The sequence below is a fragment of the Rutidosis leptorrhynchoides genome, chromosome 1 (assembly GCF_046630445.1).
Source record: "Rutidosis leptorrhynchoides isolate AG116_Rl617_1_P2 chromosome 1, CSIRO_AGI_Rlap_v1, whole genome shotgun sequence".
Taxonomy (NCBI): domain Eukaryota; kingdom Viridiplantae; phylum Streptophyta; class Magnoliopsida; order Asterales; family Asteraceae; genus Rutidosis; species Rutidosis leptorrhynchoides.
The window spans coordinates 636,868,633-636,940,721 of NC_092333.1; the positions used below are offsets into that span (position 1 = coordinate 636,868,633).

Here is a 72,089-nt window from a genome sequence, read left to right on the forward strand (position 1 = left end):
GTCAATAGGGCAATGTGGTGGGTGAAAAGGATCACCTTCTTCACTTCTCTATTGATTGAGTTGGCTACGAACCCATCCCCAATTCATCCAGAATAGATGATGGCTGATTGGTTCGTTTGTTCCGGTTACGCTGCCATTCGAGCTCGAGGAATCAAGTGAGAAATTCATATTATGTGTTTGGAATAGGGTTTGATATGAAATCGGTGTTGAATATTGAATGATATCTTCATCTCCTTGAATAGTATATATAGCAAAAAGATTTCCGTAATTTACGGAGAAAATTTAGGAAAAGTGTTAGACAAAGTCTATTGGGATAGATATGATAAGATATGATTTGTCTATACTCCATTTATGCAATAATTGCAGTATGATGTGTCAAGAATAAAAAAGATAAGTATGTAATCAGATAATCTTTCGATTAAAGACTTTCAATTCGTAATGTCCTATTCAGGTCTAGGGGCTTGAGCTATAGGATCCTTTAAATCGGTAATCCAAACCCTTCCATTCTAGAGTTTCGTAGACGCCACTCGTCAAAAAAAATTCAATGATCAATAATAACGAGAAAGCAAAGATTTTGAAAGTAATGAATATAAATAGTAGAGATTTCAAGAATCATGGATAACATTTCATGTAATACATATGTAATACACAAAACTATGATAGATGACAAAGGTATGTCGAGAATTTCAGAAATCATGGTGTCGCATTTAAATGTGATGGTGAAATGGGAGAGTACTTAAGAGAGTGAGCAGAGTTCTTAGATTGGTTTGGCATTCTAAGAAAGATTAAAGAATTTAATAAGCCTAGTTTCTAAGGTATAGTGTAGCATTTAAAATTTAAAGGCAACAATTAAAGGCACTATGGTCAAGGAAAGTTGTAGTCCTACATTGCTAAGGTACCTAATTGTATAAGGCACACATAAAATGCAATCCTGGTTCTCTACAACAAACTGCTCTGATACCATTTCTGTCACACTCCCAAATAGGGCCTGGGGTATTTGTGACTAATTATATCAAATCACAGTTGTATAAACGAGAACGACTCTATATGAGACGTTTTGTTGAGTTTTGTAGCGGAAGATAAGTAGATTACATTGTATTTAGAGCATTAAATATTTTTAAATGAATCGATAAGTAATGCATGAAGACTCCAAGCATGGAAAGCAATCATCATCAAAGCAGCAGATATACATCGGAAGCAATATTTAAGTACCTGAGAATAAACATGCTTAAAAAGTCAACACGAGGTTGAGTGAGTTCATATGTTTATCATAAATTAATAGTTCAGTATAGCATTAGACCACAAGATTTCAGTTTAAAGTTGATTAATACCAAATATATCATTCGAAAGAGTTGCTGTTTGTAATATCGCGACTAAACAGAATTTTACCCCGAAACACCTTGAACTGTCAGTGTCAGTTTGAATCATTATTATGTAACCAAAGACCAGAGGTCAAATGGTTAGAGACGTTACTCTCAATAAATCTATTCACAATAATTAAGTTTGCGTTATACCAAGCAATTAACGATATTACGGTGAGGATTTGCATGACAAATCAATATATAGCATAAATAATAATTTGAGTACTTGTGTCTAAATGTAAAACAGTTATAAAAGTTGTGCATGTATTCTCAGCCCAAAAATATATATAAAAAGGGAGCTATGAAAACTCACGATACGATACGATAGTTTGTAGTAAATATGTATATGATGGCACTGAACAAGTACAGAGTTGACCTCGGATTCATGAACCTATATCAAGTATATATATTAACACATATACTCGTAATTGAATAAGTTTATATATTATATCTTAAATTATATATCTTATATATTTAATTTGTGTATACAAAATGATTAATATTTATATGGTTATGCTAATATATATATATATATATATATATATATATATATATATACATATATATATATATATATATATATATATATATACACACATATATATTTGATTAGTATTATACTAAAATATCTAACTTGTTATATTTGAATATTTATGTAAAAATTGTTAATGTGATTATTACATACTTTTATGTAATATTACTTATGAATATATACATAATATTTATTTGGTAAAATGCTATTAATAATAGTAGCTAAAAGTTGTATTTGATTATAATGATAATATTAATAATAACAACACTGATATAATAGTCATAATAGAAATAATAATAATAATGATGATACTTGTAGTAAAAATAATAATAATAATAATAATAATATAGTTTTAATGATTGCAAAGATGATAATTTTTTGTAAAAATGATAATAATGATAATACTTTTTAATAATAGTAATAATCATACTAATAATAATAGTGATAATATTAATAATAGTATTTATGATAATAATAATAATAATAATAATCTTAATATTTAGGAAATGATAATTATACTAATATTTATGGAAATAATAATAAGTTGTTTTGTTTTCATAATAATAACAATAATAATAATTTTAATCATAATAATACATACATTAGTATTAATAATAATAGTAATAATAATAATAATCATAATTGTAACTATAATCATAATAATAATAATGATTGATAATTAATACTTATAGTAGTAATAATAATAATTATAATACTAGAAATAATAACAATAATAATAATAATAATTTTAGATAAAGAAAACTACCTTTAGAAAGTTTATCAAAAAGAAATGACCAAGACGGGGCTCGAACCCGAGACCTCTCGCTAACCCACTAACACCTTTAACCATCCCTCCATTCCTTTTATTTCTGATTAAAACACTATCTAAATATATATATCAAGTATCTATTTGTCTCTCTTATTCTTCTTCTTCTTTTCAATTCAATCGACCAAATCTCTTCATCTATCATCACAATCGCCATCATATATTATTACTAACATCTCGATCACCATCATCATCATTAACATTATTCCCTAGTCGTAATTCAATTTAGAAAACAGAAAAAAACAGTTGCTGTAGCAGCCTTCGAAGAACACAAAAAAACATAAATTTTGATTTTCAAATTGAGACTGTTTTAGACGATTATTACAACATGAAATAGGTTTGAAATCTTTCATAGAAACTTTGTGGATCGTCAATTATACTTAAAACATCAAAACGTTTTTGAATTTTCTCTAGAACACTTCGTTTGACTTTTTAAAATCAAGGTTTGACTACAAAATTCGTACTCGATAACAAGAATTGGAATTTGAAACTTTGCAGTTAGTTTAAATAAGAGATTCCTAATATGACTGCATTTATGGATTTTGAAATGGGATTCAATTTCGAGTTTTGGCTAAAAAGTGAAGAAGCAGAGATGTCAACGGCTAAAAAAAATTTATTTCTGTTTAATTTCAGTACAGAAGATTATATTGATAATGATGATTAAGAAGTGAGTGATTTGTGAGAATAACAGATGAAAATCGATTGTTTTATAACAAAAGTGTTCGACAGGTTTTTCAACATAAGCAGGAAATAAAAATAAAAAAAAATAAAAGGCTCGAATAAAAAAAATAAAGCAGATCATGTTCTTAATAAAATAATTAAAAGCAGTAAAAAATATATATAAAAAATTAGTGTACTGTTTTTACTTCTTTATTTTATTTTATTTTTATTTTTATTGATATTATTATTAAATATATTAATAAATATATAATAATAATAATTGTAAATATGATAATAATAATAAATAATAATAATAAAGATAATAATAATTATTAATATTAGTTAATAATAATAATACAAATAAAAATAATAACATTAATGATAATAATAAGTTGTAAAATAACAATACTAATAATGATGCTAATATACTTTTAATAAGAATAATGATAATAAAAATGATAATTTTTAGTAATAATCATAATAGATTTAATAATAATATTTATGATAAAAATTCATAAGGTGTATTATAATGATAATAACCATAATTATAATAATTTTAGTAATAATGGTATTACTAATAATGTTAGTAATAATATTAGTAATTATATTAATGATAATATTTAATAACACTAATAATATTGATATCAATATTAATAATGAAAGTAATAATAATTGTAAATGATAATGATGAGTGATAATAATAATATTAATATAACAATTTAATATTAATACATAATTATTTACAAATAATGGTTCGTGAATCGTCGGAATTAGTCGAGGTTAAATGAAATCATATAAGAATTAGGTTTAAATTTAGTCGAAAATTTTCGGGTTATCACATACGTTTTGTAAACATTGCATTCTTTTGAAAAGGCACACCATAAATGAATATATAAATCCAAGGTTTTCGATGTCTGATGATTTCTATGTATAGACAATCTCCGTATATAATAGTTTTTAACAATACATCCGTTGACAATACAGTCAAATAAGATACATGGTGATGATTTTTTGAATGCAAAATTTTCTCGAATAAAGCATGTAAGACTCAATGCACATAGCTTGTATAATGTATAAGCAAACAGCGGAAGACTTCTAGGAACCTGAGAATAAACATGCTTAAAAGTGTCAACACAAAGGTTGGTGAGTTCATAGTTTTAGTGTTGCGCATAATCTGTATTTAAAGGTGGATCACAAGATTTCAGTTGTTTCATCCGAAACGTTTATCAAAAGCTTCTACGAAATTGAGCACCCTGGTAACTAAACTTTAACGTTATAATAAGTACCCATGTTTTAACATATATGCAACCAACATGTACAATACACGCAATCCGACGTGTGCTAAACTCAAATAGCATACGTCTGTTTTATAGTTCAGGCCAGGGTTTCTATACCTGTAACATACGGGGATGTCAAGCCCTATGGATCCATATACCACTATTCGCGCCAACCAGTTCTTATAACCGGCAGTTACTAGTTACCAAAGCTAAGGGATTTTCGGTTCAAACTCGGTGTAGAATTTAGTATGTACTTGTGTCCATTGTGTTTAAAATAAAGTGCATGTATTCTCAGCTCAAAATATAGATTGCAAAAGCAATTAAAAAGGGTGTAAATGAAACTCACCTTAGCAGCACATAAATTCATTCACCGAAATGTGACCGAAACTCGGAATGCAAAATCGGAATGCAAAATCGGAATGCAAAATAATCGTAGATCTCAACCTAGAGAACATATGTTGGTCAATACATGTCTAACAAGCTAGGTCGGGTCATAGTGTATCACAATCCTAATGCTCGAGACCGACATGCAAAAGTTAACAAAAGTCATCTCAAAAGTTAACCTGATCCAATATGATCTTTAAATCTATACATGTTTATTTACATAGTATAAGTCTTGATAATTGAACGAATTTATAGTTTATCAAACTTAAAATATTATTTATTTCAGGAGCTATATTATATTTGAATTATCATGACAATCGAAAATATTTTATTATTTCACATAGTTTTCCAATACTTGTAAAATCAGATTATAGTGTTTATAAAGCTTTAAAACATGATAAGACAGTCAACTTTGACAATTGTTCAGCAAGACGAGACGTGCCTTATATAGAAATTCATTTACTCAATCAGTAATATTTGAAAATCTAATTTATCAATCTTATAAACAAGTTATTTAAATATCAATTGCCGATTCAAAAGCAACTCCAATTAATGTTAATCATAATTCAGTTGACCATAACTTTTAATTCGTTCCTCGAAAACACACGATTTCTAAATGAAAAGTTATTAATTTTTCGTCAGCTTTCCAATGAAATGCATATCATATACCTTATATCAATAACATATGTATCAAATTTGTGATTCATCATAAACTATCTAATGACAAAATTAAAGCATACAAGCATGCATAAACGTATATACTCGAGCACTAGACATGGATACACTATTAATATATAAAAGATAAGATATGAATGCTCACATATCAATATTGTGATTCAATATTGCAGGAAAGTACGTAGACGCAACGGAGATGATAAACACTAGGTTTGACTTACGAACAATACCCACGAACATTACCCATAACCTCCATAGCTATAACCCATAGTTTCTTTAACTCTATCCCGCTCAAAAAGCTTGTTTTGAAATCGTTTGGGCATAACCTCGTAGTAATATTTTATGTATAATACTAATAATAATACTAATAATAAGATTAATAATAATAATCTTAATAATAATAATAATAATAATAATAATAATAATAATAATAATAATAATAATAATAATAATAATAATAATAATAATATAATACAGAGGGAATAAGAGAGGTATGTGTGTGTGAACCAAACTGAATTCGATTGCGTTTTATAGACTTGGCCAGTCCAGGGGTGCCATGCGATCGCATGGCTTTCTAGGCCATATCACATTCGATCGCATGGGATAATTTTACAACTCACATAATTTTGTTGTTTTGCTTGTCGACATAATTAAATAAATATATAATATATATAATTTATATTAATTAATTATATATTATATTATATTCTCGTACCTAGTTAACTTGAAATTTTGGTTCCGATGTCTTGTACGTTTTCGTACGACTTATGTCCCGGTTCCAGTTTTTCGAACGTCCTTTCGTACGCTTAGAAAACTTGTACTTTATGTTTCGTGATTCGTACCTTTGTCAAAATATAGTCTTAAATTATCAATAAACTATATTACTCAAAGTGTATCTTGAACTTTCGAGTGTTTTGGTCATTTGCTTCTTTAAATCATTTTCTCGTTATTTATTAAAGTATATTTAATAATATTGTTTTAAATCAAAACGTTTTATGACCAAGTTAATATTATATTTTATCACTTTGTAAAATATATATTCAAATTACGTTATTTAAACAAAAACATTTTAACAATCAATTCCTATTATATCTAAAAACGTTTTCGCACGTTTGAAATTAAATCAATCAAATATTATAAAATTCGGTTCTCCATTAACTTTTGTCTAACTTTTGTTATTTGACACTTTGTTCTCAATGGTAGATTACTTTACCAATTATTCCGAATACCGTTAAAAAAAGAACGATTTCTCAAATCAATGTGGACCTCGTAATAGAGACCCGTAACAATATCATAATGTATCTGATAATTCATCATTTGAGATTATCTTTTAATTTCGTCGATAAATATATTAAACATATATTGAAACAAATACGTTCATGTAAAGTATTATACATCTAATACTTTGTTAACGTTTTCAATTACTATAACTATATATTGTATATACATATCTATATACACATAAATGTTCGTGAATCGTAGAGCATAGTCAAAAGGGTAATTGAATATATGAACATAGTTCCAAATTTTTCGAGACTCAACATTACAGACTTTGCTTATCGTGTCGGAATCATATAAAGATTAAGTTTAAATTTGGTCGGAAATTTTCGGGTCGTCACATCGGTGGTTCTGGTTATGGACATCTTCGATTGCTCATCACGCCTTCCAGCGTACAAAATTTTGCACACTCACAAATTAGTTTCCTTTCTTCATCGTGTGTAAAATCGACACTTTATCATGATCGATATTGTGCACGCGCGGCTTCAATTATCGAGTCATTAGCTCCACTTCGCCAATCTTTTTTAAAATTGATTGTAAATAGCAATAAAAAGTTTGAATTCTTTTGCTATTTTACCCCATTTGTCAGTTATTTAATCACTGTTTCTTTTGCGATCAGCCGCACAATTATAGTTGGCTACAATCGTATTCCAAAATGATTCGTGAGTTTGTGAGGTTCCGATATGCGGATTTTCTGTAGCATCGAGCGAACGTTATGCCAATATTTTTTCTTCTTCCAGAACCCAATGCATAAGTTGACGTCTCAGGCGTTCACTTGTTTTGCCTATGACTACTTTCTTCTTACATTTTCTTTTAGTTTTTTGTTCAGTTTCGGGTTGTGTTTCGGGTACGGTTTCAATAGTCGACTGTGTTAAAGATTGTGAAATGTATGATTCTTGTTGCGAAAAGAATTGTTGTTGTTGGTATGTGAATGATTGTTGTTGTGGATAAAATGGGTTGTGAAATGGTAGTTGTTATTGTGGTAGATATGGTAGTTGTTGTTGTGATGGAATGAATTGTTGTTGATAAAAAGCGTTCTGATTTGGTACGAATTGTGAAAAACTAGTTTGACTTGGTGAATAATTTCTAGCTTGATTCGATGACGAATTGTTTGGTGATTGGATTGAATTATTGAGCATATGGTTGAAAAATCGTTATTGTTTGGTTTAGACATTTTTAAAAATGAAATGAAAGAATATCTGTAATCTATAATCTGTAATATCTAATAAATCTCTATAATGATGATGTCATAAATAAGAATATTCAAGCTTAAAAAAATTAAAAAATAAAGAGAAAACTTTTAAGCCTCCATCATGATGTCATTAAAATAATTAATTGTATTTAATAAAAATATTAACATATTAATTGTATAATATATGAAGCATTATGTACAACTTTATGATAAAACACCCACATGATCATATGTACAATATTTGAAACATTATGTACAAATTTATGATAAAACACCCACATGACCATATGTAGAAAACTTTAAAACAATTTGTACAACTTTTTACAAACAAATAATGAAAACATATATAAACTTTGAAACATATTGTACAACATTCATATAATAATTGTATTTTAATTTTTAAACAATTTCAAGAGACATTTGTTATTAATAATAATAATAATAATTAAAAATTTAAATACTCAATTTTAAACAAACTTTATTATGAATATTTATTATTATAATTATTAATATTATATTATTATTATTTTTATATTATTGTTATTATTGTTGTTGTTATTATTATTATTATTATTATTATTATTATTATATTATTATTATTATTTTTATTCAAATATGAGTTCTTTTTACATGATTAACTACGTTACATATGTATGCAAAATACATATCTCAATAAACGGTTGTAGTGTAGATTTTTATGACAAGGAAAATATTAATTGTGATGAAAATCAGAAGAGAGTGGTAGGAGAATAAACGTAGTTTATTTTCTCTTCGAGTTAACTACATCAATATGTTTGTAAAAATAAAGACAAGTTTCTTAGTCGTAATCCGTAATTCCAAGGGTCATTGAACTATATGACTTTAGCATTAAAATTCACTTAATACCTAAAAGATATAATTAAACTGTTTGATTTAACCAAACCAGAAATGGCTAAAATGGTTGTATCGAGTGTAAAAAATGATTATAAAATTATGTATATTTAAAGGGTAAAATAATTAATTTAAAAAAACAAAAAAAAAACGCAAACGGTAATATATCCATTTGGGTCACAAAAATTCAAAACTAGACAAGTGGGACTCACAAAAGCTCGTAGAGCTCCGTTGCAAGAGCAACAGACGAGCACTCTAACGAGTCTCTGCCTACCACCGTCACTCTCTGGCGGAATGAGTGGCGATCGATAGTGACCAGCCTTAGATGGATGTCTATTAATTGTGTTGAATTGTTTTTTAGTTTTCAAAGTTAAACTTTCCAAATATCAATCCTACTGAGTACCGACCCCTAGACCAAAAACTGGTCCCAAAAAAAGATTTATTTTCACAACTCACAAAATTAAATGCTTTTTGCATCATCATTCCTCGTCAAATTAAAGTCACTTCACTACCCAGCTACTCTCATTTTTCTCTTAACTTGTTTTCCCTCTTCCCTGCTGATACACATGTTTTACAACAACTTGTTTTCCCTCTTTTTTTTTTTTTTTTTTTCATATTTCATATGGCTTCTATTGAAGTAACACAGCAACCCATCAAACATAAGGTAACCAGTCATTAATAATTAAAAATAATAGTAATATTAATAATAATACTTATCATTTCATGGGTTTCTTGTATGCATGCTTTACTGATCTTACCTTATACTGTATTTATTTTGATCATATTTTTCTTATAATCTTTAGACATGTGTTTTAAGAGTCTCTATACACTGCGAAGGTTGCAAACGTAAAGTTAAAAAACTGTTTCAATCTCTTCCAGGTATATGCTGTATGAATTATGATACACTATAGTTTGATTTACAAAAATAATAATTTTAGTTATTATATTTTAATGTATGTATTTATTTAAATTTAAATTTATATTATAATTATATGTATTTTTTACCACTGTATCATACGTTATTTTTTCCAAAACACAAACAAAATGAAACTAAATTTACAAACACCATTTTTGTAGCCGTTAAAAGTTCGGTAATTCTGTTGTTGATGAAGAAATATTTTATATTTGTATTTTTTTTAAAAACCATACATATTATTACACAAAACATATAATATTTTATATATGTATTTCTTTTTATCTTTTGTTAACGACATCCATTAACTTATATTGTATATAGCAGTTGAGATTGACTTTTTAATGACACTTCTGCGAATATACAATGAATTTATGCACGTTAACGACAAATTTAAGGGCTGTCGTTAACAAAATCAATATTTTCTAGCGTCAAAAAAATAATTGGGATTATACATTCGGATGATAGTCAAATTTAACAAAATCTTTTGTAAGCCACTTATATTTTAAATATATTTTGTGGCCTACTCAAATTTATAATTCGTTCAATATATACTAAATACGCATATAAACCGACCTAAAAATTGTACAAAAGACCCGATTAATCATTTTTATATTAATTAACATTATTTTATTATTATAATTTTGTTCTAAAATATGAATATTATTATTCTTTTATATTTTTATACTTAGTTTTTAGGCCTATTTAATATGAGGATATTCTCATATACACTTTTTTGATCCTCACACACCAATTTAAAAAAATGGAGTATTATTAGAAGAGTAAAAGGTTAAAATAAATGTGTGAGGATCAAAAAATGGTGTGTTAAAATCATCCCCATTTAATATATATTCAACTAATTGTAAATTTAGGTGGTTTATAAAACCCTTTTAAATGAAGGTGGCATCCAAAAATATTTTGTTAAATTTGTGTGGCCTCCAACCAAGTCGATAATTCCTAAATTATTATTCCTAAATATTTTGTAAATTTAGGTGGTTTATAAAACCCTTTTTAATTAATTTTATTCAGGAGTTGATGAGATAGAGATTAATAGACTACATCAAAGGGTGGTGGTAACCGGAGACATCTCGTCGGCAAGTTTATTACGGAAACTTGTGAAATCGGGGAAGCATGCCTAGTTATGGCCGGAAAACCCACCGGAGATTAACCTATCGGAGAAGCATTCTCAGAAAAATGAAAAACAACCCAGTAGTAGCCAACGGAATGCAAGTGAAGAGTCCGCTGTTGCCGGTAAGGAAATCAAGCCTCTACCGAGTAAAACAGATATTCCGGCTGAAAATCCGGTGAAAAGTGTCAGTTCCACTGTTGCCGGCGGCAAAGACCCGGTAACAAACGAAGACGGGAAAGTTAATAAAAGTGAGAAACTGGCGGAGGAAGTAAAAGATGAAGAGAATAAATTACCGGCGACCGGCCCGGCTGGTAAGCAAGATTCTCCGGCAGTTGTTGAAAAGAAGGGAAAACAAATCGAGCAAAACGACGTCGTAATTATTTTTGGTGAAGAAAAAAAGAATAAGAAAGGGCAAAATGGTAATAAAACTACAACAAATGGTATTGGAGAAACATCAAGTGCTCCACAATCTGTTAATCAACAAGGTGGGCCCCCGTAAATTGCAACTACACGATCCAATCAAAGCCCTCCACGTCACCATGGTTACGAATTCCCGTCAGGTCACTATTATACTCCCCCACCGGCAACATTGTATACAATGAACTATAACACAGCCCATCCTCAGATTAGTAGCTATACAATGTCGTATTATGCACCGCCACAACAACCTCAAGCTTATGCCTATTCTCATTACGGTTCAGAAATGTCACAAACAAATGTGAATGTGGGTTTGGGTTATGAGTCGTATAACGATCCATAACCATCGGGTGACTCGTTCGAGATGTTTAGTGACGAGAATCCGAACGGGTGTTTAGTTATGTGATTGTGTCGGTGTATTAATTGGTCGTATACTACTTGTACGAGTCTATGAAGTTTTGTAATTATAATCTTAATAAATTAATGAATCCTTGGATTTTATGTAATTACATTTTTAAGTCCATATTTTATGCCTATAGGAAAGTCGATATTTGTTTGCAACGAGTTATTAGGTTGAGGCAGGCGTTGCAGCGGTGACTTGGTGAGGTTGTTGTGATGCTATCATTTCTAATAAGGAGTATGTTATTACTTATTACTTAGGCAGTCAATTTTATCAAGTTCGATACTACAATATTCAGTGAAAATAAACACTTTTCAAAAACATAGATTCAATGTCAATAGCAGATACGAAAAAGAATATATCAAAGTAGCAATACATATTGCCCCTTCTGTTGTCACAAAATGTCTATACATCTATACATACTAATAAATTAACCAAAAAAAACTATAGGTTACTTATTTTTTATATTCTTACAATGTAAATTTGTTACAAATGTGGATATAGTCTCTCACCCTAATTTGTGCCTATCTTTTTCTAACGACATCAATAATGCTGCTACTGTATTCAGTTGCAATATATGTGCACACACATATTGTTAGTACTACTATTGGATCATGAGTTTATTAAAATAATGTGCAATTATTTGAAGTTACTTCAATCAATGTAAGGTTTATTTTGCTCAGCTATAAACATGTACCCTAATTTGTGCATATACCCTTATGTGCGATTTTTTTACTACATCAACAATAATAATACTGCTAGTGCAATCAGTTGCAATATACGTGCATCTACAAACATATGTTGACCCATATTCCCGTGTTACCATATTTCACATACGTATTCTTATTGTTGCCGTTTTTATATAACAATATCTGTCTAGCTTAAGCTATATACACTCACTGAATTTATTACACGAGTATACGCGAAATAACCTCGGCTAACCACATGATAAGACCTATGTTCTTAAATGTCATAGTAAGTTCAGAATTTTATAAAATGACCTAAACAAGGAACAAAGATGAGACATGGGATAAAGTAGTTGTTCAATACGCTCGACAAAATAGCGTTAAATTTGGTGCTTGTCAAGTCAGCGGAGGGAACGTGTGTGGCTTGCTGATCATCCAAAAGATTAATACTCTGCCAGTCTCTTTTCTGACTAGCAAAACAACATATAGTCTATATGTGTGCGCATGTGTTGAATTTCATAACCCGTACACTACTTTTTGGTAAATATTCGTTGAGCTGACTTAGAACATATTATATGTTCTTGAGTTGTATTATTTGTCTACTTTGCTTTCACCCGAGCAGTGTCCTACCAAGAGGCCAAAATTAAACGTCTAAGATCCTTGCTCACTAATCTGAATGAAGGATAAAAAAAAAAAAAAAAAAAATCAGAAGCGACAAACATGCAGAATTGTACTATTGAACAAACCGAGAGTCCGAGACAATTTAACCAGAGACACATTTTTTTTTTTTTTTTATATTCTTTGCAAGTAATTAACGTATCAAAAGGGATTTCAGAGGTCGTCCAGCCCGGTTGGGGTTGTCATGCCCAGTGGCGGATCCAGGATTATTTTTCTACGGGGGCAAAAATTTACTAAAATTATTTGAATTTTAAAAATCATATAAAACAACGTTATAAAAACATATTATTATAACGCCTTTGCATTCTAGCAATAAATTGTTCTTATAAGAACTCACAGGACATAGCTCCTAAGTTTCTCAAAGAGAACTTATAAATGCTATCAAAAAGTAATAATAACAGGTGCAAGACTCGAACCTCCAACCAGTTTGTTATTAGCGGCTTACATCAACCAGCTGATCCAAGGACACTTTGTTATACATTTCTTCTATATATTATATAACCTGATAGTTACGCACAGTTTTATCGCATTTACATAAAAAATTATTAAAATATTTTCGATCGCTGGGGGCGGATGACCCCGGTTGCACCATGCTGGATCCGCCCGTGGTCATGCCCGATAGATCTATCAACAGGATTAGCGTTTACAATACCGCATGTAAATGGTAGTTACCAAGCTACAGGGAAGTATGCTAGTGGTACAACTCAACGTAGAATATATTTTAAGTACTTATGTCTATTTCGTAAAACATTCATAAAAGCAGCGCATGTATTCTCCGCCCAAAAATATATATTGCAAAAGCAATTAAAAATGGAGCAAATGAAACTCACCATACTGTATTTTGTAGTAAAAATACATATGACGTCATTTAACAAGTGTAGGTTTGACCTCGGATTCTCGAACCTATATCATTTATATGTATATTAACACATATAATGGTATTCGAACGTCAGGAGTAAAGTATAATGCCCCGTGTTGTTTTAGCTAATGTATCATTCTTATGAGTCTTCATGGGTTCGTAATTGAAGTATGATCACACTTGATTTATTTTTCATTTCAGAGTAAATCTCAGATTTGCCCGATCAACTCATATATTGAAAAGTCCGTGAGTGCACTCCTAAAACATCCCTTTATGTAATTTTTTTTTTATAGAGATTCTGTAAGTGTTCACTCCTCACAATCTATTCGAAAACGAACTCAGCCATCCTAGAAAAGTGTCTTTCTGTATCACAGAACAGCAGCAGATGAAATCTGTAAGGGGCCTTTGCTCCAGATTATTGCACCTTTTTCACACGCATTTGACCTGTTAAAGATAAAACATTACCCGGGTCATTAAATTTATATAATGATACGCATATCCGCATGTCTATGCGGAATATGCATCCAAGTCCTACGCGCGTACTAGATGCCACCATCCACGTACGCTATAAATAAATTCAAGGGTATAGCCGCGTTCCCTATGCTCCTATACCAATGGATGCAGTCTTCAATGACTTGGTCAAACTGTTTACCTTTCATGTTGAGCTAAACGATAAGACCAACTTTATTCGGTTTCCTTAAATAACGTATGTTAGTTAGGAAAGGATATCACGATTATATGGGGATAGAATCCTATTCAAACCCTAATCGTTAGCCCATAAATACATGGCTCTAAAACCCTAATGGGAACGACGTTACATTCTACGTAATACATAGCATACTCTCACGTACGAATTACATTCGTAGGATCTTCATCATTGTTCAAGGGGTAAGTTTATCTAACTATGAATCTTTCATGTCTTGGGGCCACTCAACCTTGTATGCTAGGTTGTTGGTGGACTTACCACCGACTACCCAACCGGAATCATACTGGCTCCGCAACGGGTTATCCACGACTATGGTCGGAGGTTCGAACACCGTTTGTCCTTAAACCTTATTTATTGCACTCAAGCGTAGGTTTTACATTCTACGTAATACATAGCATACTCTCACGTACAAATTACATTCGTACGATCTTCATCATTGTTCAAGAAGTAAGCTCACCGAACTATGAATCCTTCATGTCTTGGGGCCACTCAGCCTTGTATGCTAGGTTGTTGGTGGACTTACGATCGACCACCCCACCGAAATCATACTGGCTCCGATGCGGGTTATTCACGACTATCGTCGGAGGTTCGAACGTCGTTTGTCCTTAAACCTTATTTATTGCACTCAAGCGTAGGTTCACCCTAACCCCGTGAAAATAGGCTTGATCAATTGGCGCCATTCGTGGAAACTAATATAGAACAAATACACTTGAAATTTACGTTTATGTGTTTTATATGACGTTTTTCGGTAAAAATGTTTGTTTAATTAATCGGGAAGTTTAAGGTTTTTAACGAAAAAATCTTTGAATCTCATCAATGGTTGGAGGTAATAAGGGCTCAAAATCGCCGCAAACTGCTAAAGATTCGTCAACAGGATCAAGATTTCATACGCCCGTAGGCACGACGAAAACCCCACAAACACGGGCAAGGGTACGACGAAGCCTCCAGCAAGTACTATGGCTGTATCTCGGTCAATTTAATGTTCAACACAAAGTTACTGGGTATACGGTCCCGACAAAATCTTGCCTCATAGTTTCACACCGTTTCCTGATGTGAGGCCAAAACTTAAGTTTTAGATCACCGGCAGAAACTGTTCCTCATGACTATCTAGTCCACACTACTTACGTAGGAACTATGCCGATCCTCACAACTGTAGAAACTACGGTTCAAAGGGTTACGCCCGCAAGCACTCAAGAAATAATAAGAAAGATGGGTGAGAAATCTAGATGGTTCATTCATAATGGTGACTCCGCAACAACCAACGGTAACTTATGCGTCTCCACAACCAACTGTTAATAGTGCGCAGAAAACACAGCAAGCCCAAGAAAAATCGCCATATAATCCATTAGAACCCAGCAGCTCAAACAATGGCTCCGAGCCACATCTGGCTCCAGCTTTTAACGAGCCAGCAAGGGTTCAAGAATTTATGGAAGATTGGTTCGCAATAATGCAAGGGCAAAAAGCGAAACAATCTCTGGAATTAGCTCATACTACGGAGAAGTTTGTACCACACATTGCAAATCATCCTTTCCCAGTGGCACCTGTCTTACCACTAACATTGGGAAGTTATGATGGATTATCAGATCGAGATGATTTTTTGCAAAGATTTGAAGGAACAGCAAGAACGCACAACTGTGATGATGCCATATGCTTCCAATCGTGTTGCAGGGAGTCGCACGAGAGTGGTTTAATAATTTATCACGTCAAAGCATCACAAGTTTTGCGGACTTAAGATCTCGCTTCTTGTTAAATTTTCACAACTTGCGAGCTCGCAAAAGAACGCATGTGGAATGTCACGAAATCAAGCAAAGGCTCAAGGAATCATTATGCGAAATCATTGACAAATATACTAAAGAGATAGCAAAAATTTCGGACCTACTGGTTGCGGAGATGCATAAGTTACCGTTGGTTGTTGCGGAGTCACCGTTATCAATGAACCATCTAGGTTTCTTAGCCCCATCTTTCTTATCGTTTCCTGAGCGCTTGCGGGCGTAAACCTTTGAACCGGAGTTTCTACAGTTGTGAGGATCGGCATAGTTCCTACGTAAGTAGTGTGGACTTGATAGCCGGGAGGAAAAGTTTCTGCCGGTGATCGAAAACTTAGGCTTGTTAGCCTCACATCAAGAAACGGTGTGAAGCTATATTCACTTTGAGTAGTATGAGGCAAGCTTTTGTCGGGACCGTAGTCCCAGGAACTTTGTGTTCTTGTATTAGATGGTTTAGTCGAAGTTTGTTGAGCATTGACTGAACCAGTTATAGTCATAGTACTTGCTGGAGGCTTCGTCATACCCTTCCGGTGCAACCGGTGTTTGTGGGGTTTTCGTCGTGCCCATATGGGCGTATGAAATTCTGATCCTGTTGACGAATCTTTAGCAGTTTGCGGCAATTTTGAGCCCTTATTACCTCCAACCATTGATGAGAATCAAAGATTTTTCGTTAAAAAACTTGAAAGTAACCGATTAATCAAACAAAATATTTTACAGAAAAAACGTCATATAAAACACAAATGTAAATTCCAAGTGTATTAGTTCTGTAACATACCTCCGGAGCAATCTCATGCTTTCCAATTTCCTTTATTAGGCCCATAAATAAATGACGCATACAAGTTAACCGATTCAGAAAAGAGAATGAGTACCTGAAATATGTGAGGCCAAGTTCCTATTGTTGCAGCTACTGGAGGTAAACATTACAAGGATCTTGATATTTCTGCTCTGATTTCTTTGGTTTGTCATTAAAGTGTCATCCACGACACACTAGATTTTTTTTTGTAATTATCATGGATAACCAATATCACATCAAGTTCCTATTCATTAAGTCTATAAACATACAACAATCAAAAACTGCAAATAAACACCTACATACTTTCCAATTTCCTTTAATAGGTTCACATAGAACAAATGACGCATACAAATACAAATTAATAGATTAAGAAAGAGAATGGGTACCTGAAATACGCGAAGCCAAGTTTCCTAATGTTGCAGCTTCTCGATGTATACATGACAGGAATCTTGATTTTAACATGACAGCAGAATCAATAACACTCCTTTTCAGTAGTATAGTACTTTGTTGCACTTAGATTAGTGCCTTTTTGCACAAGCTCCATGAAATAAACTTATAGCCTTTTCTTTGCCTAAAAAAACAGAAAATTAATATATATAAGTACAAAACCAATATATAACCATTAGAGTGTATAACGCATCTCAGTGGCACACAACTGCGGGGTACATATATTAGAACCAGGAAAAGTATTGTGTACTACACAGATACTAACACAATTTCAGAGGAAGTATGTTTGGCACCTACAAAGATGTTTAAGTATTGAAAGAGCCCTATCAACAATGTTCTTAAAAACAAGAACTGGATCCAAGCCACTGCAAGCTAACAGGAGACGGTAAGTTGTCAGCAAACAAGCGAAAAAACAGGTGTACCTGAACGCTTTTCTCATCTAGGCATTGGTCAGTTTGACAGAGTTTGAAATAAGTTGACTTTGCTATACAAGCGATGATCCTCACATGCCTGTGCAACGGAAGAAAGAACTCCTTGAGAGTTAGAAATATATACTTCTTAATTACACATCAGGTAATTCAATTATAAGAGTTACAGTGCCTGATAAAGGTCTTGTATATTTGCAATGTTAAAGCTACAAGTTGCAGATCAGATAATAACAGCTAGTTCAGTTGGCCTGGACGCACTGTTGGGTTCGTGACATATAACTCAGAAGTGTTGTTCAGAAAGAAAAAAAAAAAGAAAAAAAACAATATTGTGGCAAAATGGGCAGATAAAATATCAGGTTACAACATTAAATAATAGTTAAGTTGAAGTATACTTCAAATGCTTTATCATCTTCCTCTGTTAATACTTCAAACTCTTGTCTTTTAGACGGTTTACAAGCACCGGTTTTGCAAGATCAAGATCCTGCATATGCATTATTGCGTGATAATTTATGAGAAAATAGCCTGCGAGCGCATAGAGATATTATGTGTTCATAATTCATACCTTTATATCATAAGTATTACCTGGCCAAAACGTAACATCTGATCTGAACTCATAATCATCTTTACCAACTTCATTCACATCGTATTCAAAATAGTTCCATTCATACGATCAGCAAAATATGTGAAACTCTCGTCTAGACTATCCTCAAATCTCATGAGGTTTTGTTTGATGATCCAAATTTCTGAAAAAAAAAAAAGATCTTGAACTTATGCTGCTGCCTTTTTTAAGCTTAAAGGGAGAAGATAAAAGGAAAGTAGTCTAGTAAAGCCTTTTTTATGCTTAAAGGGAGAAGATAAAAGAAAGTAAAATTTAACCTGCTCTCATATTGATTCTTGGTTAGGTGTTTTAGCAGCTAACATAATACCATGCAGAGCATGCCAATAAGTTTAGCCGGACCTCATGGAGAATTACAAGGATAAATACAAGGATAACATGAAATTCAGGTACCTTATAAGAATGATCAACTGGTCAGGATCTTCAGCAATCTAAGAAGTACGATAATTATTTTAGGATTATATGATTAAATTTAAGGTAATACAAGCAAACAGCACAACATTTGTGGATAGACATGCCTATATCAATATCCCATGTGTTGCAACGGAAGCAAATGACCAAATCTAGTTGCCATAAAAATATTGTTTTTCAGCTTTAAAAGTGATATGATTTTTGTACTTGCTAAATACATGTAAGGCAACTACATTTATACATTTTAAATACAGCAAACGCTTATTTTATACAGAGCAAATGTTTATAAATTTTATATATAATAATACTATATTATACATTATATTAGTCAGATACATGTGGGGAAACTACATATATAATAATACTAAAAAAAGTGTATTTGTTTTATTTATTTATAATTATAATTATATTTTTTTACTTTTTATTACATAAAACGATGAAATTATGATGACTCAGAGAAGCTCAGCACACCCAACAGAGGCTCAGACAGATTAACAATTACAAGAATGACCCAATGAACCACTTAAATTAACGAGCTATTTAATCGAAAGTTTCATAACCAGATCAAGATATTAAAAAAAAATATAAACTTGATATGACGACCTGAATGTCTTGTATGAGAAACTGCATCAGCAGGTTAGTTCAACTGGCACCTGGTCACACTGTTGGGGGTTCTAACGTATAACTCAGAAGTGTTGTCCGAAAAAAGCAATATAATGTGGCAAAAAGGGCAGGTAGAATATCAGGTTACTACATTACAAGAGTAGTAAGTCGAATGTAATTTCGAATGCTTTAGCATTTACGTTTAAAGTAAAAGGTTTAACTCTTTAAACTAAGATGTGGGTGACGCTAGACCCCTCTTTAACTTTTTAGATAACTAGTCTCAAGTAATATTAAGCGCCCACAGAGAGGTCTGCCCGGCATATAAGCACCCAATTTTTATCACGTTAACCGACCAGCCCATTTTGAAACCTCTATCAAACACCTATTGTTTCAACTCAGGTAAATGATAAGCTATGGTATAATTTACATAACAAAAAGCACAACCTTAACAAAAATGAACTTACGTGAGTTAAGCAAGACCATTGGCATATTTGAGACCAAGGATTGCGCAATTTCTCCATAAGCCTATAGCTCAGGGAACATACCAGGCATCCACCAGATAAACTTCGCAAATTCCTTCCAAGATGTGACAAGAACATTCCGTACATATAGCAACGACATCATGTTTAATACCAAGAGAACTGTCCCCATCTCTGAGCATATGAACTAAACCTGGAACAAAGACTCAAGAATTATGCCTGGACAAAACAGCGTTATCCACAGAGGCTCATCATTATCCATAAGGTATGCACGAACCACAAACTGTAACTTACACTTATAACAAAGACTCGAGAATTATGACTGGACAAAAAGCATGACCTTTCAAAGTAAAATAGCTCATACAATAAAATAGAAACTAACTAACTCAATGCTACTTTATTGAGAATTTCACAACCACCTAGAGATATAAAAAAGAACTTACTATGATGACCTGAATGTCTCACATGAAAAAATGCTTCATCAGGCAAGTTCTGTACGCACTTGGACACACTGTTGGGGGTTGTAACTTGCATTCAAATGGTGATCACCACAACAAATGAGAATCACACCAGCCCATAGCTGCAGATAGCCAGTTAGAAGCAACATTAGAATATAATCAGGTAGATCACCAGTTTTTATGAAATTAAAAAAGCTTTGTGAATACCATGAATTTAACAAACCTTTGTGGATACATAGAAATCTACATTAATAACACGTGAAGCCTCAAAAGGTTCTAAATATGAACCCCCGGTTCAGACTGGAAAGAGCTTGTCATACAAAAAGTCATTTCTGGAAATGGGGGCGACATAAAAGGAGGGCAAAATCGTAATTATAGAAATTTGTGTTACCTGGTTCCATTCATATCCAAGATAAAGAGCTAGAAGTCCTTCAAGTAATGTAGAATATATTTTCTTCATTTGTCTTCCTTTATACCAGGCTGTAGAATCGTTTATGTTACTAGAACTTATCATATAATCGTAAAGAAGGTATCTGACAGTTAATTTAAGTTCGTGTTATTCATACCCGCAAAAAGCTTCGTCATTTCTTGACGACCTGAACGTGAACTCAAAACTGGTGCTACAACATAAGTAGGATCTGAAGCAAAACCAGTAACACGTGTTAAGTTATAAGATGAAGAAAAATACTAGCTTCAAAAAATGCCATAAACAAACCATTTGGAGATGCAGCCACGTAATAAAGCGAACCCATAAGTACATATGTGATGAAGGCTACAAACACTTGGGCAAATGGCACGAACGGAGGCAGCACAAATAATTAAAAATAAAAAAATACAAGTTAATTATCTTTCTTTACCGGGTTTTCAACTGAGAAATGTAGAGATGACAATCTAAACTCATTTACTTATAAACATCAATTAGTGATACATGTTATCTCTAACAGGTTAGCTCGAAAAAGAACTGGTGAAAGCGATTAAAAGGAGCCCAAAATGTGGTTCTACTGCCTATAACCTACTATATAGCTAAAATAAAGGAACTCAACAAATATTGTAAACATATTTAAGATACATTTTTATGCATAGAAATAAAAGATGTATCAGGTCCAGCCACACCAAAAATCACCTGTTTTGATAACGATGACAAGAATGACTCACAGAGGTTCAGCACAAACCATAATGTGGGTGATAATGTGCACAAACCACATAACTGTAAATTGCACTAACAACATGTGTAGTGATAATTACTCACAAAAATATACTGAACCAAACACTATGACAATTCAGAACAAGATATCTTTTACAATAATAAAGAAACTCAATAACTCGGATAAAATTCAGTTATATGAAAGAATGCATGCATTTATCAAGATAAAATTAATTATACTTTGTTATTTTATACAAATTCAATCAACTTTTCCAGAAAACCCTAACTTCAAAGGGGATTGAAATTATATTTTTCGGAGAACCCTAACTTCGAAGGATTCATCCATAAAACGATACAGATATGTGAATATTCAAGAAATCTAAGATTTATTTCATCAAGATCAGCAGCAAGATATTGAAAAATCGTACCAAATTGAAGGCGTCTTCTTAAATCCACAGTTGCCATTATCATTAAAGATAGGCCTGAATAAGAACAACATTTACTCAATGTCTCCCAAAAATCCTGGATCGAAAGATTTCGATTCTCCACCTAAAAAAACCCTAGAATCTCGAAAACCCTAAATTTTGGAAGAACATAAATTGAAGATACAGAGAGTGAGGGAATGAATGCCGCGTATTTTATAGGTATAGATAGGTGGCGTTACTTTAAGGCCAATCAAGTTAACGGTCAGCATTTTAATTCACATTCACATAAAAAAAAAAAAAAAAAATTAAGCCCCTTAAGACTATGATTAAGATTTTCATAATTACCAACGAGCTTCTAGCTCAGTGGTACCCGATACCTTTGATCCCTGGGCCCACAGTGGGGGAAGCTTTGGCACAAGGAAGGCGCAAGTTCGATTCTCAGTCTGGGCGCTCCGCATGGAATTATTTCCCCTCCGGGGGGAATTTGTGAAGTGTTTTCGGGGGTCTAGCTAGCTGGGGCAAAAATTGCTCTTGCCGCCACTGTGGGTACTGGGAGGAGGTACTTTTCCGGCACAGGTCTCTTTCGGGGTGGGATTGGTGGGTGCTACGGCACACAGGGTTAGCGTGTCCCTGCCATATATACACGTTTTGGCACAAGATTTTCATAATTATATTTTCAAACTAACTTATATTAATTAATTATATTAATTATATTAATTAATTATGAAGTATTAACATTCTTTTTTATATATCACATTTTCTTTTACTAAAATGTTGGCAATATTTATTCATGAAAGGTTATAGTTATAAAATAGAAATAGAAATAGAAATTAATATAATTAGGAAAGCTTAAACATACTAAGGCCTATGTTTATCATTTTCCTAAAATAAAGAAACTTTTTAATGAAAATCATGGAGTTATCGTTAAGAAATTAGAACATTTAAATTTAGTTTGCACATTATAATAATCACTCATCTCGAAACAATTACATTTCATTTGTTTCTTAATGACAACTCTTAAAATTATCATTACAAAATCTCAATAATAGATAAAAAATTTAAATAATAAATAATAATTATATTTTTAAGAAATTATATTTATATGGTCATTGATAATTCAATCACTATTTTTGATCAATTCATCACACATGTTCATTAAAAAGTTGCACCGTACAACTGGTTAATGAACAAATATGGTGCATTTATTAAAAATGATGGTGGAAGTGTCACCATATAAGACGACTCAAATTTATCGATATGTTTTTGTAGGATATATGAATTTTAAATTACTTTTTAGGTCACCAAACTGTGACTTTGTCCAATTTATATCGCCTAAAATTAATCGAAAAAACCGTAACAATAAGCGAATAAACATGTATTTATAAGCGAATAAACATGTGTTTATATACTAATTTTTTTTTAACGTCAGTTTGGGATCACCTAGGGAGGACTAAACCACCAACGCGTTCATCTCCTGTAGTTGCATAACCCGCCCCCAACTACTACCCTGAAGGAAACCCGGGCCAATCCGAGATTGTGGCCGGTAAAACCCCCTCCCCACTGCCCTTCACTAAGCGAAATGCGACATAGGTGGATACTTCAGGTCAGACTAAACATTATATACTAAAATTATTTATATTTATATTGTTATAGTAGTTTTATCCAAATACTTGAGTATTTTTCTTCTTTTACATATTTTCGGTTTAGTTTTTACGGAGATTTGCTATATATGAAACAAAATATTAATTAATTTGAGTAGCATACATAGTCATTTTCAAATATAAATAACATACAAAAAGAATATGATATTTTTTTTTTTTTTTCAATTCGTTAAACCATCTAAAAGAACGACCCTAAGTCAACTTACGTTTGCTACCTTAGGAAGTAAAAAGGTGGATTTAGGCCTCGCTATTATAAAAATAAATCACTAATTCTCCCCTGAGATCCGTTATGTCAACCTTGTGACACGACAAACAAACCTGACTTTTTGAGCGATATCAACGGGCCAAATTAACGTCAGTGAGCTCCAGTGACTAAAATTGTAATTTTTTTTAAACCCTAGTGACTAAGCTTACAAAAAAAAATAAAAAAAAATCATAGTGACTAGACTTGAATGATTTGAACAAACCATACTGACCATCTGTGTAGTTAAGTCTTATCTTTATATTATTGACTCAAATTCAATGGAGGGCCGCCATGGGCCCATGGCCCTCTCACACCATAGCAAAGTTCCACATGCCAGCAAGCTAGTTTGGATCGAACTTGAACACACCGTTGGGTTTTTGTAACTTGCATTTAAAGGTGATCACCTCAACAAATGAGAATCACACCGGCCCATAGCTACAGCCTGCAAATAGAAAGTTAAAAGTAATTTTTTTTTTTTTTTTGAATGGCATATCGGCATCACCCATAGAGGACTTAACCACCTTTGCGATCATATACCACCACACGCGCACTAGGAGGAAACCCAAATCGCCACAACCCTGGCAGTGCGGTTGAAGGTTGGAAAAACCCCTTCCGAGAAGCTAATTGCTGCCAATACCAATTAGATCCCGGCTCTTGAAATCGAACATGCGCCTAATCGTTAAGGACAAACATGCCGCCCCTTCGTATACCACTCATTGATGTTATAATATTATGAGATAAAATGAGTTGATCACCGGATTTTATAAATCTAAGAAACCTTTGTGAATAGGTGGTGTTCACACAGCTTCGCATCCACACAAATTTTGAGCGATGTTGTTGACCTTCGGACACAACCATAAGATTTATCGATTATGAGTTCGCTCAAAAAATTGAGTGAACGAGTAAAACAGACAAAAAAAATTCAAAAAAGTGTATTTTGTTATCACTTTTAATTTCGCATATTATTAGGACTTAACTTTATTTAATGGCATAATTTTCAAGCAGGAGGTGAAAAAATACAATTAAAAAGTGACTAATAAGACTATGCCATGCACATATATCAATTCACACTTCAAAACGGTACTTAAATTCAAACACAATGTATAATTCATTGCCATAGATCAAAAGTTGAACTACAAATCTAATATAACTAGTTTGGAGGTCCGTGCTTCGCTACGGAGACCAAATCCACATACACATATAATTTCAATACTTTTCTTAATCAATAATAAATAAACGGGTTATAAAATAAGGTAAATTATAAGTCGACTTCCAAAAATAGATAAAAATAATCATTACCTTTTGTATATAAGATAAAAATATAGGTAAAAAGTAAGTGGTTAAATGGTAAAGTAATTAAAAAGCATAATATAATGAATGTAATGTTTTAAACTGTTTATTTTTACCTAAAGACTATTAATATTGGACCGAGGAGTAACATATAACAATATTTTATAATACTTAAAAAAGTAAACAATTTTTCTATTTTGTATGTAATATTTGTATATGTTCGATTTCATATTGGCCGGTGGTCTCCTTGGAAGCAATCTCTCAACCCGTCAAAGAGAGAGATGACTTTCTCTGCTTTTGTGAGTGTTTCACTTGGGGTTGAAAAACGACTTTTCTTTATTGAAGGATAAATGAAGGATTATCAACGTCCCACCTCTCCTATAACCCATACATGTGGGATTGAGTTTTGTTGTTGTGTTGTTGTGTACACCAAATTTTATATTTTAAAGAAAAATTAAAGAAATCATTTGTTCAATTACTCAACCAACGTTTTAACCTCCAAAACCCACCAATGGGCCTCTGGGCTGACCCGTCTACTAAAATCCCTAATCAGACTATATATTATACAAACAAAATCACTTTTCCATTAATTAACTTATTTCTCCAGTGTTCTTTCCCCCTTCTTTCATCCCATATACCACATTGTCCTTCCCATTCTTTTCTTGTTATTCTTTTACAATATTGAAGGTTTCTAGATCTGTTGTATAATCCTTTTAAATACACGACTTCATTTTAGTTAATCTAGTTCGTTTAAAAATTATGCTATGGTGTGTGTGTATATATATATATATATATATATATATATATATATATATATATATATATATATATATATATATATATATATAGTTTTTCGACTCAAATTTTTGTTTATATATCGATATACATAATATGTATATTTATAGTTGCAAAATACAGAGCAACTGTGTTTATCTATGGATCTATATTTTATACTCCATTGTGGTAAGAAAAAAAAATTCAGAGCAACTGTGTTTATCTATTAATTTATATTTTATACTCCATTGTGGTAAGGGAAAACTCAAAAGATTTATATTTTATACTCCATTGTGGTAAGCGAAAAAAAAAAAAAAAAATTCAGAGCAACTTTGTTTATCTATGAATTTATATTTTTATACTCCATTGTGGTAAGGGAAATTCAAAAAAATAAAAGGGGAAAAAAAATTTTGCTACAGTAGCTACAGTGGTTGCTACAGTAGCTACAGGGGAGGTGGCGCGGTATGGTTGGTGGGTTTTGTCCATATTTAGTATGTAATATAATATAATGTAATGTAATGTAATATAATATAATATAATATAATATAATATAATATAATCTCTCATGTGTCTAATTATGACATTTAAGACATAAAACTGATGTTTAACACCATAGAACCAATTTCTAAACTGGTAAGTTACTGGTGAGCCTCAACTTTCTTCTTTGTCCAGAGCCTGTCAAGTGCACTGTCAACATCTCCCTACAAAAATTAATGCATAAACATGTTGGTAGATGTTAATATAGCTTATAATTTCCGAATATGCTAAATATTTAAAAAAGCATACATGATTACATACAAACATAAATTCTTTGTAATTTTGACACAAATCCACTTATTAAAGCAAAATCTTAACAAGCTTAACGGCACAGTTCGTTATTTATATGCCAACACAAATGTAATGCAACTATAACAATACAGGTAAGGTAATCCAAAATATAACACATAGTCAAAGGGGAGTGATCCTCACACACCCTTGTTTGATCCATCCACACTTTTTGTTTAAATATGACTATAATACCCTTAAGTAGGATGAGTTAGAGGGTGGATGGTGTAAATTATTGAGAGATAAATTAGTCACATTTAAGCCAAAAGTGTGAATGGATCAAAAAAGAGTGTGTGAGAATCACTCCCCATAGTAAAAGAACATGTAGTGTTTAAATGTTTAATATCAACAGATAAAAGGACATAATTTTTCTGAAGCCAGTAATTATTCATGCATTGAAGTGCCAATATAGACATAATTACATAAATAAGCGATCACAAACAGTAAACACGGACCATTAAAAATCCAACATAGATGAAGAGACATACCTGGGCACGAACAAAACCACAGAGAGCAAATGTAGAGAACTGGCCAACATATCGGCCGGACTCATCGAGATCACCAATGTTAATTTGAACAGATGCATGATCCTTTGAGGTGATCAACCGATTAGTAGCAGAGCTGCCAAACAAAAAACATCTAGTGAAACATGTACATCTACAAAAGACAACCAAACACGTAACATATGTATTTACGAGGACATACCACTTCCTTGGGATGTAGAGATCCATGTTTTGACCTTCTTCGTTCTGCATCTTGGCGAGTTTTTCAGACAACGACTAATTTCACATATCAATAACTAATAAATAACCACACGAGATATTAAATCTCCAATCAAAATGCATATAAGTCAATATCTGTGCAAACAGATAGTCATACACAAAGTTCAATACATTTTCGATACTTTATACACACATCTGAAACATAAAAAACATCAATCAATTTATGTATCTGCAAACCATTTCATTAATAGTTGGTCTAACTCAAACATCAATTGGTCTACCATCATTTTCAGCTTATGGTTGTATTCATACACTTTGTAAATTCAACATTGCTTATAAAATTAAGTGCTAATATAAGCACTTTTGTGTTAATTGTAACCAGACATTCAAAAGTTCTTATTAGCATAAACAAATAAGCCACTTTAAAAATTAGTTAACTTGTAAGACCTTACTAGCTCCTCAATTGATATACAACAGTAAACTCATAACAATAAGAATTTTAAGTAAACTGCCAAGTCTAAATAGTGTATCAGAAATCAAGCTATATGAAATCAAAAAGTATAAGTACATATATAACAGATTAAGGTATTGAAACCCTAACTCGATCACCGTAATTTGAATCATAAATCAAGCAAAAAAAAAAAAAACATTAGGAGACCTTGAAATCAACGCACTCGATAAAGCAACTGATTATTATTATTATTATTATTATTATTATTATATGAATAATAACAGTAAACAAAATGAGTAAATAGTAGATGGAAAATAAAAGTGTAGAGAATACAAACCTAGATTGGAAATTAATCGGGTTATATGAAAGCACTCTCTTCTGCTGCTACAATACGGCTGTGTTAAAGATATGTAAAACCCTAACTACGATTTTCTAATACTCCTCGGTCCAAAAAAAAAATAAAAAATCCAATTTTACGTTTTTTTATTTTAAAGATGAAAAAAAGGAAAAAGTTGTATATTATGTAGTACTACGTAGTTTTTAGGAAAATTCTACTATAAGATAAAAAATTTACATCAATTTTTTATTTTAGGTAATCTATATTTCGTTTAAATGATTGTTTTATTAAATTAAATGTTATTTAAAAAGAGAAGTCTAGTTACTTTTAGATTAGAACTCCGTAAAAAAATTAACGATACTTCATTTTTTAAAGTAAATCATAACGAATATATGCAAGCATGATAATTGGTACATACGTGTGCCGTTAATTTTCTACGATCATATTACGAATATAACGAAAATTAAGTAAATATCCAGTTCGTAAGAATAATCATTTACGAGGTCTTCCATATTCACAGGTAATTGTCAATGATCAGACTTGCATATGATTTACTTAAAATAGAGTATCGTTAATTTTTTGACGGAAATCTAACTTAAACATAACAATACTCCATTTTTTATTTACATTTGATTCAAGTTTTATTTCATCGAACAGAATGATCTATTTATAAATCGTACTCCATACTAATTTTTTGCAACTTGTAAAAAATTCTGTTTTGCCATCTTATTACATTAATTTTCATTTTATCATATTTCATGTAGTGTAATTGTATGTCATATCCCTTTCACATCCTCCTTTTCCCGATGGATTGGCTTGGGCAAAGATACTCTCGTTTGGAAAGACATTTGGCTACCTAATTCGTCAAACAACCTTGGGTCAATATTTCCAAAGCTGTTTGCATTAGAGGAAAACAAAAATGTTTTGGTTATAGACCGGCTAAGAAATTCATTGGCAGGCCTAAATGGGTTAAGGATGTGGAGAACAAATTTGCAGGGAAGATCACATGATGAACTCCATAATCTTGCTCCTCTTTTACAGGCAACTCCACAACTTTCGAAACTTAAATGTGTGTGGTCAGTTCACAGTAAAACGGACGTCTCATCTGATCGATAAGGTGATTCTTGATTTAGAAAAAGGGGATGATACGAGACAATGGCTTTCGTGTCTTCGAAAAAAAGTCAACATCTTCATTTGGCGCTTAAACTTATAGAGGTTTATTCACACAAATTGGGCGACGGCATACAATACCACTTTAGTCCAAAAATTTAAGTATTTCATATACCTAGGAATTAATAACGTCATAGTCATATTATAACTATGTTAGAACTATGCATATGCTAGAACAAAAATTATATGAAAAATAGAAAAATAATCTGGGAGGCAGATGTCCATTGCTCAACAAGAAACTTGTTCTCTTAACTAAAGTGATTCACCTTATTACAATCAATCTAAAATACACATAACTAAATACAATGATGTATGTGCAATTGTGTACATGTATGACTTTAACTACAAATATTACTTACCTCCTTTGGAAGTTAAGTTTTGATATACAATATGCAAATAGAGTAGCAAGAACAATAGGCCATAGACCAAGAATAACATACACCAGTGGTAACTGTTCATGGTGATACCCAAAGTAATCTCTTAAGAAGTCTTTAACAGATTTCGTCCCAATAAAAGTATCGATATCTGTTTGCAAGTCACCATATTGCGATGTAAGCAATGCATTCAGTGACCATGAAGTAGGAGTCAGATAATACAGCCATATCCACCACTTAGGAATTTTCTGCATGAACAAAATAAATACAAATAAGCTTCACAAAACACGATCATTATAATTTATAAACATATATTTGGAAATTAATTATTAATATGGACTTACTGGTCGAGGAATTATGAATCCAGCAAACAAGTTAAACATGGTGTAAAATGCAGACTGTAAAATGGCAGCTACTGGAAAGCTTGGTGTCATGGCAACAAGGAGCATGCCCAAATAGGTGAAGTACATCAATGTGCACAAGAATGTATAAAAGTACCAGAAAACCTTATAAGCTGACCAATAATATCCAATCATAGGATATGTGATGCCCACGAATGTAAGTGACTGGATAAACAGATAAGGAAACTCGATTGTCACCTACAAGAAAAAATCAAAACAATTTCTTTATCTGCTATAAAGTACACATATATATTGTTTATTTTGTGATTTCCAAGATAAATGGATTCAGATTTAAATCTTTAAGGTTAGGAGTGGCAAAATGGGCGTTTGGGCTGGTTTGATGGGTCAATTGGGTCGGGTCTGGTCGGGTTGACCTCAAACCTTTTTTTAGTTAATTTCTACTAACTGATAAGCTAAATATAATAGTTTAATTACAATAATAATGCAAATAATAAAAATAGAGAGATTTAAGAGCTTCTGTGCATTATTAATGCGTTTTGGGTGGCTTTCGACCCGTTTGACCCTGTTGTATAATCCACTTTTAGCTTGCAATTTGTTATTTCAAAACACAGCCCAAATTGGTCCATATATAAATGAATAGGTCAATATAACTGCCTTTGATCATAAAAGATACAAAAGGATTTTATACCTGTGCAAGAGCATAAGCCCATGATGCGTACATCCCAGAAAATCTTTCTCTATACAGAACAGTTCGTTCCATTGAAACATGCGGTATAACTGAAGAGCAGTTGTTTATGCCACTAAAAAGCAATGCTGAGTACATCGATCCAAGGATATTGAATAAATTCTGAGCACTATGTCTGTCAATTATAATATCAGATGATTTTAGGGTATAAATCCAAGAAACATAAAAAAGCCAAGACTTTAAGAAATATATGAGTGCTTAAAACTAACATTTTTCTTCCTTGTTTCCAAAAGAGTAACCCGAAAATGAAGGATGCGAAGAGCATATGCATGGTACGCATCAAATTGTACGAAGGGCTTCTCCAATACGACAAGCGTTGTTTCCATAAACAGGCTTTGAACTGGCTCCAACCATTTTGTGAAAAAGCTGTTGGAAAATACAAATCTTTTGAACCAGGTGGTGGTTTGCTGTATGTTTCTACAAACTCCTTATTTCTCCTAAAAAATTATCAGACATATAAAAACACGAGTTAAATTGGAATGTGGAGACCCAGAAAAATCGAAATCATAATGTTTTAAGGAAAAGAGATAAAGGGAAGGGCATTGATGGTGAAGGTAATAATAAGACACATTCCAAAGATATAATTGAAACAAACAATCCTTTTTATGTATTAGTAGATGATGAGGGTAATGGTGATTGATGTTAGGATTGATAATACTGCTCCGAAATCAGGGTATTCTACATCTTGTTAGTTTCTTACTTTATATCTAGTATAGGTCCTCGAGTTTCGCTCAAATTAGTGTTTCTCATGTTGTAATCCTCGTTGTATCATTTCCTTATCAATAAAATTATCTTGCTTTTCAAAAAAAAAAAAAAAAAACACGAGTCAGATAAAAATTAAACGCTCAAGATCTCAAAGCAGATATTGCATTTAACTGAAAACTAAATATTCTAATGCCCTTCCATTAAACTTACATATTAAAGGGGTAGGGATATAAAAGTCATGATTTTTTTTATATTCAAGGTGTGAAGGTGTAACTTACGTGTACAAAGATGAAGTAGAATAGATCTGTGCAAAATCGACTCCGAGTGCCGCTTCCATCGACGGCGAAGTAGCCTCTAACATCCATGTTGCCGGATTATAGTTGTCTTTAATCTTTGGTACCCCAGAAATGCTCTGTTACAAAGACATATAGTGTAAGTATACAATGAAATTAGTGTTCTTATGCTCTACCATAAATTAATGAGTAACTAACCTCAAAGTATTCAATGACGCTACTTGAGTTCTGACCCAGTGGCCCACAGTAAATCATACGTCCACCGTTTTTCAATAGGATCAACTGCAGAAACAAGGATAGAGAAATATTAATATAATAATAGACCTTTTATGTCAGACAAAAGAATGAAAATTGATCTCTTTATTACCTCATCGAAGGATTCAAATATGTCAATGCTCGGTTGATGAATGGTACAGACAATTGTTCTTCCTGTATCAACAATATTCTTCACAGCTCGCATGACAATGGCAGCTGATCTAGCATCCAAACCCGTCGTAGGTTCATCCATGAAAATAATGGAAGGATTAGCCACAACTTCAACAGCAATCGTGAGTCGCTTACGTTGCTCAGTTGATAAACCATTAACTCCAGGAACACCAACCAATGCATCTTTTATGTCATGAAGTTCTACTGTTTCCAGAATCTGTTCTATAAATTTCTGTACATTTCATAAAAAATAGCTTTGTCACAAAAAGTTATTCAAAAATTAATGTTTGTGACTATTAACATTTGAACTGTATATATCATACATATTTGGTTTTGGAATCAATCCCGGGATGAAGACGAAGCCAAGCAGAAAACACAACTGATTCGTGTACTGTAATTTGGGGAGAGTGCACATCAGTTTGTTCACAGTAACCCGAAATCCTAGCAAATGTTTTTTGGACTTTTGGATACCCTCCAATTTTAATCTCTCCTTCAATAATGCCGCTCGTTTTTCTACCAGAAAGGACATCAAGAAGTGTCGTTTTGCCTGCACCACTTACACCCATCAATGCTGTAAGGACACCAGGTCTAAATGCCCCTGTGATATCATTAAGAATTCTAAGTCTGTCCCCAGTGAAACCGCGTTGTCTCATTTCCTGTCAGAACAAAAGCAATCCATAACAATGTTTGAACAACAGACACATTATAATTATGTTCAAAATGTTTCATTTAATGAAATTAATTATGATCAATTACCGGTGGGGGCTCGACGTGGTAATGTAGATCCTGAAAGGTAACCGTTAGTGGTTCAAAAGGTAACACCAATTTTCCTGCAAGACAAGAGAATGAATAAGTTTTTTATTGTCATATAAAAGACAGCTTCATCAATCATAATATTCAGTTTAGTCAAAAAATGTTTCGAGTATTATAAATCTATAGGCGAGTTCTTACCTTCATATGGCTCTGCGACGGCAGTGGTGGACCGTTTATTTGTTTTATTAACCATTTCAGTCTGGCCTTTGGATTCATCATTTATTTGTACTTGAGATAATCTTTCCTTTGAAATAATGGCACGAGTTCCAGGAGCTGGAAGTATTTGATTTTAATAACATGATTAATTGAACAATATGGCACTCATTATGTGAAATATTTTCATCGAGTACAAGAATCATTGAGTTACCCTTCAAGAAGCTTAAAGCCATGATGAAGCCTATGTTGAATAACAGCGCAAAACCCAATAAGGCACCAAGTGATATCCAAAAATAGTGATCTTTAAAGTCTAGCCCACGATTTTGTAGAACTTTTATTCCTAAGGTTGTGTTTGTAGTCACGATTGGCTTGAAAAAAAACAAATAATATACGAGTGAGTAATATATAAACTAACTCATAATCCACGAGACAAGTGTCAATTAGATTATATTGTCACAAAGATATAGTTAATCTTGAATATAAAAATCGGTTCTACTGAAATACCTTGTTCCATCTGGGAGAATGAAATTCATTCACTGCAAGGCCTATTTCACCATATGACAGAGGACAAGCCCAATATCCCCACTTTAACCAAGCCGGCATTGAATCTGCGAAACCAGTTCCCGTTAGTTTAGTCTGAACGTCTTTACAAGTTTAAATATAAATTTATGCAGATTTTAAAAAACTTACTGTGTGGTAAGATGAAGCCACCAAATGATAAAAGAAACAATATAGATATACTACCCGCAGTGGTAGAAGCAACCACTGTTCTAAACACAGATGCAAAGAATCGGAACATAGATACTGACGAGAAGTGCATCGCAAAATTTAGCATTAGTTGACGGAAGAACCTATAAAGCGCAATAGTGGAATAATTTCAACGGTTTGACATATATCTATACCAATGAATATCAGGGTGCGTTTGATAAAACTGAATGATTTAGTGCTGAATGGTTCAGAATCTAAATGAATCAAAGCCTCTGAATAAAGTTTGTTCTGAATGAAAATAAGCTGTTTGATAATCATTTAAAATGAACAATATGAACTGAGTAAAATTACCTTATTAATGTGTAACATGAATAAAAAATTTAATTTAGTTGTTGGTTAAGCATTCAGGATATGATTTGAGGAGAATATTACCAAAAAGTTAGGCTCTTAATGGTTAAGAGAGAGTTTCAGCTCTGAATGGTTCAGCACTGAATTCTGAATCATTCAGCACCATATGTCATTCAGTGGTCAGAAACAAACACGCTGAATACTGAATGGTTCAGCATTCAGTGTTGAACCATTCCATTAAGAGGCAAACAAACACACCCTCAGTCTACTTAGGCGTGTGCATGGTACAGAACTAGATCAAAATAGTTCGGCTCGGTTCTGTCATGAGTTCCAATTTGAAGCAGAAAGTCGGACCGAGGACCGGACCATATATTTTCGGTTTGATCCGGTTCGATTCGATTATTTTTGGTATTATTATCGGGTTCGGTCCGGTTCGAACCAAAGACCGAAAAAATGGCAAAATGTGGACCGATGACCATACCGAAATAGTTCGGTTCGTTTCGGGATTGGTTCGGTTACTCATTATTGGTTCGGTTCCTTAGTTTTTCCCGCGATATGCACACCCCTAAGTCTATTGATGTCACTTAATGAAGAGAATAATGAAATAATTTGTAAGATGCTGACCTCTCTGGTTCAGGACTGTATCCGATAACGTAATAAGTGAGAGATGTCCAAATAATGGCTACAAACACCGAAAGGGGAATCTTAAGAAGGGATGCAGGAATCGCGTATGCCCAAGCCGGGTAAAAGTAAATATCTCTCTGTTTATAGAAAACGGGAAGTCGTGCAACCGTCATAGACAATTCTGGGAACCCGTCAACTAGAAGAATCACGAGTGAATAAAAAAGTGAACCGAGATAATAATTGGCATCAATTAAATCAACATTTAACTTAGTTCGGATAAATACAGTCATTGTGATTACTGCAATAATGAAGAGCTGCATGGAAGCAACGTACATAATTAGACAAGTTACAATACATAGAAAACTAACACAAAATGATAGTTGTAATTTATAATAGTAATTAATATAGTTGTACCTGAACGAACTTGAAGATGTAGACGAAAGAATTCCTTTTCATGAGAAGAATCTCCCTAGACATGCAGGCTTTAAACAAATCCCATTTTGAAAGAGAATACATATCAAAGGACATAGCGTTTTCATGGTTCTGCATTCTAATGAAGGGTTTCGAAAGATCCTCGCTTACTTGTTTTCCAAAATAAGATTCCTTATATTTCATAGATAATGTGTGTACAGAGACATAATTATATGCTTCTCCAGGTCGGTTCCAATATTTTTCTTGATCTTTTCTTGAAACAACCTGTAAATCAGACTATATTACATGAAAATCTTGCTAAAGAAACAAGTTTTGAAAATGGCATATCAGTTGAAGTAGATTATGATTACCTCTTGAAGGAAGTCAGCTACACCTTTTCTCTCGGGGCATTTAAAACCAAGAGTCTCAAAATAGTCTAATGCGATACTGCGAGGTCCATGATACACAATCATACCTTCTGCCATCAGCATGATGTCATCAAACAGATCAAAAGCTTCTGGTGATGGCTGAAGAAGTGAAATGAGTACAGAAGCGTCTGTTATATGTGCCAACTGCTGAAGACAAGCGATTATCTGATATGTAGTGGAGCTGTCTAAACCATTTGATATTTCGTCCATAAATAAAGCTTTTGTGGGACCAACAATCATCTCCCCTACAAAGAACAATAGATGTTAGAATCTGTTTAAATGAAGGTAGCAGTTGTAATATACGCATTAGTTAGTTAGTTAGTTAGTTACCTGTGGTCAATCTTTTCTTCTGACCACCAGAGACTCCTCTCCTCATAGCATCTCCAAACATTGTATCAGCACATATATCAAGTCCAAGAATCTGGGAGCACGTGTTAATGTTAGTAAAACTTACATATTGTGCATATTAAAATACAAAACAACATACGAGGCCATATTTTGTTAAATAAATTACCTTCAAAATGTAGTTTGTCTGAAGAGTTGTCTTTAGTCCTTCAATGGAAGTTGACTGTGGAAATCAACAATGGTTTAGTGTATGACAATACATATACATATTACAATATATAATACGTTTTAGTAAAAGCATTTTACCTTCATGAAGGTGTCTACATCTGGATCTGGAATAATTCCTAGTTCTTTTTCCTTCCTACTAACCTCGAGCATAATATCTATTCAAGAAAAATCAATTTCAATTAGAAAATAAACTATATGTTGTTTATTGTATGCATGAAATAGGATATAAGCATACCTGCACGGTTTCCAGTACCCTGACAACGGGATGAAAAATCGAGCGTTTCCCTCACAGTCATCTCAGGGATATGCAAATCAGTTTGGCTTATGTAGGCGGAAGTTTTCTGGGGGACAAACTCATCTAGTTTGTATCCATTGTATGTAATTTCACCACTAATCTGTTTTATACAACGAACAATCTTTAGTGAATAAATTTCAAATATTGTTTGTACAGATTATTATCAATAAATATAGGAAAAGGGAAGTCAAATACCTTGAGAGATTCATTTAGGTTCCCTGAAAGTGCTTTCAAAAAAGTGGTTTTCCCACATCCTGGAGGACCAAGAAGCAGAGTCATCCTAAAAAGTAAAACCAAAGGTTACGCCGTTCACACGCAAGCACACACACACACACACACACGCACGCAAACAAAGGTTGATGACTGACTGCAGTATTGAATAGATTGTAAATTTGTATCCCTACCTTCCTGGCTTAATGACACCACTGATATTGTTCAAAATAGTTATCTTAGCCCGTTTAGACTTCAAACCAGGTATCACGAAAATCCCCTTTCAGAAAAGAAAAAAAAAAGAAAAAAGAAAAAAAGAATCAGCTTTGAAATATAAAAATCAAACGAAATAGAAGATATCACTACATGAAATTAAACATATGGATACTATTAAGCTTGATCATAATTTTGATAACAAACGGATCAACCAAATTAATAGATCATCAAATGAAGATCAATTCCCTAATTGACAAACATATTATATACGACGAGCGTACAATATAAGATTACAGTCAAAGTTAGACACTTACGGAAACAATACTTTGGAATGAGTTCCAAAGAGTTGGAAGAGGCTTTCCACGTACGACTTTACACTCAGCGTCTACAGAAAGATTCTTATATCTTACCTCCACAGATGGAAGTTTTATACCAACTCTAACAAAACAGGTTTAAACTAACTGTAAGCTAACATCAAACGAGGGCATATAGTGCAGATATAAATTATATAAATTGAAACACCAAAAAAAACCTTACTTGTCTGTTCGTTTTCTAAGTTTTTGCAATAATTGTAGGTTGTCATTCTCAATGTGTCTAATGAGCTTTTCAATAAACATGTGTCGCTCAGGAGCAGCGAGTTTTGTGACATCAACCACCTTTTTTCCTTTAATATCATCGTCTCCATTTTCGTCATCAAACAAAGAAGCCCTCAAACGGTTATACGTAGGCAATCTATCGATCGCACCCCACTTTAAAGGAATATCGTCTGCTTCATCATTATATCTCCCAAAATCTATATCTGAATTAGTACGTGAACTAGAGAAATTACGAAGGAAATATCTTAAACTTCTTCTCATCTCAGAACTCATTAGTAACATTTCATCTGAACCAACTAGTTGAGCCATGTTGAATGGCTTTGTACTTTTGATGTGACCGATCAATATATGTACAGAGCACACGGTTTACACACACAAATTCATCGTACGCATAACATGTTCATACACATTAGATATAGAAGCGGACTTTGTTCATTCATATGGTGTTAATGGTATGCATCAAGCAATATGCATTGACTACTTATTTAAAGTTCTTAAATAGAGAGTGGAGACAACATGTGTATAACTTATTACATTGAAGAAACGGTCTGGTCAATAAAAGAATTGAGAATTCGTGTGAGGGAGACAGTTTAACTAACCTTATTTCCAGCTATATATCTTGTCAGGGAAGAAATAATAACCACAATTTTTACATTGAATTGAGTAAAATAAAAACTAGTAATACAGTTGACTTTCTTTTATTATAATTAACTCAAACTAATTAAAAATTTCTATTTTCCATCACCATCATTGTTGGTGAACAATTATGTCAACTCTTAACTTCTATATGTACGTTGAATGATTAAAAGATTCCGTATGGATATGGTTCTAAAGAAAATTTGTTTGTCCGACGATTATACCGAACGGACACGCTTAATGGCATATATTACCAATTTAACCTTCTGTACATTATACTCTATGACCGTTAATAAGCCCCATACCTCACAGTCGTGGGATTGGATACTGTTGTTGTTGTTGTTGTTGTTGTTGTACTGTTTGATAAGTGTTACGATTACTAGTAAACAAAGTCATGTTGAATAAAACATTAGAAAACTAAGGGCTATAATAAAGACCTAATAATCCAGTGGTCCTTTAAGTATACAAAGGTGCATGTTATAAATATCGTTCTTTATGTCGATATTTGGTTAACCAGATGGATCTGCAATACAAGCATTACCATCAGCATAACAATTAAATCTAAAACAAACCTCCTAAGATTGTCACAAATATCATTTTAGCTTACTTCATTGTATAGATTAACTCACAACTTTGTATGTTCATCAACAATATAATATATAGCTTCAACAGAGACAAACAAGCTCAGCAATCAACTTTATATTATATATTATATTATATATTATATAATATATAATAACATGATCATTTTGACATTCATTCTCACTCAGGCATTTTCACAAACACCTAGAAGGCTTATAAACCAATTCAATACAAATAAAATCTCATCAACTACAGTAATATATTTTTTTGGAAAACTATCCATAAATTCATATGAATAGAACCAAAATCCACTTACAGTGTCTAGTAAAATGATAGTTTCAAACTGCCAGGAAACAAGAAGAAAGATATAACCAATTCAGCGTTAAAGCATTCAGGAGCTTTTATTCTGTAGAGGTGACAAACAAACCGCCAGCTGATTCAGCGTTAAAGCATTCAGCACCAATGTTTACATTTCCCGCAAATTATCGACCTTCAAACCAGTGGCTGAGGGGGGCGAACACCAAATGATTTTATTAGTATATTTTTAATTTAATTTTAATTTTAATTTTAATTTTAATTTTAATTTTAATTTTTAGAAGTTATGTATATGTATTGTATTGTATTATCTAAAAAAGAAAAAAGAAAATACGGAGTAGTATCTAAAACATTTAAATTTATTTAAATCTGTATATGTATTAAGATCAATAACAATTAAGTTAAGCTATCCACTATAATAATATAAAAATATGGGACGAGAGACTCTAAGTGGCACGTAATCATAAACATGAATATTGTATCGTGAGATTTGAAAAGATTTGGGTGGATTTGCATTTCAAAACCCACTACATCGTGTGTTTGGTTGAGGGATTTGAATTTACTTGGGATTTCAAAATTCCATAGACATCAAATTTCAAAATCCTTTTTATTAGTAAGAGATTTTGAAATCTCATGTTTCAAATACTTTATATTTATAATTTTCGTCTATGTTTACGTTTTAATATTTACGTTTACGTTTTGCGTTTTGTTTTACGTTATGCGTTTATATTGTGCGCTTACCTTGTGTGTTTACGTTGTGGGTTTACGTGTTGCGTTTACGTTTTACATGTACGTTTTGTGTTTACACTTTATATTTTTAGTTTCGTTTTACATTTACTTTTGCTTATTTACTTCACGTTTGCGTTTTACTTTTACGTTTATGTTTTAGATTTATGCTACGTTTTATATCTACGTGTAACTTGACATGCACGTTTACGTTTACCTTATTCGGTTACGTTTTAAATTTTACGCTTACGTTGTACTTCACGCTTATATTCAAATTTTACATTTTACGGTTTACATTTTGCATTTTATTACAAATACTAGGATTTCAAATCCCCGAATCAAATACATAATAAGATTTCAAATCCAAGGTATTCAAATCCCATATAATTTGAAATCGTGAGATTTCAAATCTCCGAACCAAACGTCACCTGAAAGGGTGCGTTTGAATCGTGAAATTTGGAGAGATTTAAGGGGATCTGCATTTCAAAACTCATAAAATCTTGTGTTTGGTTGAAGGATTTCAAATGCATTGGTATTTTGAAATCCTATTAGTAAGGGATTTCAAAATCCCTTGTCATATTGAAGGATTTAAAAATTCCGTGTATCTCATCTTTATGTTACAGATTTACTATTTACGTTATATATTTACATTTTACGTTTAAGTTTACGTTTTAAGTTTTGTGTTTTTGTTTTACGTTTTGTGTTTACCTTTTACGCTTTGTGTTTACATTTTACGTGTGCATTTTGCGTTTTACGTTTTTTTTCTTTTAATTTATACATTTTTGTTTTGCATTTGCGTTTTACGTTTACGTTTTTATGTTTTAGCTTATGTTTACATTTGCGTTTTACGTTTAGTTTTAGGTTTGCGTTTTGCGATTTAGGTTTACGTTTAGTTCGCATTTTACGTTTGCGTTTTGCGTTTGCGTTTTACGTTTACATTTTAAGTATTCATTTTACGTTTTACATTTTTGTTTTACGTTTGTGTTTTATGTTTGCATCTCATGTTTAGTTTGTGCTTTACGTTTACCTTTTTTTTTTTTTTTTTTTCAGTTTGCATTTTTACATTTGACCTTAATGTTTTATATTTTGGATTATGTTTACAGTTTATGTTTACGTTTTACGTTTGCATTTTGCGTTTGCGTTTTGCGTTTACATTTGCGTTTTACGTCAGGTTTACATTTTATTCTTAAAACCATTTATAATGGGTGTATGTGTGGGTTTGTGGTGTTGGGGTTTTTTTTATTTATTATGATGTGGTTGTGTGAGTTTAAAATGTGTAGTAATGGTGGTGTGAGTTTGGGTGTTGGTTGGCACTGTTATGATGATGTTGCTAAATATAATTGAGAGTTGAGTAAAGAGGAGATAAAAATAATTAATATAATAATAATAAAAAATTTTGTTTTGAGCCAATCACAAGCCACGACCGTGGCTTTCACCGTTATTTTCCCACGCCTGTGCATCTAACGCCTCTACTCACGAACCATTACTTAATTTTTTTTATTTTTATTTTTATTTTTTTTGCTGTGGCTTTTGCCATGTAATGATCCCAGGGTGTAGGTGCGGCCCGTTACAAGTGCTGTAATGTTTACATTTTAAAAATCGGTGAATTTCTAATCCCTAAACCAAACACATTATAGGATTTCAAATCCTAGAATTTCCCAAATCCGTGAGATTTCAAATCCACGAAATAAACGCCACCTAAATACGGGTCTATATAAAATAAATATGACTAAAATGATATATTTTGATCATATCTCATTCGTAAGGACTTTAAATCAATTGTTTAAAAGTTTAAACGTTCATAATTCAAAAGTCTACGAGTCTCGTTTATTACTCAAAATTTTGGGGCTCCTTTCTCCTAATAGGATTTGCCCTTTCGCGTTAAATAGACTTAACTAGAACATGGTCTGGGCCCGTTTTGCTGGGTCAAAGTGTGTTGCGGGCGGAGTAGTTATCGTTGTACAAAAATATACGTTTTTTTTTTTGTTAAAAACCCCTATTGACTTTAACAATAAAAAACCGTTAAACCTATTTACTATGCATATAATTTTTTTTAATAAATCAAATTCACATAATTTAGTTATTTATTTACACAAATAAATAATTGTTAAACATAAATAATAATACAACGACAACAACAAGAAATCTCAATCTCGCATATGCGAGGTATGGGGGAGGTGAGATGTAGACAACCATTCCCCTATCACAGAATAAAGACAAGTCATTTCTTCACCTGAAGTGAAACACTCACAAAAGTAGAGAAAATCATCACTCTCAATGTTCTATGGATAGATGGATTGCTTCCAAAATGACATACGGCCCATAAATAGAAAAAAAAAATTAACAATAAAAATAAAAAATGAGACGTCATAAAAATGATATAATCAAATTTCTATGGTTTTAATCATGCCTGGAATTCAATTTAGGCTCTAAGCGACAGTCAAATAGTCAATAAATTGACGCTTGTTTTTGACTCGATTAATAGAGTCAAATACATAAATAATAATACTCTATTATTATGTACGATTCATTTATATACACTAATTAATAGTAACATGTAATAGAATTTTGTTAGAAAAATTTAAAAATATTATGTCACTATCTCACTTGCTTACCATGTGCAAGGCATGAATTTGAAAAGAATAAAAGAGATGGCACTTGATTGTAGCTTTCCTGGAAACTGAAATTTTTTTGTTAAGTGATAAAAAAAAAAAATAAAATAAAAAAAATGACTAACCATCATATAAATATAAAGTATTTAATTTAATAAAGTGGACTAAATTAATATTATTCTCGGATCACATATGGGTCAAGTATACTACCGTGTCAAGAGAAGAATGCACCAATCAAATCCTCTCATCCTTTACGTAAATTAGAATATAAAATAAATAAATAAATACATAATAAAATAAATACTCGTAATAATAATATTAACCGGTTGATGTGGCTAACGATATTTGTATAATTTAATTTAATATACAAAGCCATCAGTAAACGTAATTGATTTTATTTTTTAATCAAAATCCAAAAGAATTTAGTATATGTATATATGCATATATGGATATTTACGGAGTACATAAATGTAATTTTAAAGCTTATAGTTAGAAATCCGTCAAACTTTTGACAAGATATCGAAAGACTACTTCAAGTTACAAGTCATGTGAATTATTCGTTTATAGAGTCAATGTTGTTATTGTTATTGTTATTATTGTTATTATTATATTATTATAGATGATAATGATAATGATAATGATAATAATATATATATGGATATTTACGGATTACATAAATGTAATTTGCTTAGTAATCTGTTAGGCTTTTGAACGAGATATAGAAAGATTACTTAAAGGTACGTGAAAGATTACTTAGAGGGCTCCCAACGGTCCGCCCAGGAGACCCGCCCAGGACCGCCGACCCTGGGCGCCGATGGCACCAACCCCGCCCAGGTCCCGCCCAGCTTGATTCGCCCAGGTCTTTTACTATGTTGAGCATATTTGTGGACGTAAACGGATGAGAAAAAAATCGAATTTAACTCCCAACGGCTACTTCAACGGCTATTTCAAATTAATTTTTTTTCTTTTTTACACTATATATACACACCAAACAATATTTTTACATACACAAACATACATGTTAAATTAATACAAGCTTATTTTTAAATTCATGTTGTTCTTTTCTTATTCTTTGGATTCTAAAAAATGCAGGTTAAAAGGTTAACTGGAAAGGATTTGCATTACAAGCTTTTATAAAGTCAAGGGACTCTTTTTGGACAAAGTATTTTGTAGTAGCTTAATGGACTTGCAGATTGGGCTAATCTATTACTTTGGGCTCAAGGCATTTTTTCATCATATATATTGATATATCCAGAGCTAGGGTTGCAAAACTTACACACACACATTCTATTTTTCTGTTGATCATCGTCTTCTCTCATCCAGCAACCCTAATTTTGATATTATTCAGTTTTCTCTTCATCTTATTATACAATCACTCTCTGTGATTGTAGTTTTCTTAATTTGTGAGTTCTGTGAGTTGAATCAGATTAAAACTGATTCTTCATATTGATGTAATCAATTTTAGATTAATGAATATTGGTTGAGATCGTGTTTGTTTTCATAGATCTGTTTAATTTTACATGGTATCAGAGCGTAGGATTGCTTGATTCGTGTTCAATTGCTGCGTTTTCTAGGGTTTGTTCATCTTTTCTGTTGAACAAAGTTTCTGGAAGGTTTTTTGGTAATTTATTCTCTTTCATCATCTTATTGGGTTCGAGTTTAGATCTGTGGCATCGGTTATTGTTTTTGTTCGTGATCTATTGAAGAAACCCTAATTTTCCCAATTAGGGTTTGGGTTTTTCAAGTCTTCCGCTGTTTATCTTCTTGTTTCTTCTCCTGTTGTTATCTACAAAGGGGAGTCTCGAATTTATTCGTGTTTTTATACCCATTTTTGACTGAATCACCGTGCCCAACTCTTGATCTGAGTTCATAGAAACTCATGAATACCTGATCAAGCACGGTTTAAGATTCTTGACCTATATTATTGTTGTGTGTTATTTTACTAATCCTGCAGACTGCTTGGTTAGTAACCAATTTTTTGCTGGAGTATTGTAAGTTGTTTCTTTCCTTTACAGGTGTCTGGCCAGCGATTGATGCTGTGAATGTGTTATCTGTGCTTTTAATTCTGTGTTTTTATTGGTGTTTGTTTGTTTAAGTTGCTTAATCTTGTTCTTTTTGGTGATTACTTCTATTTGTTTCTGTTTGTTATTCTGTTAAAATGGCTGATGGTGCTATTACTATGATTATTAAACTTGATTTTGGGGACCCATTGTATTTACATGCAAGTGATACAACTAATGGAACACCTTTTATTTCTATAAAACTAAAAGGTACTGAAAATTATAATATTTGGAGCAGATCTATGTTACTGCTTTGGGTACTAAAAATAAACTTGGTTTTATTAATGGATCTTTACAAAGACATGCTACAGATATTACTCTTCAAAATCAATGGGATAGGTGTAACAATTGTAACATCCCGTTTTCTTCATACGTGTCTTAAGGTACTTATTTAATCATTAGAACGTTTTTATTTCGCTTGTTTATGTGATTAAACGATATAAAGTGTTAACTCGATGTATACGAGATATATTCATATGTATATGTTTGAGAATGTATGCATGTATAAGTATATGCATGGGTTTTGATAGTGTTAAGTCATGTGAGACTTAAAGACGAAGTTTAAACGTATGTAGGAAGCGTGAACGAGGTGTACAAGTCGAATAAATTAATAGTTGTGTTAAGTTGTCAAAATGGCCAGTTACAGACCATTGCCGCGCCTCGGAGATCTTGGGCGCGTCGCGACAAATAAAGCAAATCAAAGTCAGGAGTGGAATAAGACAGCTCGAAAATCCAGTGTATTGCCGCGCCGCGACAATTGAGGTCGCGACGCGACAAAGCTGCAGATCTGATCCGTTTTTCCTATTTAAAAAGGGGTGGTCCAAGGGTATTTTCATCTTTTCGCGTATGGATCTAATTGGAGCATTAAACCTCAACCACTTATCTCATTTAATTCATTTTCTTTTCTCTTTTCTTTCCATTTTCTCTTCCAAAACATAAAAACCCATTTGGATTAAAAGTGAGATTCGAAGGTGAAGACTTGTGATTCGATCTTTGGAGCAAATAGGAAATTTGTTCTCCTCGTTCTTAGCTACGACTTGATAGTATTGGTAAGTCTTAACTCCATGTTTTGAGTTTTAGTTAATTTATGGCTAGGGTTTTGGCCATTTGAGTCTTGTGCGACCCATTTGGGAGTTAAATGGGTGAATTTGGGTAATATTGATGAAAGGAGACCCTAATAGCTATAACCTAGGGTTTGGTCTTATGAATTGAGGTTGTAAGTGTCAAATGGTGTTGTTAGTCACCAACACACTTGTTTAATGTTGAAAGACTTGTAAATGGGTTAAGTGTGACTTAAATTATGAGTCTAAGTGCTAAAATGGGTCAAATGGGTAATGGTTGACCTAATTGGGCAAAATGGGTGTGAAATACTCTAAGTTTGTGTTAGTTAAGGTTAGTAGACTTTAAATCACTTGCTTTAGTGATTTAAGATGAGTCTTGGCCATTTATGGGCAGTTTTGGTGTAGTTGAGTTATTTAATGCAATTGGGTCATTAAATACTCAAGTGTAAGTAATGTGGTTAGTTCCACAAGTTGTGCATTGAATGTGTACTGTGTACTTAATGTATTAGGTACTTGCTCGAAGCATACGGAAGTGTTAAATCACCACCGACGTGTTAAGGTGAGTGGAATAATTATATATGTAGGTATATGATTTATTTGCTTGTGGGGTATGGGTTAAAGTTCGATGTTGACGATACCATGTCCTAGAGTATATTGTTTGTTCGTTTTGATGAGGGTTTAAGTTTGATGTTGACGATACCTCATGTATGGATTTATAGTTCGATGTTGACGAAGCCATACCACTATTGTAGTGACGTTAGTTGATGAGGGTTAAGTTCGATGTTGACGATACCTCATATGTGGGTTTAAGTTCGATGTTGACGATACCACATTTATTGGGACGAATGGGGATTAAGTTCGATGTTGACGATACCATTCGTAGGGCTAGCCTTGGGATTTGAGTACTAATGGATGTTGTGAACATCAATGTTTGTGTATTGTGTTATAGTATATTATATTGCGCGCGATTATATGATATTGCTATACTAGCGTGCGTTATTGGAGGTTTAGCGTTATACTTTAAGATGGTATGCTAATTGTAATGCTAGTATGTATGCGGAATTGTGTAAGTGTTTGCAAGTGAGTAAGTTATATATGTATATGTATAATTATTGCATTCACTAAGCTTTGCTTACCCCTCTCGTTGTTCACTTTTTAGGTACGAACGCGGATAAAGGGAAAGGGGTTGCCGGGAATTAGATATTACAATATTGATGCTTGTGGAAGCTTTTTGGAAGTCGACCTAGCGTTTTGGGTAGTTTAGCCCCAAACCATGCTCGAGTGTCGTTTGGTTTAAAACTATCAAATATGGGTCGAACTTGTATTACTTTTGATTAAGGGTCTTCGTGCCCTTGATGTAAACTTTAAACACGTTGTACGTTCAAGTGGTTTGTATGAAATGGTGTACGTTATGTAACCAATTATTTTGGGCGTAATTGGTTGATTAATTTAAAAAAAAAATTATCCGGTTGATTACGGGTTGGGTTGTTTCAAGTGGTATCAGAGCATGGTCTAAGGGATTTAGGCGACTTGAGATAGGTGCCTAGACTTAGAATTTATTGTGTATGCGCTTTATGCGGGACTTGTAGGAGACGGGTCGGACCGGGAGTTGATTAGTGCTTAGGTTTATGTGAACTAACCTTGCGCTAATTATTTTGTGTTGTGTAGCAATCATCAAGCGAGATAGACGTTGTACTAGCAAGTTAATGCGACGTGATCGCGTAACAATGATTAACTACCATTGTTACGGGTTCAAATCGTGTCAAACAAGCGATGTACGACGATTGTTGAGCAAGATGGGGTAGTGTGGTGTATATGTATATACATATGTGTTAAGTCCTTTAGTTTCGTTGTTTAATCTTTTCCGTTTTATAGAATGAAGATGAGAAATGGACATGATACCAATGAAGGAGGCACGAGCGAGGACGTTGAACTCGCGGCCAAGGTTGAGGCCATCTTTAAAAGGCTAAAAACGGAATTTCTTGATGATATTCGAAAGGTTTTCCAAGAATCGGTTGATGGGCAAGTAACCAAAATGATTAATGAGCGAATGAATTCCGCGATCGAGGAGGCATTAGAATCTAGAAACATTCATCCTCGTGGCGAAGGGGGTGATGGTAACGGTGGGAATGGAAGGCGGGACTTCCATTACAAAAATTTCAAGGATGCTCAACCCCCGATGTTTAATGGGGTACGAGATCCGTTGAAAAGCACATGTTGGATTTCCGATATCGAGGGAGCTTTCCGTACTGCGGAATGTCCTCCCGAGAAGATGGCGAGGTATGGTTCTAGCATGTTACGAGAAGAGGCGAAGTTGTGGTGGGATGATAAAATCCAATTATATGGTGAAGAGCAATGCATGAGCTTGACGTGGGAGGAGTTTAAGAAGGAATTCTTCAAAGAATATCGAACTTCTTCCGACCTTGATAAAATTCGGGACGAGTTGCACAATTTGTGACAAGGTTCAATGGATTTGGTTACTCTCAAGTCTACCTTCTTGGCAAAGACTCGTTTTTGTCCGGAGTATGTAGGTGACGATCGCAAGTTTATGCAAGATTTCTACCGTACCATGAACGATGAGTTGAAGGGTAAGATTAGTCAGGGAATGGCTAAGTCTTTTGATGAGTTATTTGAATTGGCTCGGGGTTTCGAGCCGGAGGTTTCAAAAAGAAGCGACTTCTCTTTCTCGAAGAGAAAATTCGAAGGTTCGAGTCAATCGAACTTTTCAAACAAGAAAAACAAGAAAGGTTCCGAAAGTGTAAATAGTGTGAAGAAAGGAGGTTTCGGGAACTTTATCCCTACTTGCTACAATTGTGGGGTACGAGGTCATTTGGCTCGGGATTGTACAAAGCCTCCTTCAACAAACAAGCTCACTTGCTTTAATTGCAACAAAGAAGGGCACCGAAAGTCGGAGTGTCCCGACTTGAACACCGACCATGTTAAACAGTTAGAGAAGGCGGCGGGTACGGCTAGAGGACGAAATTATTTGATGACGAATGAGGAAGCCAAGTGATCAAACGAAGTTGTCTCAGGTACTTTCATGGTTAACTCTAATCTGGCACGAATCCTATTTGATAGTGGTGCTAATTTATCGTTTGTTTCTCCAAGATTTGTGCCTAAGTTAAATAAACCGCTAGTTAAGTTAAGTCGTCCGGTAGAAGTTGAAATAGCGGATGGCAAGACGGCGCTAGTGGTTGATGTATGTAAAAATTATAATGTTGTGTTTGGTGCCGAAAGTTTTAAAATCGATCTCATTCCGATGACTTTGGGTGATTTTGATATCGTCGTTGGTATGGATTGGCTCGATCGTTATAGATCCGATATTTCATTCCATGATAAGTTTATTCGGGTAAAGACCCCAATTGGGGGAGAGTTAATTATTCACGGTGATAAACGAAGAAGACTTGTGCCGATATGCACTTTTGCACGGGCACGTCGTTTCCTTGTTAGTGGTGGCATGGCTTTTCTTGCCTATGTTGTTGATACTCGAGATGAGCCACCATCCATTCGTGAAATTTCGGTGGTAAGTGAATTTGAAGACGTTTTTTCGGATGAGTTACCGAGTGTTCCGGCGGAAAGACAAGTCGAATTTTACATTGAGTTGGTTCCGGGGGCTACCCCCATTGCTAAAACTCCTTATCGTTTAGCACCAACGGAAATGCAAGAGTTGTTAAATCAAACCCAACAGTTGCTTGAGAAGGGTTTCATTCGACCGAGTGCTTCGCCATGGGGCGCTCCGGTTTTATTTGTGAAGAAGAAGGATGGTAGTATGCGGATGTGCATCGATTATCGGGAGTTGAATAAAGTGACGATCAAGAATCGTTATCCATTGCCTCGGATTGACGATCTGTTTGACCAACTCCAAGGTGCAACGTATTTCTCTAAAATCGACCTACGGTCCGGCTATCACCAAATGCGGGTCCGCGAGGAAGATATTGAGAAAACGACTTTTCAAACGCGTTATGGGCATTTTAAGTTTGTAGTTATGCCTTTTAGTCTTACGAATGCACCGGCGGCATTCATGAATCTTATGAACCGAGTGTGCCAACCTATGTTGGACAAGTCGGTAATTGTGTTCATTGACGACATACTTGTTTATTCGAAGAGTATGAAGGAACATGAACATCATTTGCGGGGTGTGTTGAAGACGTTGCGGAAGGAGAAGTTGTATGCTAAATTCTCCAAATGTGAATTTTGGCTAAGGGAAGTTCAATTCTTTGGTCATATTGTGAACAAGGACGGTATTCAAGTAGATCCGGGGAAGATAGAGACGGTGAAGAGTAGGGGACGACCGACTACGCCCACGGAAATCCGAAGTTTTCTCGAATTGGCCGGTTATTATCGTCGATTTATCCAAGACTTTTCTAAGATTGCTTATCCGTTGACGAAATTGACAAGAAAGAACGCTAGATTTAATTGGGAGAACGAGGAAGAAATTGCTTTTCAATTGTTAAAAGAAAAGTTATGTCTAGCTCCGGTGTTAGTATTGCCGGAAGGTGTAGAAGATATGACGGTCTTTTGTGATGCGTCTTTAAATGGGATCAGTTGTGTTCTAATGCAAAGAGGTAAAGTCATCGCTTATGCCTCTAGACAATTAAAGGAACACGAGACGAGATATCTGACTCATGATCTTGAGTTGGCGGCGGTTGTATATGCGTTGAAAATTTGGCGCCACTACTTGTACGGTGTCAAGTGTACGATTTATTCGGATCATAAAAGTTTGAAACATCTTTTTGATCAACGAGATTTGAATTATCGTCAACGTAGATGGATGGATGTGGTGAAAGATTACGATTACGAGATACTTTATCATCCGGGCAAGGCGAATGTGGTCGCGGATGCGTTAAGTCGAAAGAGTCAACATCCGGCATTACGATTGGGATTGTTACGTATGATTATTACTAATGATTTTCTTGTAAAGCTTGGTGAGATTCAAATAGAGGCTTACATTCACAACAAACATGCGGAACGAATCGTGGGGCAATAGGAGTTCATTACTATGGGCCCGCATGGTTTGTTGTCTTTTCAAGGAAGAGTATGGGAGCCTAGAATGGGAAATTTCCGACGAGTGCTACTTGATGAAGCACATAAGTCAAAGTATTCCATTCATCCGGGCGCAACGAAGATGTATCTTGATTTGAGGAAGGATTATTGGTGGCCGGGCATGAAACGTGATGTTGTAAAATATGTTGAACAATGTGTTACATGTTCGCAAGTTAAGGCCGAGCACCAAAAGCCGTATGGTAAGTTTCAACCGTTAGAAATCCTGAAATGGAAATGGGAGCACATTACCATGGATTTCATTACAAAGTTACCTAAGACGGCGAGAACCCAATTTGATACGATTTGGGTAATAGTTGACCGATTGACGAAAAGTGCTTTGTTTCTTCCCATTCGGGAAGCGATATCTTCGAAGACCTTGGCTAAGTTGTTTATCAAGGAAGTAATCTCTCGACATGGGGTTCCTATATCTATCATTTCGGATCAAGATACCCGTTTCACATCTCGGTTTTGGGAAAAGTTTCATGAAGATATGGGTACACAATTGAAATTGAGCACGGCGTACCATCCTCAAACGGACGGTCAAATCGAACGTACAAATCAAACATTGGAGGATATGTTACTGGCGTGTATTATTGATTTCGGTGGTAGTTGGGATGAGCACTTGCCTTTGGTGGAATTTGAAACGACCCATCCTAATCCATCCGGACGAAGTCCATATCGATTATAAACGATTCACAACAGTTGATTACATCGCGAGGTACTTGACCTCTATATGATATATTTTACAAACATTGCATTCGTTTTTGAAAAGACAATCTTTCATTACATCGAAAGTTGACAACATGCATACCATTTCGTAATATATCTTATTATAATTGACTTAATAAAAATCTTGATGAACTCAACGACTCGAATGCAACGTCTTTTTAAATATGTCATGAATGACTCCAAGTAATATCTATAAGATGAGCAAATGCACAGCGGAAGATTTCTTTCGTACCTGAGAATAAACATGCTTTAAAGTGTCAACCAAAAGGTTGGTGAGTTCATTAGTTTAACATAAATAATCATTTCATAATTTTAATAGACCACAAGATTTCATATTTCCATTTCTCATAAACATACGTCCCATGCATAGAGACAAAAATATCATTCATATGGTTTGAACACCTGGTAATCGACATTCACAATATGCATATAAGAATATCCCCATCATTCCGGGATCCTCCTTCGGACATGATATAAATTTCGAAGTACTAAAGCATCCGGTACTTTGGATGGGGCTTGTTGGGCCCGATAGATCTATCTTTAGGATTCGCGTCAATTAGGGTGTCTGTTCCCTAATTCTTAGATTACCAGACTAAAAAGGGGCATATTCGGTTTAATAATTCAACCATAGAATGTAGTTTTAAGTACTTGTGCCTATTTCATCAAACATTTATAAAGCAGCGCATGTATTCTCAGTCCCAAAAATATATATTGCAAAAGCATTTAAAAAGGGAGCAAATGAAACTCACGCATATAAATATTGTAAAACAATTGATAAAGCATTTTGCATGTATTCTCAGCCCCAAAATGTATATAAAAAGGGAATAATGAAACTCACCATACTGTATTTTGTAGTAAAAATACATATGACAATATTGAACAAGTGTAGGGTTGGCCTCGGATTCACGAACCTTAGGAGCATTAAAAGAAATAAACTGCTTGGGAAGGGACTCGAACCCGCGGCCTCTCATTCCCCTAACACTCAATCAGACCACTCCTCTATCTGTTCTTTCTTGATTTTATTTACCGGTTAATTCTTATTAACCATTTTCATTTCTGTTTGAAATTATCATCATCACTAACACTATCCATTACCATAACCATCATTTACATAACATCATCATCCTTTTATGACATCATGATCACCATTCGTTTACAATTATCATCATAAATCTTATGTCATAATCATCTCGTTCATCTCGTTACTTCTCGTTTGTCATCACAACATCATGCATCATTATCATCGAGCATCATAATCATCATTACTAATATCATAATTTACATAAAATTACCACCATCATATCCTCATTATCTCACTAACGTTGTTATCACCATCATCATCATCTTTACTCCCTTCGTTCTTGGTTTTAAAAAAAAAAACAGAAAGAGGAACTGCAGTTGCAGTCAATTAATGGAGAAACCACACAAGTGGTGATTCGGCCCAACGATTATAGAAAATCCCACGGTCCAATTCTATTGAACAGGCCCAATTTTTCACAAGCCCAATATGATTAACCCATTTAGTGGTTCGTTATGTTTGAGATTTAAAATAGGGTCGGTTAGCAGCTCCTGCCGATGGGAAAAGCAACGAAAGAAAAGGGAACATAAAATAATCAATTGCAAACCTCTTGCTCTAATTAAAATTCGTCAACTGATACACAAGCATTTTGGGACCCGCTAGTTCCACTCCCACAGATTTACTAGATTTCCATCGATTGATGTCCACTACAATCCATTATCCATTATCACTTATTAAATGGTAGGGTTAACAAGATTAGAGAGATGTATCAAGTGGTTTAGCAAAAAAAAATAAATATAAATGGGGCTGTGTGTTTATTTTGGGTCGGCAAAACAATCCAAAAAGGAAGGAAAGGCACACGCTTGACTTGAGTAATCAAATCAATGCTTTATCAATGTGTCGGCCAACTAGTCCCTCATGCCTTATGTTTAACTAAAGTGATTCTTTTGGTGGGTGGGTTATGATTAAAACATAAAGGATTATGCAGCACTCATAATTGTCTTTAAGCTTTTATATATCATCTCCATATTTATATCAAATTCGTTGTAAAAGTTTGGAAGAGAAAAATATACGCTGTTGGTAACATGGGGTTTAGGTTGGTTCGAGTGCAACAGGAAACAGAAGCTGCAGACATCGAATCGTAGTAACAGTCCAAGAATAGCAGTGATAACAGAAGTTTTGGCAGCAGTCGTAGCTCGATAGGGGTGGTTCCTGGCTTGCTCCAGTTGTTTTAAACAAATAAAAAATATATATATAAGTATCAGGTAGTAGTCGATTAGTTGTGGCCTGTGAGTTTGGTAGTGGAGGATGTTTGTGTTGTTGATGATAAACAAGAGGGTGTTCATTGAAAAGGTGGTGGTTTTGTTTGGGTCAACAGTCGCAACAAAGTGTTGGTTGTGTCTTCGAACCACAACAGTAATTACGTATCAGTTACAAGGGGCGAGTGATGGTTGTCGATTTAGTAGATGGAGAAGGAGAGTTTTCAATGGTGTAGTTGGTGTGATCAAAGAAGGAGAGAAAGAGATCGAGTAAAGAGAGATATAAAGAGAGAGAGGAAACAACAGGTTTTTCGTTCTTATTTTCTGATATTAATTTGATTTGTAATTCACAACCTATGTAACGACTTTAAGGGAGTGGGGTAGTACGTATTGGATCCTAATTGATTACTTGAAGTCGACTTGCAACTAATTCGTACCAATCATCTGACACAAATTTTGTCTTACTTTTGTGTAGGGATCGATAGTTTAATCAGAAGGACAAAAGAAAGGATAAAATAAAATAAAAGGCTGCTATCGATCTGTATATTATGTTTGCTAATTGAGATGGATGCGTGATTAATTGGAGACAGAACAAAATTTGTTAAAGTGTGATGGGAAGTGAAACAGAATACGCATACGTATATATCCAGTATCTATATTCATATGTTATATAATCAGTAGTTATGTATATATATATATATATTCTGTAGATGTATTAAATTTTTTTTTTATAGATACAAATCTGTATAAGGAAAACTGTACATCGTTTATACTTGTATCCGTATTTTAAATATATAAGGAAAATATAATAATATACAACATTAATATTTATTACTGATTTTAATAATAATAATAATCTATAATAATAATAATAAAAATACTGATATTAATAATTATAATATCAATAATAACAATAATTATATTTATATTAATACTAATAATAATAATAATACTAGTTATAGTAATGTTAATATGATAATAATAATATTAATAACATAACTATTAATATCAATATTGACAATAATGATAATGAAAATAATGATGATAATACTAATATAACAATTATATTCAAACTTGTAATTTAATTTTAATACAATACAATTTATTAATTATATCATATTTACTAATTATAATATATTCAGTCTTTAAAATTTGTTGATCATAATATATAACATTATTTGTGTATAGAACTTCACATATATATATGTGAATATATATATATATATATATATATATATATATATATATATATATATATATATATATATATATATATATATATATATATATATATATATATATATATACGAATAATTGTTCGTGAATCGTCGGGCATGGTCAAAGGGTAATTGATTACATGAATATAGATTTCAAAACTTTCGAGACTCAACATTACAAATTTTTCTTATCGTGTCGAAAACATATAAAGATTAAAGTTTAAATTTGATTGGAAATTTTCGGGTCATCACAGTACCTACCCGTTAAAGAAATTTCGTCCCGAAATTTGAGTAAGGTCGTCATGGTTAACCATAAAAATGTTTTCATGACGAATATGAGTCGATGGAGTAGAATTTTATTTTCATATTGTAATATGGATAAAATGATTCGATTACTCGAAGCGTATGAGTGAAGTTATCACAAAAGAGTGAAATGAGTAAATAGTGTTTCGTCAAATCTTTTGACGTAGATATGGTTTATTTCTGGAATTTAAGGGATTAAAGAAAATCTTCGAAATCTTTTAGATTTGATTCTTTGGCGAGTAAGGAAAATTAAGATCTCTATAATTAAATGTGATTATCTGTCTCGATTGCTTTGTCTGGTATTTCCACTATAAATGAACTTCTTCTGTTCCATTATTTTTCACCTCTCCCATTTTCTATACTGTAACTCATATTTCAAAATCATCAGTCAATATGCTTCATCCAGTTTTAATTTTGGATATATTTCTGACTTTCATATCTGTCATTCTCCTTTTTCATCTACCACTAGAGGAATCTATCTACTTCTACTATGCTCTTGGGCTTATAGTATTTTTAGTTCTCCCGAGTCTTTATATTATTATTCATATTAATATCCACGGTTTGTGACCTCCACGTTGTTATTGGGCTTCATATTTTCTCTTATATTTTGGATCTCTTTGCCTTTTTATTATCCTCTCGATCTCTAGTAAAGCAAGCAACGGTCCAGAATTCGTAAGTATGAATTTTGGAATGATCATAGTTAATGTTTGAAGGAAATTGTAATGACACGATCTTGATTTGTCAAATTACCAGTATATCCGAGAAAGATAGAACTATCAAGAAAATATGTTCTTGATATGTTTATAGATTAGATAGAATGTAAGAGTCGTGTAACATGGCACATGATGATATTATAATCTATGAATCATCACGTTCCATTAGAAACTCAGCATGACTTACTGTAATATAATCACGTTGATCAAGTGTCATTATATTATACTAACTCATGCATCAATTTCTAACATTTCTTCAATAACATTCATATTTTAAGCTCAAAATTTACAGAATATAGAAACTAACAGTTTCTATATTATGTAACACTGATAGCACGAAGAGATTAATAATTTCATATAAGAATAGTTATGAAATTATCTTCAAAAAATATGGAGGATATTTATAATGAAAGATACGATGATATCTTGGAATTTCTAATATCGAAGGATGGTGAAGAAAATTTGACCGCAAGAGTTTGGAGTTAGAAGCAAGGTATTTGCTAAAGATTTCATCATAAACAGAATCATCAGGATTCTTAATGTACAAGTTTAGTCCTTGTGATTTGTTCAGAGACTCCTTCGTAGTTTGCTCAATCAGTTTTTTTCAGTTTCAAACTTTTTCTGAGCTTTGCCAACATACAATTCTTTATCATCAACTTTAGGCTGTTGAGGTCGTTTACAGTTTTTGTTGCTTCATTCAACATTTTCAAAATTCAGAGCATTAATTTGCAGACTGGGTGCTTTTCAGAATTTCAGAATTGGAATTCGTAAATCCAGGAGATAGAAATTATATTTATATATTTATATATATATATATATATATATATATATATATATATATATATATATATATATATATATATATATATATATAAATTGTTATCGTAGAATCGCTGAGAATTTTGAGATTATCGATTGATGCCTTTCGGTACTTGGTATGGTAATTTTCATTATCAGATACCGATGAGTTCATGATAAGACTTCAATAGATAAATATATGGAGTTCATGATAAGACTTCAATAGATAAATATATTGATTTGTCGTAGAGATTTGAGCCAAGGAGCAACGAGGTGGCTGGTACGTCTGCTGGTAATATAGTGGAATATAAAAGAATTCTCTGGTATCGGAAGGGTAGTCGTATATATCAGGATTATAGTAAGGCTACTTCGAATAAAAAGTCGAAGTTGACTTGCTGGAGCTGTGACAAAATTTGTTACTTTGAAAAGGGATCACAAAGTTATTTTTGCTAATAAATGCCAAAGGATCTGACGCGGCTGCGTGTTAAACTTTTACTCAGTAGCCGAGAGTTTCTCAGGTGCAATACTATATACATAAATCTTTCCTTCCGTAGATGAAGTGCAGTTGGTTCATCCTCTCGATTGAGGTGTTTTCAAGAATCATGAAAGGTTTGAATGCAGATTGTAATCGTCAAGATACAATGAGGTTTAAGATGAAATCAAGTGAAAAACTTGAAGAATTGTTTAGTTTCATATGTTATAATCAATATTTTAATTCATTTTAATTGTCCAATGTTGATAGTCCTCAGTTGATAGTCCACAGTTAGCAATTCAATAATTCATATATAATTATATATATAGTATTCGAATTAATATGTATCGTGACCCGTGTACATGTCTCAGACTCGATCACAACTCAAAGTATATATATTATTGTAGAATCAACCTCAACCCTGTATAGAGAACTCGATCATTACTGCATATAGAGTGTCTATGGTTATTCCAAATAATATATATATATATATATATATATATATATATATATATATATATATATATATATATATATATATATATATATATATATATATATATATATATATATATATATATATATATGCATCGATATGATATGTCAAAACCTTGTATACGTGTCCCGATATTTAAAGTGCGTACAATAAATACAGAAGTTAAATGACGATAAATAAAATGCGTAAAGTAAATAACAGAAATTAAATGACAATAAATAAAATTGCGATAATTAAATTGCGATAAATAAACTGCGATAAATAAAATGTAATCAGTTAGCTAGGAACAGTTAGCTAGGATTTTGTTAGCGTGACTTCTTAACAAAATTTTCTCATGGTCAATTTGTTTGTTTCTAACAAATTTTTATTTTTGTCCAATGTTTTCTTCATTATGCCACTTGATGGATTCTGATAGGTCAAAATCCAAATATGAAATTGAATTTGAATGAAAATAGTTATTCTTTGGTGAACGGATACGTATATCGGTGGTTGTAAATAGGATAGTAAATGATCGTTGAATCAAATTCGAAGAAAGTACAGTGTAACTTATTAATGCGAAATCCAAATATTTCTAGGGTATTACCTACCCGTTAAAATATTTTCACCATTAACAGTTTGTACAAAAGAATTTTTAGTTACAATCTTTATGAAAATATACTTACATATATATATTTTCTTCAGATGTAATATAGATTTAATGAGTTATTATGATATTAAACTCATTTGATTTACCGTTAGAACATGAATATATAACCTCTAAAACATTAGAGATTACATAATCATCATGAGGAACGAAGATGTAGAATGTCATGTAGAACGATGATTATACTCGAGGTACAGAATAAGATGTTGAGACATGTGATATTGAAACTTGGGTTGTTGGTGGTACTGATGTTGTCGGTGCTGTTGTTGAAGCTGGTAGATTTTGCACCACGTTTTTCCAAATTGATTACTCGAGCGCGAATTTCATTGACTTCTTCGATTACTCCGGGATGATTGTCGGTAAGAACAAGTGAATGAATAAGACCTATAATTTGAGATAGTATATAATCATGACGAGATACTCTAGAAATGAGAGTGAAAATGGTGTTTCGGACTAGTTCGCCGGTAAGTGTGTCAGGTTCTTCGCCAAGAGGGGAATGTGGTGGATGGAAAGGATCCCTTCCTTCGCGTCTCCATCTGTTAAGTCATCTACGAACCCATCAGATGAATTAGGGATGGCCGATTGATTGATTCATCCTGGTGACACTGCTTTCGGAACTCGAGTGAAACTCCATATCGGAATCCGAGGGACTAGAACTAGTGGCGATTTCCATTTCGTACGATTTAATAAATGATTTTTCGATATGAAATGATTTTTGGATATCAGATGATATTCTAATTACATAGAATACCTATACATAGTACAGAAGATCCCGTAGATTACGGAGAGAATTAAGGAAACGTGTCAGATAAAGTCTATAGTAACAGATACACTAAGATATGAATTAGCAGATACGCTAGGATATGAATTTTGTCTATACACTAATCATGCAATCAATGCAGTAAGATGTGTCTAGACTTAAGAATGATAAGCAGATGATTCCCTAAGAATGATAAGCAGGTAATTTTCGACAAGATATGATAAGTAAAACTTTTGACATGCAGACACGATCGAAGTCCAGACTCTCTAATGCATCCTAACGACTATCAGTTAGACACACTAATGCAAGACCTGGTTCACTAAGACCACCGCTCTGATACCAACTGAAACGACCCATCCTAATCCATTCAGACGAAGTGCATATCGATTATAAACAATTCACAACAGTTGATTACATCGCGAGGTACTTGACCTCTATATGATACATTTTACAAACATTGCATTCGTTTTTGAAAAGACAATCTTTCATTACATCGAAAGTTGACAACATGCATACCATTTCGTAATATATCTTATTATAATTGACTTAATAAAAATCTTGATGAACTCAACGACTCGAATGCAACGTCTTTTTAAATATGTCATGAATGACTCCAAGTAATATCTATAAGATGAGCAAATGCACAGCGGAAGATTTCTTTCGTACCTGAGAATAAACATGCTTTAAAGTGTCAACCAAAAGGTTGGTGAGTTCATTAGTTTAACATAAATAATCATTTCATAATTTTAATAAACCACAAGATTTCATATTTCCATTTCTCATAAACATACGTCCCATGCATAGAGACAAAAATATCATTCATATGGTTTGAACGCCTGGTAATCAACATTCACAATATGCATATAAGAATATCCCCATCATTCCGGGATCCTCCTTCGGACATGATATAAATTTCGAAGTACTAAAGCATCCGGTACTTTGGATGGGGCTTGTTGGGCCCGATAGATCTATCTTTAGGATTCGCGTCAATTAGGGTGTCTGTTCCCTAATTCTTAGATTACCAGACTAAAAAGGGGCATATTCGGTTTAATAATTCAACCATATAATGTAGTTTTAAGTACTTGTGCCTATTTCGTCAAACATTTATAAAGCAGCGCATGTATTCTCAGTCCCAAAAATATATATTGCAAAAGCATTTAAAAAGGGAGCAAATGAAACTCACGCATATAAATATTGTAAAACAATTGATAAAGCATTTTGCATGTATTCTCAGCCCCAAAATGTATATAAAAAGGGAATAATGAAACTCACCATACTGTATTTTGTAGTAAAAATACATATGACAATATTGAACAAGTGTAGGGTTGGCCTCGGATTCACGAACCTTAGGAGCATTAAAAGAAATAAACTGCTTGGGAAGGGACTCGAACCCGCGGCCTCTCATTCCCCTAACACTCAATCAGACCACTCCTCTATCTGTTCTTTCTTGATTTTATTTACCGGTTAATTCTTATTAACCATTTTCATTTCTGTTTGAAATTATCATCATCACTAACACTATCCATTACCATAACCATCATTTACATAACATCATCATCCTTTTATGACATCATGATCACCATTCGTTTACAATTATCATCATAAATCTTATGTCATAATCATCTCGTTCATCTCGTTACTTCTCGTTTGTCATCACAACATCATGCATCATTATCATCGAGCATCATAATCATCATTACTAATATCATAATTTACATAAAATTACCACCATCATATCCTCATTATCTCACTAACGTTGTTATCACCATCATCATCATCTTTACTCCCTTCGTTCTTGGTTTTAAAAAAAAAAAAAACAGAAAGAGGAACTGCAGTTGCAGTCAATTAATGGAGAAACCACACAAGTGGTGATTCGGCCCAACGATTATAGAAAATCCCACGGTCCAATTCTATTGAACAGGCCCAATTTTTCACAAGCCCAATATGATTAACCCATTTAGTGGTTCGTTATGTTTGAGATTTAAAATAGGGTCGGTTAGCAGCTCCTGCCGATGGGAAAAGCAACGAAAGAAAAGGTAACATAAAATAATCAATTGCAAACCTCTTGCTCTAATTAAATTTCGTCGACAGATACACAAGCATTTTGGGACCCGCTAGTTCCACTCCCACAGATTTACTAGATTTCCATCGATTGATGTCCACTACAATCCATTATCCATTATCACTTATTAAATGGTAGGGTTAACAAGATTAGAGAGATGTATCAAGTGGTTTAGCAAAAAAAAAATAAATATAAATGGGGCTGTGTGTTTATTTTGGGTCGGCAAAAACAATCCAAAAAGGAAGGAAAGGCACACGCTTGACTTGAGTAATCAAATCAATGCTTTATCAATGTGTCGGCCAACTAGTCCCTCATGCCTTATGTTTAACTAAAGTGATTCTTTTGGTGGGTGGGTTATGATTAAAACATAAAGGATTATGCAGCACTCATAATTGTCTTTAAGCTTTTATATATCATCTCCATATTTATATCAAATTCGTTGTAAAAGTTTGGAAGAGAAAAATATATGCTGTTGGTAACATGGGGTTTAGGTTGGTTCGAGTGCAACAGGAAACAGAAGCTGCAGACATCGAATCGTAGTAACAGTCCAAGAATAGCAGTGATAACAGAAGTTTTGGCAGCAGTCGTAGCTCGATGGGGGTGGTTCCTGGATTGCTCCAGTTGTTTTAAACAAATAAAAAATATATATATAAGTATCAGGTAGTAGTCGATTAGTTGTGGCCTGTGAGTTTGGTAGTGGAGGATGTTTGTGTTGTAAATGATAAACAAGAGGGTGTTCATTGAAAAGGTGGTGGTTTTGTTTGGGTCAACAGTCGCAACAAAGTGTTGGTTGTGTCTTCGAACCACAACAGTAATTACGTAGCAGTTACAAGGGGCGAGTGATGGTTGTCGATTTAGTAGATGGAGAAGGAGAGTTTTCAATGGTGTAGTTGGTGTGATTAAAGAAGGAGAGAAAGAGATCGAGTAAAGAGAGATATAAAGAGAGAGAGGAAACAACAGGTTTTTCGTTCTTATTTTCTGATATTAATTTGATTTGTAATTCACAACCTATGTAATGACTTTAAGGGAGTGGGGTGGTACGTATTGGATCCTAATTGATTACTTGAAGTCGACTTGCAACTAATTCGTACCAATCATCTGACACAAATTTTGTCTTGCTTTTGTGTAGGGATCGATAGTTTAATCAGAAGGACAAAAGAAAGGATAAAATAAAATAAAAGGCTGCTATCGATCTGTATATTATGTTTGCTAATTGAGATGGTTGCGTGACTAATTGGAGACAGAACAAAATTTGTTAAAGTGTGATGGGAAGTGAAACAGAATACGCATACGAATATATCCAGTATCTATATTCATATGTTATATAATCAGTAGTTATGTATATATATATATATATATATATATATATATATATATATATATATATATATATATATATATATATATATATATTCTGTAGATATATTAAAATTTTTGTTTTTATAGATACAAATCTGTATAAGGAAAACTGTACATCGTTTATACTTGTATCCGTATTTTAAATATATAAGGAAAATATAATAATATACAACATTAATATTTATTACTGATTTTAATAATAATAATAATCTATAATAATAATAATAAAAATACTGATATTAATAATTATAATATCAATAATAACAATAATTATATTTATATTAATACTAATAATAATAATAATACTAGTTTTAGTAATGTTAATATGATAATAATAATATTAATAACATAACTATTAATATCAATATTGACAATAATGATAATGAAAATAATGATGATAATACTAATATAACAATTATATTCAAACTTGTAATTTAATTTTAATACAATACAATTTATTAATTATATCATATTTACTAATTATAATATATTCAGTCTTTAAAATTTGTTGATCATAATATATAACATTATTTGTGTATAGAACTTCACTTATATATATGTGAATATATATATATATATATATATATATATATATATATATATATATATATATATATATATATATATATATATATATATATATATATATATATATATATATATATATATATATATACGAATAATTGTTCGTGAATCGTCGGGCATGGTCAAAGGGTAATTGATTACATGAATATAGATTTCAAAACTTTCGAGACTCAACATTACAAATTTTGCTTATTGTGTTGAAAACATATAAAGATTAAAGTTTAAATTTGATCGGAAATTTTCGGGTCATCACAGAATTCTCGTACAATAATAGTTATCATACTAGTATCGGGATGCCACCTTATGAGATGCTTTATTGGCGGAGGTGTCGAACTCCCATTTGTTGGGGTGAAGTGGGTCAAAGAGAAATCGGGAGTACCGATTTGGTTTTAGAGACGAATAACAAGATCGATATGATTCGGGCTCATTTGAAAAAGGCTCAAGATAGACAAAAGTCGTATGCCGACAAACGAAGGTGACCGATCGAATTCCAAGAAGGCGATATGGTGATGCTTAAAGTTTCGCCATGGAAAGGTGTTATTCGGTTTCAAAAATGAGGAAAGTTAGCTCCTCGGTTTATTGGTCCGTTTAAGATTTTAGCTCGTATTGGTGAAGTTGCGTATCATTTGGAATTACCCGAAGAGCTTACGGGGATCCATAATACATTTCATGTTTCCCATCTCCGTAAGTGTCTTGCGGATGATTCTTCATGGGTACCATTAGACGAGATTGAGCTAAACAACAAGTTAGAGTATGTTGCGGATGATGCTTCTGAGGTTTCCATTCTATTATTCAAGTGGCTTGTTATTTATTATAAGAGCAAGATCAGACAAACCGTCTTCTAAAAGGGGTAGAAACTATCTCTGCAAGCATGAGAGGAGGTTACATGACATTGGCTTCCTTACACGGGTCACTCGAATCACTCAAGTGTTTGGGGTTCCCTATCAATCTATGAAATGAATTCGCTCATAGCCAGTCATGTTGCAAGTATTGTCATAGGCTTGACCAAGAATCAAATCTCCACCGGTTAGATAAAGACGGCACTGATCTTCTCCCTAATCATTCTTTCAAGAGGAAGAGCGGATTTAAAGGCTGGTTTGCGGAGAAAAGTGAAGGTTTTGATATGGCGAAAAAGGTGATTTTCGAACCATTGAAATTTAGAGAGATTCGATAGATTTCGGTTTCATGAGGATATACTTTTTCTGGAAAAGATGATACTCTATTTTTGTTGAAGAGTTCCTTTAGAGGGTGCTGATTTTCAGCGAAGACTTTGCTTCTTTTCTGCAATCCTCCTGGGTCACAATCTTCATTTTCTTGGGGATATATGCTTTTATTTGAAGACTTTTCTCTTCTTTATTTTTGAAACTTTGCTCAACTATATATATATATATATATATATATATATATATATATATATATATATATATATATATATATATATATATATATATATATATATATATATTGCATATCCCATCTTCATAACTTTGTCTATTTCTTCTTGTGCCCAGAGAGAAAGGTATTTCACCAAAAATAGGTCTTTTTTTGACCTATCAAAAACAATCTGGAATTTCGGAATTTTTCGACAAGTGTTTGAAGTAGACTTGGTCGATCTATCTCTTTTGAATTTCTAGATTTTGGAAATGAGAAAGAAAAGAGGGTGAAAAGGGTAACGTATTTGATAGTGAATTTGGGGGTGAGTATTTTCTGATTCATCAACTCTTTGGTGTGAGTTGGTCGGTTTAAATGCGTGGAGTGGAAAAGGAAACGGATGGTTTTTGTCTTCTCTATTCAGAATGATTTCGGAAGGAGTATCGCACCTACTCCACGTATGGCGCTTACTAATCATTGGCCTCGAAATGTATGTCAAGGTCAAGTTCTAACTCTAAATGCTAACATCGGCACTCTCAACGGAAAATATAGTGAAGCATTAAAAATGAATGCTTATTGGGCCATTTTTGGGGTGCCTCACAACAATTATATTGGGTCGATAATGCCTAGTCATGCAATGCTCTTTTAGAGAATCGGTTCATCCTTAAGAAGATTTATGTCTTAATTTGTCTTAATTTTTGAACAAACACGTTTGATTTTCGAAAGTACTTTTTCAGAAAGTATCATTTAGTCAAAAATTTTGAAAAATTTACGTTTGAGGATAAAGAATCTAAATAGTAGGTATACTCGAAAAGCTTAATAATATTTCAAGTTAAGAACATTTTCCGAGCATCCCCTAGCTAATTACGGTGTACTACACCGCTATCCCACACTTAGAGGAACATTGTCCCTAATGTTCATTCTTAGATTTTAGGGACTAAAATCCCACACTTAGAGTTTGAACATGTTGGAAAATGTATCTAAGCTCAATATTGGGTTGGAATCCCACACTTAGTGATAAGCTTAGGATAGGGTATAGTTTAAGGATATAACGAAGCAAACTAAATAAACGAAGATCAAGAAACGAATTACTCCCCTTAGGTGCGGTTGTGAGCTGAGGATCTGAAGGTAGACTGAGTCGAAACCATCTTCGGCTGGATTCGAATTGGTCTTCTTGAAGTGTACTCGAGCTCATTAGGGCGTTCTCATCTCCATACAACATCCACCAATAACTTGCAACGAAATAATCAACGAGTTTCCTTGTCATTTCATCATTATTCAATGACTCTCCATCACAGGCATGAATAACTGTCTATTACTTGTAAAGATAGAAAACATTAATCCTAGACAGGTGATTAAGCTTTAGGCCATAGACTCACTGATTTGCGTTTTGATGAAAAAGTTATTTGAAAATTAGGTTTTGAAAATTCAACAAATCAGTGTATGACTAAAAAGCTTAATCCCACACTTAAAGTGTTGACTGCCTTTAATTTTAAGACTTTTAAAATATTGCAATTAAGTTCATGACAAGTAAGAAACTTTGAAAATCCCATTTTAAGTTTCACTTTCTCATTTATTCAATTAACCTAATTATCCTAATTTAACTACTACTAAATCTATAGAAAAAAAAAAACACGGGTTGCCTCCCGAGAAGCGCTTGTTTTTGTTCGAGTCACGAGCCTGAATCTAGCCTTATTTCTTAGGAAATCTAAGCGGCTCCCTTGCATCCATCAGTAGACACAAGAGGTTATATTGGAACATACCGATGAGATTGAAGCGGACATAGAATAAGGTATGTCCAATGAGAGGAGGAGGTGGTTTGAAGTGTCTGCTTTGTTTAACATGAGGTGTAACAAAGCTATCAGTTTCTTTTACCTCCTTGATTTGTGTGGGTTGGTCAAATGGGTCCTCATCACTCCATGATGTATATGTCATTATGTATTTGAGTGATGGTTTATAGGGTAGCCCTGACGCAAAACCCGTCTTTCTTCTTTGTGACTTCAGGTTGGTGGTAATGTTGTACTCTAAGGATGGAGGTGGGACAATGTCCATTGATATCTCCAATACGGTAGCAACATTAACAACTACTTCGGTGCTAGAATCCTTCATCTCTTTCTTCTTCTCCGGGCTCTCCATTTCAATTTCTTCATCCACCTCCTCGTCACTCTGGTAAGGAGTTTCAAGAATAATTGGTTCAGAGAGTTCTTCTAGAACGAAATCCTTTCCAGTCATTAAAAGATCAAAGTAAGGTGGGAGTGAAGATTGGGTTGGTGTGGAGTGGTTATTCTTCTTGTCTTCTACTTCTATCTTCTTCTCTTCATTCTTGGAATAGATTGTGACTTTTGTAGTGGAGATGGTATTTACTTCGCCGTTCCCATCAGAAGGACATACAGACTTGTCGATCGTGAAAGTGACCTCTTCTCCACGGGCTCTCAAGGTGATAGTCCGTGAATAAACGTCAACGATCGCTTTGGCTGTATTCATGAAAGGCCTTCCTAAGATGATAGGGGTTTTCATGTCTTCTTTATAGTCCATAACCACAAAGTCGGTTGGAAAAAGGAATTTGTCGACCTTAACCATGACGTTCTCAGCTATTCTCTTAGGATATCTAGTGGATTGGTCAACTAGCTGGATGCTCATTTTAGTAGGGTTAAGGTTTCCAATTTCCAGTCTCTGGAACAGTGAGTAGGGCATGAGATTGATGCTGGCACCAAGGTCAGCGAGAGAATGGATAGTACCAGAATGGTAGATAGAACAAGGAAAGGTAAATCGTCCGGTGTCTCCTAGTTTTTCAGGAAGAGTATTTAAGAGAATGGCTGAACAATCCACGTTCAGCGGGACATTGGGTACTTCGGGTACCTTATCCTTGGTTGATAGCAGTTTCCTAAAATACTTCTTACTATTAGGATTTTTAGACAAAGTGTCCTAAAATTTACTATCAAGCTTGAAAGATTTCATTTTGTTATGTCTTTGCTTGAGACGGCCCGGGAATGGAATGGGTGTTTTCCCAGTAGGTTTAGGTGATGACTCAATGACTACTACCGAACGGGTATTAGCTAGTTTCTTCTCCTTAGAAGAACTGAAGGTTGGCTATGTGTCACCTTTGAGTCATTTTTAGGACAACCAAGAGAATCGAGACGTTGATTTAGCTGGTTTATTTGGTTTTCAAGAATACTCAGGTGATTAGTCATGTCTAAGTCAGTTGCGTCTTGTCTTGCTGTGATCATGTTGATGATTCGCAGTAGGGCATCGTCTGGACTTATCTCTGGTGGGGTAATGGGTTTAGTGGGTGGGTTGTGTGGATGAGCTAGGATCTTATCGGTGTAGACAACAGAGTCCTCATATTCGGCCTCGTATACCTTGGCCAAATGTGGGTCAGTACAATTCTGGCATAATTGAACTTGAGACACATGTTGCGGGAGTTTCTTTAGCTCTCCAACTTCTTTGGTGAGGTTTTCTATTTGTTCCGAGAGAAATTTGATGGTTTTGATAGGATCAGAGGCGGAAAGCGGTGTTGCTGATGAAATGTGCTCTTCCGTGTTCCAATCGTGATGGTCCATAGTCATCTCCTCGATCAATCTCCAGGCCTCATCAGCAGTGAAGTTCATGAAGTTATCTCGAGAAACAGCATCAAGAGTAGACTTGTTGTTCTAATTCAGACCTTTGTAGAAGGTCAAAATCTGATCAGAGCTCTCAAGACGATGATTCGGGCATCTTCGAAGCAAGTGTTTGAATCTTTCCCATGCGGTGTAGAGTGATTCATCGTATTCTTGTTGAAAGTTTATGATGTCATTCCTAAGTCTGATTTGTTTTGATGGGGGAAAGTACTTGATTAAGAAAGTTATTGCCATTTCCTCCCATGAGGTGATAGAATTGGGTTCTAACCCCTCGAACCAGGCTTTTGCATGAATAGTTAAGGAATAGGGGAACAGATACAGACGAACTACATCTTGTTCAACCCCGTTTTGCTTATATGAGTTGGATAAGGAGAGGAATTTATCTAAGTGAGAGTTGGGATCGTCAATTGGTAAGCCATGGAATAGACAGTGATTCTGAATGAGTTGTATGATGCTATGCTTAAGCACAGAAGATGCTCCATTAACCTCTGGATAGAGTATCGGTCCTCCTCGTCCTTCTAACGAGGGTTTGGTGATGTCAGCGAGAGTGATGCGTGCAGTCATCGTCTAACTATCGACAGGTAAGTGTGGATCTCGTCGGAAGGGTACAATGTATGATATCGGATAGAAGAAAGGATGTGTCGGAAGAATTCTTAGCGGTCTAAGTAGGTTAAACCATCCTAAAGGTTCACTAATAAGGAAGTCCATTTTAAACTTTTTAATTAATCTAAATTAAGCTAATATTATCTAACCTAACTACGGTAAACTAGTAACTTCTGACAAAGCTAGTCTCAGTCAAAAGGTTCTCTTAAAAACTAACTAACCTAAACAGGCTCCAAATCGTACAACCGTTCCCCAGCAGCGGTGCCAAAAACTTAACTACCCCGTGATATGCCCGAATTGGACAGTTTATTTATGCGGCGTCGTTAGGTCGCAAAACGTCAGTTCAGGATACCAACGGGAGAAGTTGATTGTTTAATTTATATGTGCTGGGCCTAAATCTATTATTCCTTCCTATGGGTCAGCAAGGGCAAATATGACCTAGGGTCGTTCCTTGAGCGGTCGAATTTGAAGCGGAGCGTATCTAGATAATTTAGTGATTAAGATGGGTTTATACATAATTTAGTATCCAAGACTAGTGGCCAGGTACACCTTGTGTGGAGAGACAGGATCCTTTTGGTCCCAATAAATTGGCGACTGTTCGGAAAATCCAATAACCAAGTCCAACTGGTTTATTCTAGACACCACTTTATCCGGAATATCAAATTATGTAAAGGCAATAGTTAGGTTGATTTGATTTATAATTGTATTTAAAATATTAAAGCAATAAAATTAAAATAAGCTAGCTAGCATGCAACAACTAAAGATAGAGAAGACGTGGTTCACCATGATTTAAGATAACGTAGTGTCGGGATGATTATGAGACACTCCTTGGACATATATACCTTGGTGTGAACACTAGATTCCATACTAAGCGGTTTCCCGGTTAGCATGTCACGAGGAACTAGGCTTTGAAGATTTTGATCGGATGGACTATGCTCAACTCCCGACGCTTTATCCGGTTTAAGGATATAAGCAGCCCATCTTGGATGTAGTGCATACCTTGAGCGCACGAATAAAGTAGCATAGCCATAAAACCAGATATTTTGTGATATATTGTGACGTCTCAAAGCAAGGTCTCGGTTGTGTATTAATGCAATGAACGAAAGTAATTGCTTATGCATCTAGACAATTGAAGATTCACGAACAGAATTATACGATGCATGATTTGGAATTAGGCGCGGTTGTTTTTGCATTAAAGACTTGGAGGCACTACTTATATGGGGTCAAAAATATTATATATACCGACCACAAAAGTCTTCAACACATATTTAATCAGAAACAACTGAATATGAGGCAACGTAGGTGGATTGAATTGTTGAATGATTATGAATTTGAGATTCGTTACCACCCGGGGAAGGCAAATGTGGTAGCCGACGCCTTGAGCAGAAAGGACAGAGAACCCATTCGAGTAAACGCTATGAATATAATGATTCACACTAGCCTTACTACTCAAATAAAGGAGGCGCAACAAGGAGTTTTAAAAGAGGGAAATTTAAAGGATGAAATACCCAAAGGATCGGAGAAGCATCTTAATATTCGGGAAGACGGAACCCGGTATAGGGCTGAAAGAGTTTGGGTACCAAAATTTGGAGATATGAGAGAAATGGTACTTAGAGAAGCTCATAAAACCAGATACTCAATACATCCTGGAACGGGGAAGATGTACAAGGATCTCAAGAAACATTTTTGGTGGCCAGGTATGAAAGCCGATGTTGCTAAATACGTAGGGGAATGTTTGACGTGTTCTAAGATCAAAGCGGAGCATCAGAAACCATCAGGTCTACTTCAACAACCCGAAATCCCGGAATGGAAATGGGAAAACATTACCATGGATTTCATCACTAAATTACCAAGGACTGCAAGTGGTTTTGATACTATTTGGGTAATAGTTGATCGTCTCACCAAATCAGCACACTTCCTGCCAATAAGAGAAGATGACAAGATGGAGAAGTTAGAATGACTGTATTTGAAGGAAGTCGTCTCCAGATATGGAATACCAATCTCTATTATCTCTGATAGGGATGGTAGATTTATTTCAAGATTCTGGCAGACATTACAGCAAGCATTAGGAACTCGTCTAGACATGAGTACTGTCTATCATCTACAAACTGATGGGTAGAGCGAAAGGACGATACAAACGCTTGAAGACATGCTACGAGCATGTGTTATTGATTTCGGAAACAGTTGGGATCGACATCTACCGTTAGCAGAATTTTCCTACAACAACAGCTACCATTCAAGCATTGAGATGGCGCCGTTTGAAGCACTTTATGGTAGAAAGTGCAGGTCTCCAATTTGTTGGAGTGAAGTGGGGGATAGACAGATTACGGGTCCGGAGATAATATAAGAAACTACCAAGAAGATCATCCAAATTCAACAACGGTTGAAAACCGCCCAAAGTCGACAAAAGAGCTACACCGACATTAAAAGAAAAGATATAGAATTTGAAATTGGAGAGATGGTCATGCTTAAGGTTACACCTTGTAAAGGCGTTGTTCGATTTGGTAAACGAGGGAAATTAAATCCAAGGTATATTGGACCATTCAAGATTATTGATCGTGTCGGACCAGTAGCTTACCGACTTAAGTTACCTCAACAACTCGCGGCTGTACATAACACTTTCCACGTCTCGAATTTGAAGAAATGTTTTGCTAAAGAAGATCTCACTATTCCATTAGACGAAATCCAAATCAACGAAAAACTTCAATTCATCGAAGAACCCGTAGAAATAATGGATCGTGAGGTTAAAAGACTTAAACAAAACAAGATACCAATTGTTAAGGTTCGATGGAATGCTCGTAGAGGACCCGAGTTCACCTGGGAATGAGAAGATCAGATGAAGAAGAAATACCCGCACTTATTTCCAGAAGATACGTCAA

At 33.6% G+C, this 72,089-nt stretch overlaps 3 protein-coding genes and 1 non-coding gene across 8 annotated transcripts; 2 read left to right on the forward strand and 2 right to left on the reverse strand.

The window, feature by feature from the left end:
- Positions 1-9,677: 9,677 nt before the first annotated feature.
- LOC139849079 (heavy metal-associated isoprenylated plant protein 35-like) lies at positions 9,678-11,920 on the forward strand. Its single transcript, XM_071838754.1, has 6 exons — positions 9,678-9,719; positions 9,859-9,934; positions 10,998-11,062; positions 11,108-11,582; positions 11,712-11,821; positions 11,864-11,920. Exons 1-6 carry the CDS (start codon positions 9,678-9,680, stop codon positions 11,918-11,920), a joined length of 825 nt encoding a protein of 274 aa, XP_071694855.1.
- A 13,462-nt stretch (positions 11,921-25,382) lies between these two features.
- Positions 25,383-28,830, reverse strand: LOC139885669 (small ribosomal subunit protein eS21y-like). Of its 2 annotated transcripts, none has more exons than XM_071869415.1 (5): positions 28,718-28,830; positions 27,913-27,986; positions 27,696-27,828; positions 26,934-27,083; positions 25,383-25,460 (listed from the first exon to the last, which is right to left on the reverse strand). In XM_071869415.1, exons 2-4 carry the CDS (start codon positions 27,960-27,962, stop codon positions 27,021-27,023), a joined length of 246 nt encoding a protein of 81 aa, XP_071725516.1. In that variant the 5' UTR covers positions 27,963-27,986; positions 28,718-28,830; the 3' UTR covers positions 25,383-25,460; positions 26,934-27,020. The 2 variants fall into 2 exon arrangements, with proteins under 2 accessions (XP_071725516.1, XP_071725517.1); XM_071869416.1 differs by lacking the exon at positions 28,718-28,830 and adding an exon at positions 28,531-28,555.
- Positions 28,831-30,235: 1,405 nt separating this feature from the next.
- Positions 30,236-38,479, reverse strand: LOC139885670 (pleiotropic drug resistance protein 3-like). 4 transcript variants are annotated; one of them, XM_071869420.1, is made up of 24 exons: positions 38,112-38,479; positions 37,889-38,012; positions 37,553-37,638; positions 37,344-37,428; positions 37,089-37,248; positions 36,932-37,008; positions 36,795-36,848; positions 36,611-36,701; positions 36,224-36,525; positions 35,856-36,137; positions 35,442-35,755; positions 34,452-34,612; positions 34,266-34,369; positions 33,973-34,129; positions 33,788-33,878; positions 33,549-33,627; positions 33,116-33,448; positions 32,734-33,024; positions 32,565-32,648; positions 32,352-32,485; positions 31,578-31,805; positions 31,312-31,483; positions 30,606-30,860; positions 30,236-30,509 (listed from the first exon to the last, which is right to left on the reverse strand). In XM_071869420.1, exons 1-24 carry the CDS (start codon positions 38,477-38,479, stop codon positions 30,243-30,245), a joined length of 4,299 nt encoding a protein of 1,432 aa, XP_071725521.1. In that variant the 3' UTR covers positions 30,236-30,242. The 4 variants fall into 4 exon arrangements, with proteins under 4 accessions (XP_071725521.1, XP_071725520.1, XP_071725519.1 ...); XM_071869419.1 differs by having other exon boundaries at positions 33,549-33,624; positions 33,776-33,878; XM_071869418.1 differs by having other exon boundaries at positions 33,549-33,622; positions 33,744-33,878.
- A 30,207-nt stretch (positions 38,480-68,686) lies between these two features.
- On the forward strand, positions 68,687-68,793 carry LOC139886748 (small nucleolar RNA R71). Its single transcript, XR_011772616.1, has one exon. It is a non-coding gene; the product is annotated as a small nucleolar RNA R71 (small nucleolar RNA).
- Positions 68,794-72,089: the final 3,296 nt, after the last annotated feature.

Excerpts from the sequence above, each read along its gene's own strand:
- LOC139849079 (XM_071838754.1), top strand. The coding sequence starts at position 9,678 with ATGGCTTCTATTGAAGTAACACAGCAACCCATCAAACATAAG. Across the intron at positions 11,063-11,107 it reads TAACCGGAGACATCTCGTCG|TTATGGCCGGAAAACCCACC; the intron begins GCAAGTTTATTA and ends AAGCATGCCTAG. Across the intron at positions 11,822-11,863 it reads TGTCACAAACAAATGTGAAT|GGTGACTCGTTCGAGATGTT; the intron begins GTGGGTTTGGGT and ends CCATAACCATCG.
- LOC139885669 (XM_071869415.1), bottom strand. The coding sequence starts at position 27,962 with ATGCAGAACGAAGAAGGTCAAAACATGGATCTCTACATCCCAAGGAAG. Across the intron at positions 27,829-27,912 it reads CTCTACATCCCAAGGAAGTG|CTCTGCTACTAATCGGTTGA; the intron begins GTATGTCCTCGT and ends TTTGTTTGGCAG. Across the intron at positions 27,084-27,695 it reads GTGGTTTTGTTCGTGCCCAG|GGAGATGTTGACAGTGCACT; the intron begins GTATGTCTCTTC and ends TAATTTTTGTAG.
- LOC139885670 (XM_071869418.1), bottom strand. The coding sequence starts at position 38,479 with ATGGCTCAACTAGTTGGTTCAGATGAAATGTTACTAATGAGTTCTGAG. Across the intron at positions 34,613-35,441 it reads TACAGTCCTGAACCAGAGAG|GTTCTTCCGTCAACTAATGC; the intron begins GTCAGCATCTTA and ends TGCGCTTTATAG. Across the intron at positions 33,879-33,972 it reads GGCTTTAAGCTTCTTGAAGG|CTCCTGGAACTCGTGCCATT; the intron begins GTAACTCAATGA and ends AAATACTTCCAG.